The 57,593-nt window shown below is 35.6% G+C and overlaps 2 protein-coding genes across 2 annotated transcripts; one reads left to right on the forward strand and one right to left on the reverse strand.

Moving 5' to 3' along the window:
• The first annotated feature begins 5,637 nt into the window (after positions 1 to 5,637).
• LOC132553258 (fibronectin-like) lies at positions 5,638 to 46,654 on the forward strand. Its single transcript, XM_060217488.1, has 26 exons — positions 5,638 to 5,776; positions 12,226 to 12,528; positions 13,629 to 13,808; positions 16,090 to 16,439; positions 22,317 to 22,461; positions 24,480 to 24,638; positions 25,306 to 25,458; positions 26,340 to 26,501; positions 28,406 to 28,575; positions 28,863 to 29,016; positions 31,513 to 31,832; positions 32,240 to 32,381; positions 32,661 to 32,771; positions 33,298 to 33,495; positions 33,799 to 33,885; positions 34,209 to 34,317; positions 35,394 to 35,643; positions 35,986 to 36,130; positions 36,853 to 36,957; positions 37,512 to 37,709; positions 38,547 to 38,630; positions 38,947 to 39,018; positions 39,318 to 39,425; positions 42,068 to 42,259; positions 42,620 to 42,823; positions 44,355 to 46,654. Exons 1-26 carry the CDS (start codon positions 5,725 to 5,727, stop codon positions 44,444 to 44,446), a joined length of 4,245 nt encoding a protein of 1,414 aa, XP_060073471.1. The 5' UTR covers positions 5,638 to 5,724; the 3' UTR covers positions 44,447 to 46,654.
• Positions 46,655 to 46,788: 134 nt separating this feature from the next.
• On the reverse strand, positions 46,789 to 53,788 carry LOC132553216 (signal recognition particle 19 kDa protein-like). The gene is made up of 5 exons (XM_060217446.1): positions 53,715 to 53,788; positions 52,165 to 52,240; positions 50,871 to 50,942; positions 50,562 to 50,673; positions 46,789 to 48,854 (listed from the first exon to the last, which is right to left on the reverse strand). The coding sequence occupies exons 1-5, from the start codon at positions 53,780 to 53,782 to the stop codon at positions 48,715 to 48,717; spliced, it is 468 nt and encodes a 155-aa protein (XP_060073429.1). The 5' UTR covers positions 53,783 to 53,788; the 3' UTR covers positions 46,789 to 48,714.
• Between the last annotated feature and the right edge of the window lie 3,805 nt (positions 53,789 to 57,593).

Here is a 57,593-nt window from a genome sequence, read left to right on the forward strand (position 1 = left end):
TTTCAGTAGATTATGGTACAAGTGTACATCCTCATATTGGTTTTGGATTTGCTTTCCTATTTTCCTCAGTCATCCCCCTGCGCTTCAAGCTTAAGGCCCTGACTATTCCTAGATGGGTGTCATCTATGATGTAAAAGAAACCAATTCTTCCGGAACACCTGGTCTTATTCTTCCTGTACTTTTTCATGAGTCTCCGTGTAAATCTCTTTTGTTCATAGTTTGTCCTATTTTCAATTGATTGGATGTTTGAATTAAAATTTTGATAACATGACGATATTTTGTTGTTTTTAATTTTTGGTAAGTTTCCGGATAAGCACAAATAATAGTTATATTAAAAGTTAAGAAATAGCGGGATCCGAAAAAAACATTTATAAATTCCGCTTCATGCATCCGGTAGAACCGCAAAAATTTGAACCGTCGAATAACAACCCATTGATTACACCTGAAATTTGATTCCGTGATGTTTTTGTCTTCAGTACTCCCGGTACTTTGATATATCTATCAATCATCAAAAAAAAACATGTCGCACTATTGTTAATTTAATGAATGTCGTGGATTGATAGGACAGAAAATACTTTGGATGTCATTTTGATGATCTATCTTTTTATTAATTTTTCTAAGACTTGATATAACGTTTCTGTGTCAAACAGCCCTAGAGTGATCTAACATCATACATACAGCATTAAGTATGATGGTTTTTTTAAATTAAAGTATATCTAACCGGTAGTATCTTTTTATGAGATTTCGATATTTGAGCAGGAAGAACGATTAAAAAATGAGCCGCCAGTAGGAATTAAGATTAGGAATCTACATAGTAACACTTACATTTATGAATAAGGTAATCGGGGGAGGCTAAGTGAATAGATCGTTATCGGGGAGGCTAAGGGAATAGACCGTTATCGGGGGAGGCTAAGGGAATAGATCGTTATCGGGGGAGGCTAAGGGAATAGATCGTTATCGGGGGAGGCTAAGGGAATAGATCGTTATCGGGGAGGGTGGAGGCTAAGGGAATATATGGTTATTGGGGGAGGCTTAGGGAATAGATCGTTATCGGGGAGGCTATGGGAATATATGGTTATTGGAGGAGGCTATGGGAATATATGGTTATCAGGGGGAGACTAAGGGAATATATGGTTATTGGGGGAGGCTAAGGGAATAGATCGTTAGCGGGGGAGGCTTTGGGAATATATGGTTATCGGGGAGAAGCTAAGAGAATAGATGGTTATCGGGGGGAGGCTAAGGGAAAAGATTGTTATCGGGGAGGCTAAAGGAATAGATCGTTATCGGGGAGGGGGGAGGCTAAGGGAATATATGGTTATTGGGGGAGGCTAAGGGAATAGATCGTTATCGGGGGAGGCTAAGGGAATAGATCGTTATCAGGGAAGCAAGGGGAATATGTGGTTATTGGGGGAGGCTTAGGGAATAGATCGTTATCAGGGAAGCTAAGGGAATAGATCGTCATCGGGGAGGCTAAGGGAATAGATCGTTATCAGGGAAGCAAGGGGAATATGTGGTTATTGGGGGAGGCTTAGGGAATAGATCGTTATCAGGGAAGCTAAGGGAATAGATCGTCATCGGGGAGGCTAAGGGAATATATCGTTATCGGGGAGGGTGGAGGCTAAGGGAATAAATAGTTATAAGGGGAGGCGAAGGGAACAGCAGTCATTGTGAGATTATGATGATGAAGGTGATGGGTGTGTCAAAATTAAAGCAGTGTCTTGTCTTTATGTGTATTCATATGACAATTATCAAAAAAGAAAAAATAGAATAACTTTACTACGAACTGTAATATATTGCGTTCTGTGGAAACACAAAAACTGTTACAGCGTTTGTCATTATGTAGGGAGGGACATCACTTAAAAATGTCTCATTGCTTCAATGTGATTGACCACAAGTTAAAGTGAGATACAATTTTTAATTGCTAACACTTTTTATATGGAAATTCTATCCGACTCTAAATGTGTTCCATTTAATGTACGCAAATGACATTGTGTTCAGAAACGCCACGGAGCTTACAGAATACGCCAAAATCTTAAAAAACATTTTAAAAGATTTAACGGTTAATACCGGTAAATCAAATGTTGATGAGTTTCGAAAGTGTCAAAATGTTTACCTTATGTAATATTGAATTACTCAGCAATGTTAGCTTCTTTATCGGAAAAAAATAGCTACATTTCTGTAAGGCCATCATGTAATCTAGTTTTTAGGCCAAACGTATTCAGTACGCATAGCCTATTGCGACGGCCTTTCAGACAAAATTTACCGATCCTGGCCTTCTCATTGGCTGAAATATCGAAAAGAGTTAGAGCCATCTAGCGGCAATTTTCTGCGTAAATAATGCCGCGATCTTTCAAATCTCTATTATAAAGCATCCAAAATTAGTTCATTTTTTAAATAACATTACGATTGCTATATATTTAAAAAAAGAAGCACAGCGTTGTTGAACTATTGATAAATTTTGAACAATATATTTTACGGAATTCTCGACATGACGTAAGCGTACAGAACACTGTAAGTGCGAGTTGATAAGAAGCTAGTCTGGGGGCTTGGTTTGAATTATCAACTAACAGCACTTATAAACAAACAAAACTTACAAACAGAACATCAATTTTGTTTTAATCCTTGTCGTTGTGGCAAGGTCGTCTTAATATATAACACCACTTTACCTCAGTAGACGTCACCGAATAGGACTGTTCGTCCCACGCGCACACCCGCCGATATGACACTTTTTCAGGTTTTTCACACCCACCGCCATGACACGTTTTCAAGTTTTTAAAGATAAAAAGTTTGCGCGTTGTAGGCAAGGTACATTTGGTGCTCATGATTTATGAATAATATATTTTAATACTGTACTGATCATGATGTTGACTCTGTTATAACTTATATTTTTTGTCTTTTAGTTTTATTTGATGAAGGTTGATTGTGCTGATTTCTCAAGGTTTGTTAATGTGTATCAAAGTTCCTTGAAATGAAAATATTCCTTCAAACAAAGCGCGTATAAAACAAAACGCAAAATATTCATGTTTATAATTATCAGTTAACTAGAACGAAATATTTCCATAACATATTTATTCATTTAGCGTGTCATGGTGACATTATCTAATGCATTGGAGATCAGAAATAGTAGTAGCTATAGTGAAAATATTGTAAATTTTGTACACATATATGGAAATCTGGTTAGCCTTTCAGTACTTTCAGTACTTTGATTTTCTATTATGTATGTATATACATTGTAACTGCAGTGTACCAAAGTATATTTAATATCAAGTATTGTTTGGACAATCTGGACTGTAGTTGTTACTACCAATGTGTATAAAGTATAAATTTCTGTTAGACAATCTGTATTGTAGTTTCTTTTGTGATACATATTTATACAATGTAACTGCATTGTTACTATTTGTTTTAAACCAAATCCAGATGTGTCTTTATCATACACAATCTGACCAAATTAGATGACTTCTTCGTATGTTGACTGTAGTAATGTGTGAAATCATATAGGACATAGAGTCAGACGATAAGAAATTAGCCCATGAAGGAGATGGATATAGTTCACACCTGTCCAGTAAACTACAGGGGTTCTCAGATAGGGGTTTACTGACGCGTCCTTCGAAATAACTGACCACCCATATAATAAAATGTGATGTTTTTATTCTGTTGAACTGTATTGTAACACTGAGTTTTATAATAATCATGGAAAGTGGTTATTTTTTTCATGATTTTGAACATGGATATGTATGCTATTACGGATTCAAATGTGAAATAAGTCCGCCATGTTATGTACTGTAGTATTACGGACTTGTGGGCGTGTAGGCTACAACATATACCTATCAGACCATGACTGCACGGGTCTCCAAGTCTGGTAAAATCACTCATCCATAACTGAACCATTCTGCCTGTGCGTTCACGTGCTTACGACTAGACTACCGCTAAAGGGACATAACCCGAAGTATCCCCCTATAAATCAATGTAGTTGAAAATTTACACAATAACTTCAAAATCTCGCCATATTTCAGATTTTTCGTGAAAATATTGCGATGTAATTTGTTATATTAAACATGAATACCTCTCGACAGGTTGGTTTTATTAGTTGCATTGAATTTTAAGTGAATCTGTAACATGTATGCAAATGAGTGTAAACACACCCGGACGGCTTTATGGCCTCTACATAAGTAATACACCAAAGAGCGGATGGTGGGCGTGTCTCTGATATTAAAGGAACCATTCTAACGTCACTTTGTCCTATATACCGAACCTTACAACAGTATCGCGCTTATTCCTCTCATCAGGCATATTAAGGTGTTAAACGAATATTTGGAAGGCCAAGATGCAAATTCGAAAATGATTGAAAGACACTGGACGATTGTCCCTCGTGTCAAACATGAAGACTAATGTCTGTAAGCATTGATAATAACTTACAAACAGGATTCACCTTTCTTTTTTTGAAAGAAACGTTTACATTTCAAACTCTACAATTATAAAAATCAGAGAGTTACAATTCAGTTTAACAATATCTGTTGAAAAAAAAAATCACATTTTATCATGAGTTTATAGGGTCAGTTATTTCGAAGGACGCGCCATTTGTCAATTGTTAATCAATCTAATTACCTCGTCATGTTACTAATCACAAAGAAAATCGTAGATCGAGGACGAAGGACTTCATCTAGTATCAATGTTTATCGTTAGAAAATATAGAAGTCCAACTAACATAGTGTATATAGAAATAGTGTAACATGACAATCAAAACTAGTTCATAACGTTGTGATGTTTATCATTATCAGTAAAGCTGATATCGCGCGTGGAACTTAATGTTCGTCCAATACACGTGGAAAGAATGAGTAAAATTGTTCTCTGTAAAATACAGGTGCATTACCAGTATCAACATGTTAAGCCGATGTGACGTTTTAATTATGTACATACGCAATGTTTATATATGAACAATATATATATATATATGTTCAGACACAACAGTATGTATTTCGTTCGAACACAATATTTTTATGGATTGGTCACTCCCGAAAGATCGCAAAAAGGGTACATGAACATTCATATAACCGTCCCTTTATATAAACCTTGTGATATTTTAAGAAAGTAATTCGGTCATTGTTCATACAGCGTTTTCGGTCTCCTGCCAGGATAAAACATTTGAGGACAGAAATTGAACAATTGCATAAATTGTCGATATAACTAACAACTTTATGTTAAACTGACACGGATCCTCTGTGATGTACAAACACTTTGGTGACCAGGATGAACCTATGATCTTAAACAGACTGGGTTAGGTCCATTTTAAAGTTGATTAAACAAATTCTCCGATCCCTGTAGTATACAGTTTAGAAGTTAAGCATGTTCATACTCAGTAGAATGTCCATTTTCACGTTTATTTAACAAAGTCTGCGGTCTTTCAAATACGTGTAGTTGTAGCTACGTACGCGTAAGTCTGGATCAAACAGAAACTCTTATTTACAGACCAAACAGGAATTCGATCAGATAAAATCACTACCGCGTCTTCCACCAAAAACAAGCGAATGTGAAGACGAGACGAGCTCAGGCGTATTTAGCTGGGCCGCCGGAAGAGACAACACTTGAGCCACTAGAATTCGACAGTGGTGACCTACTGTTGTGCCAGTGGCGGCGGGACGTCAATGCTGTGTCGTCTGCCTCCCAGAATTGTCTACGTAGTCAGAAATACGTGTGGATTGCACGGAACTATTGAAGCAAACCGTAATGGACTTACGTTTTACATTCGCTTTTCTCATCTCCTGGAAAATTGTACGAGGTGAGTACTATTTAATTGCTATCATGATTAAGATGTCTGCAGCCAATGAAATCAATTTGGTTGTGACGTCATAGAGCTCACTCCGAGGTTGTCCTACATATCGTTGATCCTTATGGATATCATCAGATTAATACGCTTTCATTAAAGATATCTAAATCTAAAAATAGATAAAAAATCATGGCGATTCCTAAACATTCGGTTATTATTCAATTATGATGAAAACAAAGAAAAAAATATGATAGAGTGAGATAATGAAGGTAAGGAGTTCTTCTTGTCATGTGTGCTAGTAAGACGTATATCGAGCAAGCTATGATAGACACGTTCGAGATACAAAGCTATTGTTCTCAATCTAGGTGCTTTTTTATATCCGCTGAGCGTGACAAATTTTGGGTTCTGCACACGCCTCTTTACCTAGGATACAATTTGAGAATCTTGGGTACCTGTGATATCTTGTATACACAATAAAAGGAATCATCGCAAAAAAAAAACCCCACTACGCTAAGAACTGAATGCGAGGCATGGGTTCGACCATGGCATTACTCTGATGCTATAGAAACAGTTTATCCTTAATAAATTCCTTTGATTTCTATTAAAGTTCAAATAAAGCATTATCAACATATGCACGTGATAATGATATACTTCTAACGTCTATAAATACTGAACAATACAAATGCTATATGAAACGGACCCCCCCCCCCTAAAAAGAGTACAAAATGATTGATTAATAAAATCTATATGCAAATTAATCGATACAAATATAGTTCCATTGACATTAATTTCGACGATACTCAAATAACCCTTCAGTTATATATCCTATAGTTAAATCTATCCAAACAGACTACGTAGAATTTTATCATTGAAAACGAATGTTTTACAAAAGACACACAAGTGAATATCACTTTTTAATACAAATTTAGAGTTAGATACAGCAGAGTTATTCAATGGATGACACTGCATCATATAGCTGTTTCGCCCTGCTAGGACTCGTTAGTGATGTTTAGGGCATGACTTTAGAAACCTTCGATCGAAAGAAAAGTTAAAATCTAGATGTTAATGTACACTAGTCCCATACATCAATAAATGTCGTAATTAATGTCTAGTACATGTGTCTACTGTGTCACAATAAAAACAGATACCAATTAACAAACAAACAAGAAAGAGGAGTCATTTAATCTCCAGCACGATCCAGAATACAGACCTTCATTGTCATGGCAACCAACAGATTAGAACTACCAATCCGGCATTCGGGTCAAAGGTCAATGTAGACACGATTAGGACTGGTGATATGGCACTTGGGTCAAAAGTCAACATAGATACTATAAACGGCGGTACACCAGATGTCACTCCACAGCGTTCACTAACGAATACATCAACAACACATTCCATAGAAATTTAAAAGTTTTTAAATAACAGTAAACACCATATACTTTCTGTAGTGTTATGGTTCAACTTAATTAAGTAAACAATTTTAGTTTAAACTTTATTTTATAATCGTATATATATATTATACTAGAAATGAAAGTATTCCAATCCTTCACCTTATACTCTTATATCATTAAAGAATTATTAAATACGAATTATTTATTGGGGTGATGCATACGGAATGAAATAAAATAGAAAAAAATGAACGCAGTGATGTAACAGTTCTGACAAAATGTCGTGTTGTAGTTATGTAACAACTGCCGTGATAGAAGGAAGATGATGAGGATTCATTATCGAAACAAAATACAAACAGAATTTACACAAGTGAGCTGAATATGATCACTGTAATCTAGTTGTGTTGGCCGACCTGTATATAATATGACGCTTTCTGAAGCACCGTGCTGTGTAGTTAGATGCATATAACAGTATAACAGAACATGTCGGGTCACACGGGTTTTTAGACAAGGCTGTCACAAGTAACAATAAATTGTCTAATGCTGTTACAGGCAATCAGAATACAATAAAAGTAACTTTAATGAACTGAACTGGCATTTCTAGATTGTAGTAGAACGGTGACATCATTAAATTCTGACCTGCTGGTAGTTAGGTCACTTTAGGCGGATATGTTCGCTTTTCAAATTTGCCTTGAAACTTGAGCGCGAGATTCCAGTGAGGGTACGCACATGTACATATAAAATGATTTCTACTTAAACTGTTTCTTATCAGGAACATTTTATAGATTTGACGTCGACATCGTTAAATACAATGGTAATCGAGATGACAAACTCTTTACAATGTAGAAATGTTGAATCACACATAGTTATATCTTCTAGTTCCATAGCCGTATGATTACCTACTCACGTTTAACATATTGAATTGTAATTTCAGAAACAATTGTTTCTCACTCATATTACCAATCTCTACCAGAGTTGTCGTTCCTTAACCGTCACAGTCAGGGAGAGATTGTCATAATACACGATAATGTATATAAAAAATATTTCAACCAAGCGAAGCGTTGATTGGTTGAACGTTCCCGTTGTTTCCTTGTGACGTCAATGTGACGCTGTCGTCAGTTTAACATATTGGAATGCTTTATGCTTTGCAATTTCATCAATGGACGGTGTATTCCGTCTTTTCATGATGCGTAGAAAACTGCTCTTACGTCATGTATTTGTGAGAGTAACGTCATAAGAAAACGACGTAATTTTCGCACACAAACTTATGACGTACCAATCAATGACTATTCCAAAGGGCAGATAACTCTCGAAAAAGGGAAATAACTAGAATGTGGCCAATTTAGCTTGTATTTAATTCAAATAAAATGTTGTTTTCACGAATGCATCTGCGAGAATCTTGCAGTCGTTTCAATTTGATATGTCGTCTCGGTTTTTATGGGTTTTTTATTTTACAGGATAGCGAGCTCTGAGACTGGTTTCCTAACCTGATTTGAGTGGAAACTTATTGTCAGATAATCCTAGTAATTATAATGATACTATATCTTATAATTATACATCAGCTACCATTATACCTACATTACTAATTAAGTCATACATTATCATTGAACATAACGTTACATTTTACATCCCTACTGAATGGATATTCCATACACAACCTTCTACGCGAACTTACACAGAACTAACAAAACTATTGTACATTTAGATAACCTAAATCGCATCACACACGTTACTGTATAGCAATTGGATATAGTTTATGATTAGTTTGTGTGTTTACTATTTTAACTAATCTAAATCGTTCATCTCTGTCGTACATCCAAGACAATAAAGTCTGAGAATTAATTGATGATACCCAGATAACCCGGAATATGTGTGCTCAAAATCCACGTGTACACACTTGCATTTCTTATGTTAAATGACGTGTGCTATCTACTGACTGGAATGGGGACGGAATCCGTCTGGAAACCAGACCCTACGAATCCGGATATCATGATAACGATTTTATCTCATAGGGATTCAGTGTACAGAGGTTAAACAAAGACTTCAGATTAGAGGGGGAAATGTAGAGGGGTTCCGAACATATCGTATATAAAAGGAAAGTTATTCGTCTACTGGAAGTCCGAAAGGCCGCAACAGTGGACGTAAAAATGGTCTCGTGTTGGTGGTCTCTGAATGCTTATAAGCTGTGATGTTAAAATGTAATATATTCAATCATATCATGTAATCTGCATAGAGTTGGTGTGATTGATAAGACCAGAGAACTTCTGAATGGTTCGAGTTTGGATCAGTTCTGTAGATGTTGGTTATAGGCGTTCATAGTTTATACGACATAAACAGAGCCACTCTCATGTTGACTTAACACACAGGGATAGGAACAATTTGAAACCCATTCAAAATACATACAATGAATAGGAAATAATTCTAGAAAATGAAATATACATTCTATGGACAGCCTTTAACCGTACATGCTTTTCATGCTAGAGATATAGAAAAGTATACATCTGTATGTCGCCTGTTGTTTAAATTAATGCGAACACGCGAACCCATCATTGTTCTTATCTGTTCACGATTGATATAGTGTTAAAACTTTATAGAGCCATAATAGGTAACGTGTTCAGTAGTTATTTAAGGTCGTAGAAGGTTGTTTATATTTCAATGCCAGTGTTATCATATATCCACCTTTTGTTGAATCACTTCTTAAAATATTGCAATAATCAAACTTTTACAATATCTTTTCTGCTCATCAAAGCCGTTGTTCTTTTAATCCGATCTCGTCAACAACATCGACATTACAGTGTAGCTCCCGTCACACGGCGGTCGACTTGACTTTTGACCCCACTAGGCTTCTAATTAGACACATCCGGAAGTGGAATGTCGGTTAGCATTGTTTGAACTCCGAGCTCTTGTACTCTTAAACATGACCTTTACTGAATCGCTTATAGAATGAATACCTCCACATCATTAGCTTGGTAAACAAATCAGGAATCATTTCTCCATAATCAAAAGAATTAGAAAGTAAATAGAAATTATTCAAAGGTTAAAGAAGGTACGATACCCAACCATAGATAAATCAATGAGAATTTAAAGGAAACTAGAAAGAAAATGTGTAGTTTGGTAATACGTCAGAAATAAACAAAGAAGTAATGGTGTATACTATTTAATCTTCCTTAAGGGTATACACTACCTTTCATTTAATTCTATTTAAGGGTATATGCTACCTTTCATTTAATTCTATTTAAGGGTATATACTACCTTTCATTTAATTCTATTTAAGGGTATATACTACCTTTCATTTAATTCTATTTAAGGGTATATACTACCTTTCATTTAATTCTATTTAAGGGTATATACTACCTTTCATTTAATTCTATTTAAGGGTATATACTACCTTTCATTTAATTCTATTTAAGTATATATACTACCTTTCATTTAATTCTATTTAAGGGTATATACTACCTTTCATTTAATTCTATTTAAGGGTATATACTACATTTCATTTAATTCTATTTAAGGGTATATACTACCTTTCATTTAATTCTATTTAAGGGTATATACTACCTTTCATTTAATTCTATTTAAGGGTATATACTACCTTTCATTTAATTCTATTTACGGGTATATACTACATTTCATTTAATTCTATTTAAGGGTATATACTACCTTTCATTTAATTCTATTTAAGGGTATATACTACCTTTCATTTAATTCTATTTAAGGGTATATACTACATTTCATTTAATTCTATTTAAGGGTATATGCTACCCAGTTCTTCCTTGATTGTATTTACTTTCTAATTAAGTCTTCAGTAAGGGATAAAGCTAATACCAAAGTCGTCCTTAAGGGTATATATTACATAATTTTCATAATTCAATACGTGATAGATTTTTTGTGCTCTTTGGTTTTAAAATTTGGATTCCTTGGTCAGTTTGACAGGTCTGAATTGTACTGTTTTTGCAAAAGGACAGATTCCAAGTTGGTATAAAATGGCATACTTCTATCTATTGATCAAATATGTTAGAACAAGTGGAGAATGACGTTGATACTTCAGATAAGATCAGCATATGTTGATTTATATATAATCAAAACATCATGTCGAATCTGATTCAATGTTCACAGCTGACCTCTTCAGTTTTTGTCAGCTTGAAGACCTCATTTTGTAAAAATATCGCAATACAAGTGTCATATGTCGATAGTACAAGAATAAATTCCTAAGTTAAAAACAAACAGATACCAATATCAAGCCATAATTGGTTTATGAGAGACTATAAGATTGTAATATTGTGCCTAAAATAAAACCTTCAATACTCTAATCAAGGGGAAATATCGGCATTCTGTACCGTTCTGAATTGTTCAATTATCCAACTGAATATTTTTGCAAACATAAAACCGACATTTGATTACATTCTGGTAACTGTGCGCCAGTCTCTATCCATATATGTATTCCTTTGGTGACGTCACGACGCATCTAGTGGCATGAAAGTATGACGTCACAATGCACACAATGGGAACCGTTAGCCAATCACTGATCCGCTGGGTCATTTTACACACGTGAAATAAGAAAAAATGTAATGATATCAATACACTGATAACAGTGTAGTTATGTAATTAAGGCAAGTGTTCACTATGTGGGGCCAGGGACGTATGCTATATACGTCCCTGGTGAGGCCTTTCTAAAAATAAATTTCACTTTGCGATGGTCTGTGAGAAATATATGTGTTGATGCATGCATGCTCTCCACGCTCTCATTTTATCTTCATGACATGAGAGTTTAACACACATAGGAAAACAATGTACTTTCAAATCGTTTTCCTTAATAACATAATATATTGCAAGGCACTATGTATATATATATATCGCAACACTCCCATTGAAAGATACACATTACGTGTATCTATATCAAGTACGTTTATCTATCATGTCTCATGTTTGCTGCTGTAGGAAATGACAAATGAAAAGAAGTATAAAATTTGAAAAAGAAAAAAAAGTGGAAAAAAACATTTTAAGAAATCTACAACGTTACAAGCAGTCCTTCCAAATGTTCACTCACTTGATTTTACTTCCTTCTCATTACAGATGCCAATGCATTCAAAGCGCCCTCTAATTTACAGGCAATTGTACTATCGTCACACGAGATCTTAGTCACGTGGGATGAACACAAGCGCCAACGAGACAAAAATGATACGTTTTACACTTTGCGGTATCGACCCAGGAGTGGCGGACAGATTCCATACCAGTACGCACGCGCTGTAAAGCCGGAATACCTACTTACCGACGTCGAACCTAATACTACATACGCCTTCTCTGTTAAGTTTTCTAAAGGCAAGAAGCGGAGTCGTTGGTCATTTACAGTTAAAAATACTACCTCACCTTTTGATGGTAAGTATTGGTAATAAAACACATAATAATATAACGTTTCTTAAAATAATAAAAAAAAAAAAAACAGATTAGACCTAATTCAATCAAAATTTATCAGACTTGATTACGTCTTTCTTAAAAGAGTAAACAAGCAGCATATCAGATCGGAATGAGTGCATTTATTCTCAGTAATCAAGGGTTGGATTATTTAAAGTTCCTTCAGTCTTTATACTGGATAAAGATTTAAGACCGATAAAGCTAGCAAAATGAATTGACCTTGACCCATTTACAAGGTCATTTGATGCAAATTTGTTAAAACGAATTCTTTCAGATTAAACACCAAAAAGTATGATATGGTGATATTTGCCTGGTATTTGCCTGTGATGAAGCACGAAAATATTTAAGGGAAAAGTGACTTTGACTGATATTTAAGGTCACAGGGGTCGAACATGTTATAAACATCATCTTATGCACCAAAAGCCAGAAAATCATGATATTTGACAGATAGGCTCCGGAACTGAAGCCCAACATAGCCCAAGAGAGTTTGTAGTAAAAGATTAAAGGACTTGATAAATATTCAAGGCAATTGGGCTCAAATTTGTTAAAAAACCTCAACTTATTGATTAACTATAAAGCCAAGAATCATGTTGTTAAGCTGGTATGAGGCTCAACTAAAAATTGCTAAAAATTGAAATGACATATTCAAGGTAACAAGTCGATGGACAAATTTGTTAAAACTTCTTCTGATCAACAATAAGGACCAGATCAGAATCTTGAGTTGTTCCTGGAAGGAGGTCTTACAAAGTTTGCTTAAAGATATGACCTTGGCCTATATATTCCTGATCAAAGTGGTCATTGTTGTTGAAGCACTCAATTTTGGGTCTCTTTATTGTAGATATTGATAGAAAAATAATTGTGCCATACTAGTTGTATGTTGCTCATACAATGGAAAACAACACTTTTTAAGCTTCACATGTATTTGCAGTATGTCTAGAAAGTTCCAAAAGTTCCAAGCTGACCCTGAATATTGGTTGGAATACCGGTATAATCTACTTTTTCAGTGAATGAAGTAAATAAGACAGTGATATTAAGTTTTTATTTAAATATTTCTGGTTTTTTAGTTCCAGGTCTGGGACATGACATTGTGTCCCCCAGAAGCTGGGGGGAATGGAATTCATGGTCAGAATGTTCTGTCACGTGTGGGATGGGGACAATACAGAGGACACGTACCAGACTCTACGAGAATGGAACAATTTTTAACACCACCTCCCTGTTTGATGTATGTTCTTCAGAGTGTCCAGGTGAGTGTTTTACCAGCCATCACCATGTTCCCATAGATAAATAGAATCAGTAATGCAGTGTATGATGTAAACAGAGACACAGTACAAAACCGACCACCTCTTGAAAACAACCACCTCTTGAAACTGACCACCTGTTGAAACCGACCACCTCAATTAAATTGACCACCTCTTGAAACCGACCACTTCTTGAAATCGAAAACCTCTTTAAACTGACCATCTCTTGAAACCGACCACCTCTTTAAACTGACCACCTCTTGAAACTGACCACCTCTTTAAACAGAAAACCTCTTGAAACCGACCACCTCTTGAAACCGAAAACCTCTTGAAAGCGACCACCTCTTTAAACAGAAAACCTCTTGAAACCGACCACCTCTTGAAACTGACCGAGTTGATGATAGTAATAAAAACCTTCCCTCCAATCCTTCTCAATTCAAAATGCCACATAGATTTTATGTCTGATTTTATAGTAATATAACGAAAATCACTTCTGAAAACCGGCCTTACCTGAACAATCAAGACCTTAGTCCCAAGCAGCAGAAATCAACGCCTGGGGTGACAGTTGTAAGCCTTTGCGTTCCTGGCATGTGCGTCTATCACTGGAAGGCTTAGTGCACAACCTCTACTTTGATTGGGAAGTTTGTAATAAACATAATGTATAGTTATCTTCAATGACAAATGGAAACCGTATGGAAAGAGTCCATTGTTTCACAGAAGTGAGGAACAGCTACAGATAAGGTGGAGATGATGCTGAGTTAGAAAGACAGTTTTGTATTCAAATCGTGAGTAATTATATGATATCAACTTAACATATGCAGAATGGAAATATTAATCGAGTGTTGTTTAAGAAGGTAAGTTTTTATTGTGATCCCCTTTAGTTTGACAATATGTGCCATATGTCATGTGTCATAAACTTTCAACATTTTTGACTTCATCTGGAAAAACTCATAAACCGATTTCAATAATTATCAATTTAAATCCTGGATGAAAAGGCCTTCAGATGCTTTACCAAAATTATACATTTCATTACTTCAGGGTCTCCCCGGGGGAGAGTAATGTTTACTATAGTTTATATATAAGAAAAATAATATTTTTGAACAGTATTTGTTCATTTTCTGTTGGAAATAGTTCAGACCTGGTTAGAATTATTAGTGTAAGATAATGGTTTAATGAGATGCATATATTGACCTCAGCTAATGCCGAGGGGCTGTTAGTCTGGCCCAAAAATGGGTCAAATTGACTGAAATTTCAAAAATCTTCTTCTCATACCCAGATAATGTAGAACCAAATACTCGTCACAGATGGAAGTGTCTTGCGATGCTTGATAAAAATTGTTAATTTTATGACCCCAGGGTATCAAATTTCCCCTTGGAATAGGGTTAAAATTTACGTTTTTTTGTGCATGATTTATTTATTTTCTTTCAGAAATAGTTAAAACATTGTCAGATTTTTTATTTTATTAGTGTAAGCTAACAGTTGGATGAGATGTACATATTGCCAAAAATGGGTCAAATTGACTGAAATTTCAAAGATGCTCTACTGTTCCTGTTTATAAATAAAAATTCAAATCTTGAGTGTAATTTCTTTTAATTCACACTTGGTTAGAAGCCTTAACATCGGACAGCAGTTAGCGTATACACAATTTACATTTGTATTATGTGTACAGATAAAAGTTATATTACTTTCTTTAACAACATAATTTCCGGGACCTATTAAAAGAACCATTGTGACCTAAGTGACCGTTAAGGTCCTTGGGCCTCTTGTTCTACTAATTGACAAAAACACCTTTTCATCAGATATGTGGTTGGTAACACTCCAGACAACCCGATCATCCCACCAGGGCTCCGTTGGCCGTATGTAATGATATTTCGGAGATCGCCAGGCACAGATTTCTTTTCCTTGGGGTGCCAAATGTTAAGTTTGAAGTATTCCCAGCAGCTGCGATAACTCACAAAACACAGAATTGATTAGAGTTTTTTATTCCACACATTTCAGTTGTGAAATATCAGAAATACTTGTGAACTGTATACATTGCGCCATCATAAACGGCAAAATTGATGGTTATATATGTCATGACATGATTATACTGATTTTGTGACACATATATTGGGATCTGATGTCAGTAGATCAGCTTTCTCTACTCGGAATAAAATTGAACATCTATAAACATTTATGATTGACATTAAATCAAGGATGTCGGTGACAGTGACATCAGAAGTAAAGAGATAATAGGTGATTAGCATTAAATATACATACATTACAATACAGAATGTTTTGGTTACAGCTTCACTAGAGGAAAACCTAGTGTCTAAACCAAGGACGTTAGAGGTCAGATCTCTGACGTCATCAATAGCAAAGGTAAAATGGCGGCGCCCCAAAATGAAGAAGTCGGACATAAGTGTGTACCGTGTGTCCTGGACGAATGGACGCCCAAACCAGGAACGGACAGTTAACATAAGTAAGCGATTTTATATCCTTGAGGGTCTCCGTCCTAATTCTACCTACACTGTCCGTGTACAGACAATCAAATCGGACGGCAAGATGTCTGACTATTCTGTCGTCAACTTTACAACTGAATCAGAGCACGTGAACCAAGCACCGAAAAACCTGACAGCAAAAGCTATAGGAACGACGGTGCGTATGTCAGAAACGCCACTTTCTGTTGGACTTGAAAGGTTTGAAAGCTCTTTTTTTAAATTCAATTTGTAATTAATGTTGAATTTTGCATATTTCTCTCTCTTTTCCCTTTCTTCGTCGTTTTTTGACTACAAGTACTTAATAATAAAAACTTTATTTATTACATCCTTGCAACAAATTAGTCAGGGGTATATAGTGATCTACTGGTATGTACGTTCGTATATATATTCATCCATGTCCTGTTCATGCTTGATGTATGGCTTCACCTTGTTGAGGTAGCATGTCATGTATCAAAAGTAGGTCACTTTGATGTTCAATCTGACCTTTGACCTTTATCAAAGAAAACATTAATTAGGCTGTATTTCCAACACTGCTGGTCACTGGAAGTAAATTTCAGGTATTGGTTCATTGTATTTCAAAATAAAGTCACTGTGACCTACATTATGACCTTTGACCTATATCAAAGAAAAAAAGTTGTTACAGATTATCTACACCAGTTATCACTGAACTTCATTCTTGGGGTATTGGTTCACCTTGGTAAGGCAAAGTGTCATGTTTCAAAAGTAAGTCACTCTGACCTACATTTTGACCTTTGATCTATATCACTGAAATTTGTATATAATTTCAGATTCAGTGGACACTGTCATTTGGTGGTTGGTCTTGTTGTGTATAGCACTGTCCAATAACAAAATATGTTGCCTAACTATTTAATCTCAGTTGAGTGCAGACATTCTGTAACAAAATCTCAAAGTGGAATTGAGAATAAGTTGTTAAAAAATGTCAGACCTTGAGTGTGAGATAAATTGATGTCATAATATAAAGCTAAAGATCATTTTACTTGTATATCTCATTCTAGTTTCATGGAGTTGTACATTCTTTGTTTCAGTCAGATTATGCCCTCGTTACAAGTTACTCATCAGAAGGACAATTTATTTGAATATAACTTAGCAGTTAGCACCAAACATCACGTAAATGTGTCGGACAGATCAAACAAAACAGAAAATCTAGCACTGCTCAGGTATGAGAAGCTAAACTACAAAGAAGATAGGATCTGTATACAAGTCAGGATAAAACTTCTAGTGCCATAGCTTGTCAACATGATGAGATATAAAAACTGGGGAAGCATCCCTCCAAAAAAATTGTATTGTAAAATAAGAATCTTAATGATTATAAACAGATTTTATTTCCGTAAGAACAAAAAATATAAATAGGAATAAAAGTATGTCACTTTTTTTCTCTGTGTTAGATACAGATTAGCAATGAATCACTTCTGTAAAATAGTTATCAAAATATTGTCTACAAAACCAGAATTATTTGATTATTTCAACCTGTTGTAGATGCCGAACACCAATGCACTATGGTTGTTTTTTAAAGTTAATGACGACAGGAAAATAAATATAACTTTACGTCAGTTAAAAATTTCTGATGGTAACTTGAGTGACGATTTATTGAATTCCCACTTAATAATTAGCCCTGCGTGTACCTGTGGCCCTAATGACGTTTTATGTATTGACATTAAAAAGGCAATAAGGATACCTGTACCTGTGGCCCTAATGACGTTTTATGTATTGACATTAAATAGGCAATAAGGATACCTGTACCTGTGGCCCTAATGACGTTTTATGTATTGACATTAAATAGGCAATAAGGATACCTGTACCTGTGGCCCTAATGACGTTTTATGTATTGACATTAAATAGGCAATAAGGATACCTGTACCTGTGGCCCTAATGACGTTTTATGTATTGACGTTAAAAAGACAATAAGGATACCTGTACCTGTGGCCCTAATGACGTTTTATGTATTGACGTTAAAAAGGCAATAAGGATACCTGTACCTGTGGCCCTAATGACGTTTTATGTATTGACGTTAAATAGGCAATAAGAATACCTGCACCTGTGGCCCTAATGACGTTTTATGTAAGGATACCTGTACCTGTGGCCCTAATGACGTTTTATGTATTGACGTTAAAAAGACAATAAGGATACCTGTACCTGTGGCCCTAATGACGTTTTATGTATTGACGTTAAAAAGACAATAAGGATACCTGTACCTGTGGCCCTAATGACGTTTTATGTATTGACGTTAAAAAGGCAATAAGGATACCTGTACCTGTGGCCCTAATGACGTTTTATGTATTGACGTTAAAAAGGCAATAAGGATACCTGTACCTGTGGCCCTAATGACGTTTTATGTATTGACGTTAAATAGGCAATAAGAATACCTGTACCTGTGATGATCCAGTTGAAGATTGTTCTTACGTCTTTCTTCATCGTCCTCTTTTCACCAAAGACAACTCCATTTTACTTCTCTTTCTGGCCTGAGCGGTCATATTTCTCAAAACATTTCTAAATGGACGCCATGCACTAGCTGCAGTTACAAATAATTCTGTCCTTGAGTTGATTTGAGATTTATTACTGATACTAGACATTTTTTAAGGTCATCTGACTTGAAGGGTCATGATGACCTTTAGTCATCGTACTTCGTTCGTGCTCTGTGCACTATACTCTGTGCGTAAACTTTTCACATTTTAAACTTCTTCTCAAGTTCCACTAGTGGGATTGATCTCAAACTTGCAGGACATGATCTCGAGTTGGTCCTGACCAAGTGTTGTTATTTTTTGGTATGTTTGAAATCCAAGATTGCTGCCATGGCTGCCATCTTGAAAAACCAATATTAAACTTCTTCTCCAGTTCCACTGGTGCCATTGAGGTTAACATTGGTGTAAAGGAAAGGTAGCCAACAAAGTGTTGTAATATTTTGACCTGGATCTACCGCAGCCAGGGATGCCATTTTGTAACATGATTGTACAATAATGGTTTTCCTGTGTAACATCTATTTCAAACTTCATCTCAAGTTTCACAAGTTGGATTTAACTTCAACTTTACTGTCACGAAAAAGGTAACACTTGTTACAGTTACCTATTCCTCACCAAAACTATCATCTACATCATGGAAAAAAAGCTCCTTAGTAAGATTTCATTCAAAGTAGAAAAAATAACCGTTTTCCCTGCTGTGTTTGTAGTCAGATGACTGCTAAGAACCAGGGGCCTGTTATTTTCAGTAAATATTCCGTTCATACATTGTTGGGTTAGGTTTTTGGTTGTTGTCTGTTTGGAATCAGGGGGGTGAATATGTATGGACAATTTGCCTTTGTTGCCTTCCATGTAAGATGACTTTCGGACTGATCATTGACCCGGGCATTGAGTCATATAACTACTATTTAAATATCACTGTACTAATTTGTTATTATGTGTGTATTTCTTGATAATATCAAGGAGAGGACTTTTGTAAGCTATGCCTGTCGCCCAATTCCTTTTCTCAGTAAAATCATGACAATAAAATATTCTGAAATAAAAAAGAAATAGTTTGATTCGTAATGGATACAGTAATGAACTGTAATCTTCTAACTACCATTAATATTAGCTAAAATCAACGCCCAGCTGATAAAAGTAATCCTGTGATTACAGTCCTTAGGATGTGGTGCAATTTCACAACTAATTACTAGCCCTTCTGTTAATGAGACTCATTAGCAACAACAGGCTCTTCAAATTATTCAAATCCTGTGTTGCTATGCATTTCTTTTGCATGTGATACAAAATTCCCCTCTTTCACTATTGATTTTTGATCATTAAATTAGATTTTATGTTAAATTTAACCAAATTGAATTAAAAAAACCTGAATGTATATGCAAACTGCTGGTACTAAATAGTCACTTTAAGCATATTACAATAAGTTCAATGGACAATACATATATAAAGTGAGTTAAGTAATAAATTTGAAATTTACCAGTTATTGACAATTATCATTTTAAATTCCAGTTTTCAAAGTTGTCCTAAAGATAACAAGTGTCGAGTACCACTGTAATCAGCTTGTTACTCCTGGCAACTGACAATGAGCTCCGTCCTAAATATGCTATAACTGGGCCCGAAACCATGACAACACATCACTTGTGTAAAGATTTAAAATATCTGAAAGTCTTACATTATTCTTATTGTTATAGCAGTTAAAAATTTCTCAATGATCCAATGATTCAATGTGACAGAGGCATTTCAAATAATTCATTGAACAAACAGACCATTTTTAAACAGGACAATTTGTGTCATATACAAAAATGGCACTGTAAAAAAATCCTGCATAACCACAGATTAACTGACCAATATTGAGCAATATTTCCAAGATATTAAGATAACATGTTAACAATGAATCAACACAATTTAGAAAGAAAAAAATCAATTTTATGCCTGTCTGCTTACATCATAAAGGACACAATAAAAGAACCATAACTCTGTCAAATACTTACATCACAAAGTACACAATTAAAGAACCATAACTCTGTCAAATACTTACATCACAAAGTACACAATTAAAGAACCATAACTCTATCTGATGACTTATGTTCCCAATGTAGCACTAAGTTAGGGATAAAATAGATACAATATTATGTTTTGTACCCTTTGCAACAAAATCTAGAAATTTGGTCATAAGTTGAAAGTTCAGAGGTGAAAAACCCTTTCCTGGCCAGTATTAAAGTGATAGAGCATCGTAATTTGCATTTCCCTTCTCAGGTTAAGCTGGCAGAGCTTCAGACTTAGTAACTCCAAGGTGAAAATCCAAGTTGCTTGTTTTGATATCTATTCAGGTTAAGCTGAAATATTTGGCCATCATGTTTGTGTAAGACATTAATTTTACCCCAGTTATTCTGGACAGCATGTAATGGGCCTCTTGTAGGGTAGCAACTAGCTACTATAAGGAGAGTTCTCTAAATCACCATGGCTGTTCCCACGGTGACAAAAAATAACAAAATCAGCACCAAAAATGTCTTTGTATCATGAACAATATCACTATAAGATCATTATGGTGTTGACATTCCATCTCTGCAGAACCTCAGGACAAGTAGAGATGTGTTAGAAAAACCTTCATATGGGAAACATACAAACCTGTTACTGATTGATTTTGTGCATTCTGTTTTTTGTGCTCTCTGTGTTTTGTGGACTGTGTTTTGTGCTCTCTGTGTTTTGTGGACTGTGTTTTGTGGTCTGTGTTTTGTGCTCTCTGTGTTTTGTGGACTGTGTTTTGTGCTCTTTGTGTTTTGTGGACTGTGTTTTGTGGTCTGTGTTTTGTGCTCTCTGTGTTTTGTGGTCTGTGTTTTGTGCTCTCTGTGTTTTGTGGACTGTGTTTTGTGGTCTGTGTTTTGTACTCTCTGTGTTTTGTGGTCGGTGTTTTGTGCTCTCTGTGTGTTTTGTGCTCTCTGTGTGGTTTGTGCTCTGTATTTTATGCTCTGTGTGTTTTGTGCTGTGTGTTTTGTGCTGTCTGTGTGTTTTGTGCTCTCTGTGTGTTTTGTGCTCTCTGTGTGTTTTGTGCTGTCTGTGTGTTTTGTGCTGTCTGTGTTTTGTGCTGTCTGTGTGTTTTGTGCTCTCTGTGTGTTTTGTGTGTTTTGTGCTCTCTGTGTGTTTTGTGCTCTTTGTGTTTTGTGATCTCTCTGTGTTTTGTGCTCTCTCTGTTTTTTGCTCTGTGTGTTTTGTGCTCTCTGTGTGTTTTGTGCTCTCTGTGTGTTTTGTGCTCTCTGTGTTTTGTGCTGTGTTTTGTGCTCTCTGTTTTTGTGCTCTGTTTTTTGTGCTCTCTTTTTATTGTGCTCTCTGTTTTGTGCTCTCTGTGTTTTGTGCTTTTTTTGTGCTCTGTGTTTTGTGCTCTGTGTTTTATGCTGTGTTTTGTGCTCTCTGTTTTGTGCTGTGTTTTGTGCTCTGTGTTTTGTGCTGTGTTTTGTGCTCTGTGTTTTGTGCTCTGTGTTTTGTGCTCTGTGTTTTGTGCTCTCTGTTTTCAGGTGATAATCAATTTCTGTATTTGATGTTCTTTCTTCTGATTATCATTTCAGAAGATCCTGGTGAAATGGCAGCCACCAGTGGAGAGTCTAGGTCATGTGACTGGATACAAACTTCAATACAGACGTAAAGGGCTACGACGGGCGGACATGTGTTCTGTGTTCACTGATGCTGACAAGCTCCGATATGTGATAACAGGTAGGACTAATTGTTTCCATATAAACCAATGTCATTTTGATTATATCTTGTGCCTTGTTTTGTCCCAAAGCAAAACAAACACAAACTCATGTGATCACAAAATCTAGTGACATGTTGTTAATACAAACTTATCTCATTCTCATAATCAGTGAACCAGAAGCAATTTTATGGATAAAAAAAAAGAGAGAAAAGCTTAGATGGAAACTTTTTAAAAAAATGTTAAAGGAGAGAAAGACCAAGTGTTTCACAAGGGTAAGCACTTTCTGCTTCATAAATGATGTTGGCCATGTAAATGCTTCCAATGTAATGTTTTCAGATGATAGTAAGATTAACGACAATAAAACCACCACTATCAATCATATCTGACAAAGAAATAGAATATTTCCTACATAAGATCGGGTGCCGACCATGAAACTTTCCCATAACCTTCATTTATATTTAACCTTGTGTAGTAAGCTTATCTGTCATCTATCACGGAAATTTTTAATTTTGATGTTAGGAATTTTTTATCAACTGTCAAAGAAAAGTTTATTGTGGCCTTGATTTCTAGTTCTGGATCTGGAGATGGTCAACACATTTCTTGTTGTTAAGACAAAACATCATTATGATGCTCCACACAATAAAGTTTGGGGAGAAGGTATACTGGAATCAGTGTGTCTATTTGTCTGTTCATCTGTCTGTAGACTCATTATTGTACCACCTACTCCGCTAAGGATTATAACATAAATTTTGGCTAAACTTTTACGTATATTATTAGGTTGGCTATTCAAATTGAATTGCTCTGTGTTTTGATGTGTGGGTTCCCCTTGGTCTCTAGTTGTACCCATGTAATTTTGGGACTGATCAGAAAAACGAAATGGCTGAAAGGCGGCCATCTTGTATTTTGACTTTGAAAGTTTGTTATCGCTATTTCTTGAGAAGTACTTGATGTATCTTTCTTAAATTTCATATAGCGGTTTCTTTTGGCCCTTAGTTTTTCCCATTTGATTTTGAGCTTGATCTTTGATTTTTTCAATGAAGATTGTTATTGCTATTTCTTAAGTACTACTGAATGGATATCTCTCAGATTTCATATGCATGTTCCATATGGCCTCTACTTGTGCAAGTTTGATTTTGGGACTGATCAGAAAAAACAAAATGGCTTCCAAACTTGGATTTGGTAGGTAGAGATGTTCATTGCTTGTTTTGAGAAAAGAAGAGAAAAAATCCAACTTTCAAAGAGCATATAAAGATCAAACAATGGTGGGTCCTTAGCACCCTCTGGGTTCTCTTGTTATACTTAAATTTTGTCCCATTCGGGGATCAAAACCTGTCTCTGATGTCCCTTGCTGGCCCTTGACCCTGCTAGTTAAATTGTTCTTGTGCTAATGACTAATTATCTGGGAAACAGTATTTTGTATACTTATGTACCTGACAGTATGGTGGGCATGGGTTTAAGCTATACTTACAGGTCATGTAGTGAAAGGTTAAAGGTCACAGATTTATTACAGTTCTAAATGGATAATTATCTCAGAAACAGGTATTTTGTATATAATATACTTTATATATGAATGTACATTAGAGAATGAAAAGGTTTGATGCAAACTTCTTTGAGTCTTCCAAGGTTATAAGTCAAAGGTCGAAGGTCTCAGATGCATAACAGTTTTGAAAAACCTTATTATCTCAGAAATATTAGGTATTTTGTATACAAATATACATTAGAAAATTATAGGCATTGATGCAAGGTACACAGCAACAAACTTCTCAGGTCATCAGGTTTAAGGTCAAGGTCACAAATAGGTATTTCATATAGGCCTGTGATTGGAAAAATTTGGCATATATTACACATACTGTAATTTGTCATTTTATCAGAGTTATGTCCCTTGATAAGTTTTCTTTCCCCGTCCACTCGCTTGTTTTCCCAGCCCCTAAGGGGGCAACCCAGCATTAGGTATATGGTGTTTATTAAATAGCCTCCTATTAAAACAGTTTTAGCTGTGTTTTACACTAAAATCCTGATTTTATATTTGTTTTCACAGACCTTTACAAAGACGAGGCTTATAAGGTGAGAGTCGGGGCCAGAATCAATGAAAAGACCAGTCCCTACACACCCTGGATTGTCGTTGACCTCAACAATTATAAACGTAACAAGAAAGGGTCTGCAGACACCCTGACAAACACGTCGCTTCCAACACAAGGTAGATGGTACATAGTACAGGTCAGCTGTACTAAAGGGAAAAAACAACATGAGATCGCCTATGAATGGGCACAAACAAAATATGTCTGGCAAAAACTAGATTATTTTTATTTTTCAGAAATAAAGGCCACTGCCTCAGGTTGGTGGTGCCAGAATGAGTCATTGACCTTTTATGGTCAAGATATTGCTCCCTACATAATTGGACATTACATACAATTTTCTCACAACATTTACAAGAAATATACAGATAATATATTGTAGTTATACTACAAATGATTTTTGTTGATGTGATGTCATTGTTGACTGGGCTGATTGCCCCACCAACATTCAAGGTCATTTAGGATTCTTCAGGTATGTAAATGTGATCGCGAAAATTTAATCAAATAATGAGACACGAGTGTAGTAGAGTCCTTTAATAACACAGATTGCTAAATTTGAATTCGTCAAAATATCATTTTGTCTTTAAATTTTGAACATTTTGAACCATGATAATCACCAGGTATTTAGTTTCATAGACTCGGGTTTGTAAATGAGAAAGGGCATTCATGTCTTAAAATACATCGTCTTTTTTAAGCTGTTTTATTTTCTCACATTAACAAAAATCATTTCATCAGTATGACTTGTGTCCACTCTTGGGATTTGAAGATATGATGATAATGATTTTACAGGGGAAGATGTTGGACCTATTCCTGAAGATTTTATACCTCTTGTAGACTTCACATCTGTTATGCCCAGAATAACACCACTAGATAGTGCGGTCAACATCTCATGGCCAGCTCAGAACAATGCCAGCGTCTCTTACGATTTTATCATCACACGAGGTAAGTATCTGTACACTTTATCATCACGTTCTGTATCTGTACACTTTATCATCACATACTTTATCTGTACCCTTTATCATCACATACTGTATCTGTACACTTTATCATCACCTACTGTATCTGTACACTTTATCATCACCTACTGTACCTGTACACTTTATCATCACGTTCTGTATCTGTACACTTTATCATCACATACTTTATCTGTACCCTTTATCATCACATACTGTATCTGTACACTTTATCATCACATACTGTATCTGTACACTTTATCATCACATACTGTATCTGTACACTTTATCATCACATACTGTACCTGTACACTTTATCATCACATACTGTACCTGTACACTTTATCATCACATACTGTATCTGTACACTTTATCATCACATACTGTACCTGTACACTTTATCATCACATACTGTATCTGTACACTTTATCATCACATACTGTACCTGTACACTTTATCATCACATACTGAATCTGTACACTTTATCATCACATACTGAATCTGTACACTTTATCATCACATACTGTATCTGTACACTTTATCATCACATACTGTATCTGTACACTTTATCATCACATACTGTATCTGTACACTTTATCATCACATACTGTATCTGTACACTTCATCATCACATACTGTATCTGTACACTTTATCATCACATACTGTACCTGTACACTTTATCATGTCTACAAAAACACATGAATACATACACTGGTTAACAAAATTCTGAATTAATTAAACAAGGGCAAAAGAACAAAGGAAACATTTACATTGAGTTTCCTGATTTGTAATCCTTTTCATTTCTGTTTAGGACAAATCATTTAAATGTTTCAATAAAACATTAGGCTGAAGGTGTTATTATGTTACAGGTGAGGAATACGAGAAAATCTTGGAAGTGTCCGGCGGGACTCACGGCTATAATGTTATCAGAGATCTGGAGCCAAATACAGAATACAATGTCACATTTCAGATTACTATTATGGCAGGAACTAGGGTTGTGCTGCAGCAGTTTCAACAGTTTACAACTCTCGGTAAACACATTAATCTTGTGTGATCTGTAACATTTATAGCGTTGCCCACATCTCTCCTGTCACAGTGTGCTCAGCCCTGTCCTAACTCAATGTAATCATCTAGCAGTTCATTCTTTGACAGATTTTAGTGAAACTTTAAACAAAGTGTTTAATTAGTGAGTATACTTTGGACTTTGTTGTGTTTCAGGGCCCCAGGTCAAGGCCAAGGTCACCCTTACTATTTATAGAAAATCATGAACTGATTCAATGTAATCACTTATCAACTTAATTCTTTCATGTTAAACAATGATTAAGCATGGATATACAATGGACATTAATGAGTTGCAGGGACAAAATGCCACCCTTGCCACAGTTAAACTGATTCCATTTTAACACTTAGCAACTTAATTCTTTCATGTTAAACAATGATTAAGTATGGATATACAATGGACATTAATGAGTTGCAGGGACAAAATGCCACCCTTGCCACAGTTCAACTGATTCCATTTTAACACTTAGCAACTTAATTCTTTCATGTTAAACAATGATTAAGTATGGATATACAATGGACATTAATGAGTTGAAGGGGCAAAATGCCACCCTTGCCACAGTTAAACTGATTCCATTTTAACACTTAGCAACTTATTTCTTTCATGTTAAACAATGATTAAGTATGGATATACAATGGACATTAATGAGTTGCAGGGACAAAATGCCACCCTTGCCACAGTTAAACTGATTCCATTTTAACACTTAGCAACTTAATTCTTTCATGTTAAACAATGATTAAGTATGGATATACAATGGACATTAATGAGTTGAAGGGGCAAAATGCCACCCTTGCCACAGTTAAACTGATTCCATTTTAACACTTAGCAACTTATTTCTTTCATGTTAAACAATGATTAAGTATGGATATACAATGGACATTAATGAGTTGCAGGGACAAAATGCCACCCTTGCCACAGTTAAACTGATTCCATTTTAACACTTAGCAACTTAATTCTTTCATGTTAAACAATGATTAAGTATGGATATACAATGGACATTAATGAGTTGCAGGGGCAAAAAGTCACCCTTGCCACAGTTAAACTGATTCCATTTTAACACTTAGCAACTTATTTCTTTCATGTTAAACAATGATTAAGTATGGATATACAATGGACATTAATGAGTTGCAGGGACAAAATGCCACCCTTGCCACAGTTAAACTGATTCCATTTTAACACTTAGCAACTTAATTCTTTCATGTTAAACAATGATTAAGTATGGATATACAATGGACATTAATGAGTTGAAGGGGCAAAATGCCACCCTTGCCACAGTTAAACTGATTCCATTTTAACACTTAGCAACTTATTTCTTTCATGTTAAACAATGATTAAGTATGGATATACAATGGACATTAATGAGTTGCAGGGACAAAATGCCACCCTTGCCACAGTTAAACTGATTCCATTTTAACACTTAGCAACTTAATTCTTTCATGTTAAACAATGATTAAGTATGGATATACAATGGACATTAATGAGTTGAAGGGGCAAAATGCCACCCTTGCCACAGTTAAACTGATTCCATTTTAACACTTAGCAACTTAATTCTTTCACAGTTTTTTGTCAAATGTTATACAAAGATCAATTATGAATATACTTCAGACATCACTGTGGTTCAGGTGCCAAAGGTCAAAGACAAGGTCACCCTTGCTATATATAGAAAATCATCAACTTATCCAATTTAACTACTTCGTAACTTCATTTCATGGAATTTCATCAAACTTTTCACTGTTTACATTGCAACAACTTTAACCATTTCCAAACTATTGTAAGATCTTTATTAGCTGTCTCTAATTATCATCTCTTTATATAAATAATTTCAGTCGTCTCCGGCCAGGTATTACATTTTTATGTAACAATAACTATTTTCAGTATCACTCACTGTGCAGCTAGAGGGTCTATCTGTTGAAGGCGATGAAAATATAGACCTGCGTCTGGAATGTGAGGCTATTGGCATCAATTTACCCACAATTCAATGGAAGAAAGGAAGTCGTATTATATATTGGAACTCAAGTGACACCACCAGCAGTGATCCAATCAAAGTGTGTTTGATGTTTGCCTCCTAATACTAGTAAAATAATTAGAATTCATTAATTCTATATAATGATATGTCTTTTGATGCTCAGATATTGATTTGCATCAAAAAATGAGAAAAAGAAAACTTAAATAATGACAAAGCACAAATAAAAATAGATAGGGACAAGGCATAATCAACACATTCTCTTGAAATGACTTGTTGTTTAGATTGATTTAAGCAGTTCTAGAGAAGAGGTATTGTTCATAGCGTCTATAGTATATGTACACTAGTCAGTAATCCTATCTGTTACAGAGAGATCAATATATCCTCACATTCGAGAAATTCCCACCCAATCGAATTGTGTCTGTATTAACTATAGTTAATGCTAGTTCATCAGACATGGGTCGCTACCGATGTGCTGCTGCGGACGGCGTGGACAGATCATCAGAATCTCATCAGTTCATAGGTACGTAAACCATTATGTCAGGGCAGACACTTGATATACGGTCAGGACAGGTAGACACGTGACATACAGGTAGGACAGGTAGACACGTGACATACAGGTAGGACAGGTAGACACCTGACATTGGTCAGGAGAGGTGTACACCTGACATACAGGTAGCACAGGTAGACACCTGACATATGATCAGGACAGGTAAAAAATGACATACAGTCAGGACAGGGAGACACCTGACATATGATAAGGACAGACAGTCAGGACAGGTAGACACCTGACATATGATGAGGACAGGTTGACACCTGACATACAGTCAGGACAGGTAGACACCTGACATATGATCAGGACAGGTAGACACCTGACATACAGGTAGGACAGGTAGACACCTGACATTGGTCAGGAGAGGTAGACACCTGACATACAGGTAGGACAGGTAGACACCTGACATGTGATCAGGACAGGTAAAAAATGACATACAGTCAGGACAGGGAGACACCTGACATATGATAAGGACAGACAGTCAGGACAGGTAGACACCTGACATATGATGAGGACAGGTTGACACCTGACATACAGTCAGGACAGGTAGACACCTGACATATGATCAGGACAGGTAGACACCTGACATGATCAGAACAGGTAGACACCTGACATACAGTCAGGATAGGTAGACATTTGACATATGATCAAGACAGGTAGACACCTGACAGACAGTCAGGACAGGTAGACACCTGACATATGATGAGGACAGGTTGACACCTGACATACAGTCAGGATAGGTAGACACCTGACATATGATCAGGACAGGTAGACACCTGACATACAGTCAGGATAGGTAGACATTTGACATATGATCAAGACACATAGACACCTGACATATGATGAGGACAGGTTGACACCTGACATACAGTCAGGATAGGTAGACACCTGACATATGATGAGGACAGGTAGACACCTGACAGACAGTCAGGACAGGTAGACACCTGACATATGATGAGGACAGGTAGACACCTGACAGACAGTCAGGACAGGTAGACACCTGACATATGATCAGAACAGACAGTCAGGACAGGTAGACACCTAACATATGATCAGGACAGACAGTCATACTGGACTGACAGGTGTATTCTTATTTGCTTCATTGTTACTCAGTTAATTGCTACTTTAACAAACAGGACAAACAGGACAGACAGAAACACTCAACCTGACTCATGCATATGTATGAGTATTGTCTCACCTGCCTGAAGTGAGCTTATGCTGTGATACATCATCGTCATCTGTTGTCAGGAAAAAAAACAAAAGGAATATTCTTGATCTTCATCCAAGATCAGAGGAGTACAATTAAAACCTTGAAACAACATTTAACAACCAAAAGGTCAAAGGCAGACTGGGAACAAGAACCATTTGTGATATCTAGATTTTTTTGTGGCTTCTTGGATTAAGTCTAGTAATGTTCGTGAAAAGAAATGACCTTGACCCATTTACAAGGCCATAGTGGACATAGTACTTAAAACATTCACACAACTGCTGATTAACCTTATGACCTAAAATCATAATGTATGGCTGATAACTTCCTGGCTCAATAAAGTTCGGGAAAAAAGGGAACTTGATCCGTATCTAAGATTACAGAGGTCAAAGTTCGCAAAACTTTCATAATCTTCAAATCTTCTTATTAACCAAAAAATCCCTAATATCAGGATATGAGTTGCTGGGATGGAGTCCAATAGATTTTGTGAAAAGAGATGACTTTGACCCTTATTCAAGGTCACAGAGGTCAAATATGTTAAAATTTCAAAGGTCTTCTCATTAACACAAAGGTCTAGAATAATGATATTTGATTGTAAGGTTTTTGAAATGAAACCCAGCTAAGTTTTGGAGAAGAAAAGACAATATTCAAAGTGACAGTGGCCACAATAACTCAGTTACCTTAGGTGAAGGTTTGAGGTGTATAGTTTGATGCTCCCTACCTGTAGCATTATGTGTTTGTCAGGTGGTTGTGTCATTGGACAAGACGCTTCAGCATTATTGCTCTGGATGGTATGCCATGACTCTGGCTGTTCGTTTGGCGATAAATTCAGCAGACACAAGCTTCAATTTGTTTAAAGTCTTCAGATATTAATATATTCTCAGGTGTACATAATGGTTAGCCCATATCTGTATTTTGTTCAATGTATGCACTAAGTATTGGCTAGGATGCATGTGCACCATGAGGTTACATTGTACTATTCTAATGGACTTGATGGTGTGAAAAAATGCCTTGACCAATGACAAGAGGTGAAATCTGGTTTCAATGTTTAAAGAAAATTTTCAGCTTAAAGTTAGTAACACTTGCTCTTGGTAGCAAAAGACAAACATGGAATCCAAATGTGTAATTATAGACTGAATTTTATGATTTCAATTTTATGAACTTTAACTTTTTGGTCCAGTATAATCTTTCTAGTATCTTTATAAACATCAGTTCAGTTCATTATGTGTAATTAAAGAGACAATCTTAATTTGTTACAGACCTGGTAGACCCTATCAAGAAAATAGGGGTGTCTTCTATCACAGCTTTCAGTGCTGTAGTCAGTATAGTTCCAATCAGACGTTTCCGGCGCAAGTCTGTTAACTACATCTTGTACAATGACTTTGATCGTCCTCGATATCACTCCGATGAAGGGAAGACATACTATGACATTGACGACTTGGAGCCAGAGACATCATACACCGTATATGTCCAAGCAGAAGGATTTCCAGGAGCTAAAAATCATTCAGAGACTTTTACAACTTCAGCAGTTTTACTGTTGGACATTGAAAATGTTGCTGTTCAGGCTGTGAACTCTTCAGTAAGTACACAATACAAAAATCCCTGTCAAAACATAAGCATTTTAACCTGGAAATGTTTCTTCAGTAAATACACTGCAATACATTATTAATGAACTATGATATTTCGGACTCACAGAGTGATGTTTGTGTAGTAGTCAAATTTTTATTGTTAATAAACCCCTCACTTTGGTGTGGGGGTTATATATGTAACAGTATCATTACTTATTTCAATGCCTCCACTTCGATTCCAACCCAGGATCTCTATTACTTTAGCAAATATTTAGGAAAACACACTTAAATTAGGATATTCTGTAGTCTCCATTATGCGATCATGACATTTTTATTCAAACTTGATGTTACAAAAGATTATATACTACATGAGGTGATACACAAAATTATTAATTATCATCATCATCGTTTTCTGCAGACTTTGGTTATTACCTGGAAGTGCCCCTCCCAGTATCGTAGTCACGTCACCTATAGGATAGTATACACTGTAAAGGGCAATAACTCTTCTAATGGTCAGGTGATGGACATCACTGATCACGAAGAGACTGCTACCATCACAGGTGAGATCTCTTAGACCATAGATAATAAGGGTAGATATTTCTTACCTCCAGAGATAATTAAGCTTGACCTAATTATAACTCATTGCTTTCTGTCCCAATATATGCAAACAAATTTACAAAAAAAAGTTATGTTGTTGACATTTTATTTTTAAAAAATGTTAGCTATAGCGCATCGCGTCACATTATATCTCCTAGGTTACCTCGTTAAAAATTTTATGATGATCACTCTTCTCATGTTTCACCACTAAAGGTATATGTATGAATTATCTCCCTTCCCAGGTCTCCTTGCCAACCAGCGGTACAACATTTGTGTAGAGATGAGGAGGAAAGAAAACACAGTCAGCAAGGTGTTTGTAGAGGGCTCCACCTACCCAGATGCATACCTTAATGGTATAACCTTTAGGGTATTGTATATAGAAATTGATGTAGGAGATACAGATGGTGATAGGCAGTAAATATCGCCTACAAAAAAACATTCCTCGATGCTTGTTGACCCAAGGGCTTTATTATTTTAATGAGATTTTGAAAAAGAGAAATTGGAACCGATGACATGCTTTCATAAACCTGTAATAACAATTATGTTATGTACTGTTTAGTTGGTAATATTTTTGAGAGGAAGGAGAGGGGATTAATTTCACTATATTTGTGGTCTTCAAAATTGCAGGAAATTAAATATCCTGTAAACATGAATTAAAATATAACAAAATTTATGATAAATATGAGGGATACTAGTGTATAGACATGTACAGAATGAAACTGTCCTGAAACTGGAATGACTATAAAATGTTAGCCCAGCAAAATTAAACAGTATCATGGATTTACAAAATATTTTAAATTTTGCTGTGTTTATCAGTGTTAAATCATTGTTGTGAACAGACATGTGTAACGCAGTTTATATTTTTAACTTGTGTAACAGCCAATATACCTCCCACACCACCTGCTGATGTCTACATCAACATTCAGAACAATACACTGATTGTGTCCTGGTTAGAACCACATTCAGAATACCATACACTAGTAGAATGGTACGAGATAGAGGTGTTCCAAGAGGGAGAGGTTCTTGAGCGACGACGGGTCACTGCTGACATTAAAAACATCACGATCGTCCCAGCATGTATGTCAATTACAATACAAGGATAGATTGATGATATTGTTTAATTATTGATCATCATAATCAGTATATTAGAATATGATCATATTGAAATGATTAGTAGTGATTATAGTGTATAGAACCTTAGAATGTTGTTCTACAGATACTGTTAATTGCTGTTATAGTCTCATTTAATCCTATTTCAGAGTGACAAGTACTTGTTCATTTTTTTTCAATTGATATGACTCGTTAATGATTTTAAAAATGAACCAGCAATTTTCAAAAATAGATTACGACATTTCTATATACAATATTAAACCATTTTAGATAGATCTACTGAATACTTGGCCATTGTCCGTGCTTCCAATAGAGCAGGAATCAGTGACGAGGTGTCGCGAGTGTACAAGCCTCTTGGTAAGTACTAAAAGTTATCTGGCTTTATCCAGCTAAATGATAAATGTGTTGATTTTTCCATTTCTAAACAGCAACATCATTGCTTCCCCAAACTTTGGTATTTCTATCCTGCAGTTGGTTTGATATTGATGGAATTATTCTTATTATCTTGAGGTGGTCGATAGTGTGTGATACAAAACAATAATGACCCTGTGTTGTGTACATAAAGTTTGATAAAGTCAGGACTTATAATGTTTATATAATTTGTATGTTGCTTTAAGTTAAAGGTTGTAAATTTATGAAAGTACAGAATTTGCTCGAACCAACTTTTTTTTTATTTCCAGATTTCCAGGAGCTATCAGATTATTCTGTGACGTCACTTACTGCAAGTGCAATTAGTTCAACTCAAATTCTTGTGGAGTGGTCTCCCCCTACTTCTGGCGAACTCACCAGGTAAGGATTTTGTGTATAAAGAATCATTTCTCCTGGGCTTGGTAATGTATTTTATTTAGTTTTCAATGTCTTCATAATGTGTGTTTGATCTCTTCTTGTTTCATGGTAAAAATTAGTTATATGTTAATGTGCTATAGTGGGTAAGTTTTACTTCCATCAGAGAATTATTACTAAGTCTTTTACTCTACTATGGTATTACTTTCACACAAGTCAGATATCTTTCACCAGCTTTAGTGATTTTTTTTTTGTAACTTTTCAAGAGTAATTATCATGTCATGAATGATACAGACATATTGAATTTATATGATAAACAAAATCTGAAATTTGTATTAAATGTTTAATTTTATGTTGCAAGAGAGTGATATAACATGTTCTAAGACTTCATAAATCTCATATGTATAAAAACTGGTGGAAGACTATGTATGTCTAATCTAAGGATTTATTATATATCTGAAAGAAATGATCTAATGAACTGGAGTATGTAACTGATAATGGATGTTCAAGGTAACAAGCCTTCCACCTCAAGGTGAGATCTACATGTGAGACAGTCGCCAGGTACTGACCACATATCAATATCATCATTAATGACCCCGACATTGACCAAGCACTGACCATGTCCTGACCCTGGCCTGACCATGGCACTGACCCTACACTGACCCTGACACTGACCCTACACTGACCCTGACACTGACCCTGACACTGACCCTGACACTGACCATACACTGACTCTGGCACTGACCCTGCAGTGACCTTGGCACTGACCATACACTGACCCTATACTGACCCTGGCACTGACCCTGACACTGGCCTATGCACTGACCCTGACACTGACCCTAAACTGGTTCTGACACTGACCTTGACACTGACCCTACACTGACCCAACACTGACCCTACATTGACCCGACACTGACCCGACACTGACCCTACACTGACCCTGGCACTGACCCTGGCACTGACCCTGGCACTGACCCTACACTGACCCTGGACATAAAGCTACAATAAACTACACCAATCAAGCTAAGTTACCTACTAGAGATACAGAAAACATTTAATTGTTGTTTGATTTGATCTGACAGATATTTGGTGCGTCACCGTCCCAACGTTAAGGTTGGTCTGAGCCCTGCTGATATCATAGACCACTGGGTACCTCGTGCAGATCATCGTTACGTCATCAGGGACCTCACTCCTAGTAAAGAATATGCTATATCTGTCATTCCTTATCTCAATGATGTTAATGGCAACACATCCACGGTCTACGTCAAAACGCTAGGTGATATACCTGGTGCTCCACCCTCAAATGTGTCAGCCACTCTTTTTAACATCACAGTAAGTAGTGTCGTATACAGCAACAGACTGTAAATGAAGCCATTCTGATACATGTCAAAGAAACTAAAAAAAAAAACTAAAATGCAGTCACACCCCATCAAGAAATCATAAATACAAGTTTAAATATTTGTGTATATGAAGGACTGATTAACATAATGTGGCTCATTAAGTATTTGTGTATATGAAGGACTGATTAACATAATGTGGCTCATTAAGTATTTGTGTATATGAAGGACTGATTGACATAATGTGGCTCATTAAGTATTTGTGTATATGAAGGACTGATTAACATAATGTGGCTCATTAAGGATCTTGTGTTGACTGTGACCTATTTTTGTATAGTCTATTGAGGTCACATGGCAGTCCCCTCCCGCGGCCTCTTGGAATGGTGTCTTGACAGGCTACATGGTGATATACAGAGAGGTCGGACTAAAGGTCGCAAAAAAGAATGTCACAAGCATCAGAGATAGGTCATACATCATCAAAGGTAAAGAATTTCGGGTAATATCAACAACTTAAGATGTTTGTTCCATGTGGATAGATGTGTTAAAACTAATCCATGGTATAAAAAACATCGTGTGTTTAGTCATAAAACATAAGTATTTTGTGTTTTCCGCGAATCCTACTTCATGGTAAAGAGGTGTGTGTATACTTTACGTCATGTTAGATCATTAATCATTGTGATGATGTAAGATTGTGAATACTATGTTAAATGTAATCCATTATCATCTTGTGTATTACTGATAACACAATCATTTTCAGGGGAATTACTGTTTTCTTTGCCTTTCACTCATTATTCTCATTTTTTTTCAAGACAGAAGAAATCACAGTAATGCTGATGAAGATATAAATAGGCAAATGATTGACGATATGATAAAGATATACAACCCACTACCTCATGTGTTTACTGTCCAAGTAAACAATTTGGATGGTTCAAACAAATAAAGACATCATACTAAGGCCTAACTGTTGATATTGGTGACTCAGTGTGGTCACTCTATTCACATAAACACAGTAGAAAATAAATATAAAAAGGGTTCAAACTATCACCAAACAGAAATTCATTGAATTATTGAAAAACGGATGTTAACTATCTGTCTCATCAAACTGACCGAGGTTGACTGTGTTATTGATGATGTTGTAACATATAGATCCCAAATTACTTGTTAAAAATACTTGTCTTTATCAGAAATAACATGTCCATTACAGATCTTCGGCCAGGGGTCTTGTATGAGGTGGCTGTAGCATCCATTAATGTGAATGGAACGGGACGAGCCTCGGACTGGATGGAGATTATGACGGAAATAGACCCCAGTAAGTGAAGGACATCTGCGTACCATTGTACCAGTATAGTACATTGTAATGTATGAATAAGTTCTAGATCATGTCCTCAAAGAATTTAACAGTTTAAAGTGAACCTATGCAGACGTATACAAAACTACTAAAGAAAACAAAACTCTGAAGTGGAGTTTATAACCTCAACAGTACACGTGATATCAATAGATACCTCAGACTAGTACTACTGGTAGTCCACTGAAAGGTCAAAAGGTCGTAATAGTGGACGTAAAACCTGTTACATAAATACCTGTTATATCAATAAATCAATAACGAGCTTACAGTTAGTGTTGCAAGCAGCACACATCCTCTGTCATGCTGTAATAAGCATTTCTGAAGCAAGTTTTAATTAGAACATAGAAAATTTGATTTGTTTTGAGCGTGGTAGATAATGAAAAGTCACACAAATGTCTGCTGCCGCAGCTTCACTAGGTTAAACCATGTTTAACTGTTTGATAATTTACTGTCCGTGTAGAAATATTGATGAAGTCATAAACATGTCAAACTTGTATAAACATTTATTTCTACGTCAGTGAGTCTAACGGTTCCCTCTCCTCCTGTCAATGTATCTGTGATGTCACATCGTATGGGTCTACACCTGACCTGGTTACCGCCTGCTGGCAGCGGAGTTCCAGTGACAGGGTACGTCGTAGGATATGGGCGCTTTATACCGGAAGTTTATCGAGATATCTTGGATCATGCACAGACAGAACACACTATCACTGGATTACGTACGTAAATAAATGTTTAATTATGTATGTCTTATTTACTTATAACATAATACTATATAGAATGACTTGTTCTTTCTTATTCTTTCTGTTTTGCAATATTTTCATTTCTTTTCATCGTCATCATGATCATCATTTGCCTTTCATTAATTTCAAAAACAATTTTAAGATACTGGCGGGCACTATATTGTGGTAAGTGAGACTTAAGTCTCTGTAGTTTCTGGTTTGTTTCAGTTACATTTGTAATTTATAGCAGTGTGTAACAGAGTGAAACAAAAGACAGGTTTCCATTGTTGTTATCTCTCGCTCTGTAAGATTATAAAATTATACTTACAGTGTTAATAAAACTTTTTAAAATCTGACAACTCTTGATTTTAGCAGCAAATATGATTTTATGTATTCATGAACAGAAATGAAAATTTTCTCGGACCAAAATAGGAATGATGACGTGGAAAATGAGATTTATAGAAATATTGTAGAACCATTAGATGGAAGAATGATTTTAGGTACAATTGAACATGGAAGCACTTTTATCTCATCATCTCACAGAGAAAATACAAAGCAGTGCTTAAAACAGGAAAAAATATCATTTACTATGGAAATAAATGGATTGAGTGAAATCTAATATCACAAAGAATCCATGAACAATATTCAGATTATTTTTGAGAAGAGTGCAACAGGCTGCTGGAATTTGTATGAAATTTTCCCTTTATGTTAGCTCGTTTTGTACACAGTAAATAATTCTGTACACAGTTTACATGTATAAATCAGGAATGATCCCTATTGAATTTTGTACAGTTTACACTGTTATCATAGATACAATGTTATTATTGTTAACAGGACAAAATAGTCAGTATATTGTCAGTGTGAGAGCTTTTAACACGATCGGAGAAAGTCGCCCAGTTTTCAAAATGGGCAGAGCAGGTAAGTCATTGTAAAATCTATATGTATATATGTTTGTAAATATGTATACATATTTGTCTGTTACTGTAAAAATAAACACATACATTTAAAAAAAGGAATGTAACAGTCCATGTAAATTGTCTTTAAATTTTAAGCATTACCAAATATGGAAAGCGTGATTACTTCCATCATATACAATAAGCAGTTATACACTCAAGATGTTATTCAATTTTTTCTCGATTATTCTTCATTATTTCAAAAATTGTTTTGAAATTTCTCTGTAAAGAAATTATTTTTGAAACACAGAAGATGTAGCTGTTATATATTTCCTTGTCAGGTTTAGGCAGTCAGTCATCTTTCATTAATCCTACAACTACACCTGGTCCTGAAGCTGTAACAGAAATAGCTGGTAAGTATAGTTATGTTATACCTAAGTTTACTGTTACAGGTGGTAAGGATAACAGTGTTATTTCTTAATTTCACTGTTTTTTTATGTCATGAATAATTCACAGATTTATAAAATCAATAAAAATACAAGTATGTGTATGTTTAGATTGTGATCAATCTATCTTTAAACTTTATCCAAAATACATTTTTTTGGGATGGTAAAAAATTTTTTTGTTTCAAAATTTTGAAGCAAAAAAGGATGGAAACAGACGTCATGTTTATAGATATATTGTCACTGATATGAAATAGATTTTGTTGTAGACACACCAGGTGCCCCGGTTAATTTGAAAGTGAAAGAAATAAACGAGGAGATAGTGACACTTCGGGTCACATGGGACCAGCCAAGTGTACTGACAGGACAACTAACAGGTAAATATATACAGGTATAACATAGGTACCGACATGTCCTGGTAATCTGGTAATCAACCTGTAATTCTGGTATAACATAGGTACTGACATGTCCTGGTAATCTGGTAATCAACCTGTAATTCTGGTATAACATAGGTACTGACATGTCCTGGTAATCTGGTGACATAAAGGTACCTGTAATTCTTGTATAACATAGGTACTGACATGTCCTGGTAATCTGGTAATCAACCTGTAATTCTGGTATAACATAGGTACTGACATGTCCTGGTAATCTGGTGACATAAAGGTACCTGTAATTCTTGTATAACATAGGTACTGACATGTCCTGGTAATCTGGTGATCAACCTGTAATTCTGGTATAACATAGGTACTGACATGTCCTGGTAATCTGGTAATCAACCTGTAATTCTGGTATAACATAGGTACTGACATGTCCTGGTAATCTGGTAATCAACCTGTAATTCTGGTATAACATAGGTACTGACATGTCCTGGTAATCTGGTAATCAACCTGTAATTCTGGTATAACATAGGTACTGACATGTCCTGGTAATCTGGTGATCAACCTGTAATTCTGGTATAACATAGGTACTGACATGTCCTGGTAATCTGGTAATCAACCTGTAATAATCTGTAATTCTGGTATAACTAACATAGGTACTGACATGTCCTGGTAATCTGGTGACATAAAGGTACCTGTAATTCTTGTATAACATAGGTACTGACATGTCCTGGTAATCTGGTAATCAACCTGTAATTCTGGTATAACATAGGTACTGACATGTCCTGGTAATCAACCTGTAATTCTGGTATAACATAGGTACTGACATGTCCTGGTAATCTGGTGACATAAAGGTACCTGTAATTCTTGTATAACATAGGTACTGACATGTCCTGGTAATCTGGTGACATAAAGGTACCTGTAATTCTTGTATAACATAGGTACTGACATGTCCTGGTAATCTGGTGACATAAATCTTGTATAACATAGGTACATGTCCTGGTAATTCTGTAATTCTGTATAACATAGGTACTGACATGTCCTGGTAATCTGGTAATCAACCTGTAATTCTGGTATAACATATATGTCCTGGTAACACCTGTAATTCTTGTATAACATAGGTACTGACATGTCTGGTAAATCAACCTGTAATTCTGGTATAACATAGGTACTGACATGTCCTGGTAATCTGGTAATCAACCTGTAATTCTGGTATAACATAGGTACTGACATGTCCTGGTAATCTGGTAATCAACCTGTAATTCTGGTATAACATAGGTACTGACATGTCTTGGTAATCTGGTAATCAACCTGTAATTCTGGTATAACATAGGTACTGACATGTCCTGGTAATCTGGTAATCAACCTGTAATTCTGGTATAACATAGGTACTGACATGTCCTGGTAATCTGGTAATCAACCTGTAATTCTTGTATAACATAGGTACTGACATGTCCTGTAATCTGGTAATCAACCTGTAATTCTGGTATAACATAGGTACTGACATGTCCTGGTAATCTGGTGACATAAAGGTACCTGTAATTCTTGTATAACATAGGTACTGACATGTCCTGGTAATCTGGTATAAAGGTACCTGTAATTCATACCTGTAATTCTGGTATAACTGACATGTCCTGGTAATCTGGTAATCAACCTGTAATTCTGGTATAACATAGGTACTGACATGTCCTGGTAATCTGTAATCAACCTGTAATTCTGGTATCAACCTGTACCTGTAATTCTGGTATAACATAGGTACTGACATGTCCTGGTAATCTGGTAATCAACCTGTAATTCTGGTATAACATAGGTACTGACATGTCCTGGTAATCTGGTAATCAACCTGTAATTCTGGTATAACATAGGTACTGACATGTCCTGGTAATCTGGTGACATAAAGGTACCTGTAATTCTTGTTTATACAAATTCTACTCAAAATGATATTGGGAACTACTGACCTGCCAGATGATAACCAGAAAAGTGTCTGTTAGCTGTGATTAATGTTGATATGATGTTGCTGTGGTTATTCTGCTCCTCAAATATTTTCAAGGGAACATATTCTCTTTCTCTGTTCATCTCTCCGTCCATCTTTTTGTGTCTGAAGCATAACTTGCTTTGATCATGACATTGGTTGTGTGTATCAGTTACACTGATAATCACCTATCACTTAGCTGTCCTGCATTCAATTCCCAGAACAGATGTGAAAAGGTATGGGTCACCTGCCAGACCACGTGGGTTTTCCCCAGGTCCTCCGGTTTCCTCCTGCAGTAAAACCCCTCGAGCATTTCTATCTGGGCCAACAAGAGTGATTAATATTCCCATATACCTTTTCATATCCATTCTAGAACTTGAACCCCAGACGACTAGGTGAAACGCGAGTGCTTTACCACTGCGCCACCCGACCATCAATGTGTTATAGATAAAATCAAATTGTCCTGTTTGTATCATATTAAGGTATTTAACACATTCTCCAAATTCATATCACACTCCTGTAATTCAAAATGATTTAATATGTTTGATAAGTCAATAAATCACATACTTATATAAAGATTCCTTACTGACATCATTTACTTTCCTGTAAATTTTCCATAATGTAAGACTTTTTCCTAAAGGGAGATAACTTTAGCCTCTGTTTATTGTAGGATATCTAGTTTACTACACCACAGACCCAACATTTTCTGCGGAGAATGAAGCATTTGTTTACGAGAGAAATGAGGCCACCATTCTGAAAAACCTGGAATTCAACACGACCTATTATTTCCGAGTTGAGAGTCAGTACCAGGATACCACAGGACTTTCTTCTGGAGTTGTAGCTTATAAAACCAAACCACCAGGTACTGTTGAACATGTCCAAGAAACAGGCAAAGGATCTGTTTCTAGTATTGGCTCTGCAATAGAACTGGAGCAGGAAATTTGTATAAATGATCTGTTACATTTGAATTATCCCCAGATAAGATAAACAAAGAATAGATAGATACTAGAATGACAAACCGTAGTTCTGATGTAGTTACGTTATATATAAACATATCTATAATTATTTACTGGGAGATGTTATTCACTTTTTACAACCCTTTAGAGTATATCATAGTTTCTTGTTTAGAATCAGTGTGACAGTGAAATGATAATTTATACTTAGTCAGGACGATCACGTGGTGGACTTCAGTTGGCCATATTGTATTGTTTTTGTTTCTCAGACAACAGCCTACATATCTTACCTACACCAACCATCACCAGTTTGTCATCAGGGACCGATTACCTCCAGGTCAAATGGCTTCCACCACCTCCCCAATACTCTCATGTGATCCGAGGGTACATTCTTGGTTATGGCATAGATCAGGCAAATGAGAAACAGGATATCGTACCAGTTAGCATTAACTCATACACACTGGAAAACCTAAGTAAGTAATAACATGTATATACCCTCATTTGATATATAACGTATCATGGATTTAATATTCTACATGGAAATTTTGCCATTTGGTGTCAAATCCAGAATATCCAATTTTGACCAAATTTTTGCCAGTGAATAGTAGGAAGAAAAATGGTTTTATGTAACTCTTTCTTAATTAATATTTGCATGTTTAATATTTGCTGCCCAAAGTTATCATAAAAAATAGCGAAAAAAAACCCAGTTATAACCTGTTTTATGGTATATTGAACAAGAAAAAAAAAATTGAAAAAAAAAAATGCCTCAGTCATTTTATTTTGGGTGCAGGTTGGAAGGGGACCATATCATGAGCACCGTTCAAAAGAGTTTGTTCATATTTAGTATCTTTACATTAAGTACTACACTAGATAATATCAAGGGGTCAATGTTTAAGGGTCAAAGGTCACATTGTAAATACCATGGGGCATTAGGGCATTGTCTAGTTTGTATGTAACCCTGGTAAATACTATCCTCAAAATACCGCTCAGCAAGAGAGAACCTTTCTTTCCCTCAATCGAGCCAGAGGTCGTGGGTTCAAATCCTTGCAGAGGCATTGAGATAGATAACGAGTATCATTACATATGATAGTGTTATGTATAGGTTTAATGATGGCACATGAAATCAAACTAATTAATAATACAGTCATGATTAGTTTTTCATAGGAATTTTTTCTGCACTTTTAGCCGATGACAGAAGATCCCTTTAAATAAAAACTTATGTAGAAAACCAAAGTCATTGGTTCCTTTCTGCTTTAGGATTTTGGTAAAACTACGAAAATTTAACAAAATCCTTGAAAGACTGTATATTCCTGTTAATTGACAAAGCTGATGTTGATGTAATGATTGTTGATCTGACACTGGTGGGTTGTTGTTTCTGATAGCTATAGAATAATAGTTCTTATATATAACACAACCAGTAGAAGATTAGTGTGTGACGTTTCAATGACTACACGGTTACCTTCATCTTATAACACAACCAGTAGAAGATTAGTGTGTGACGTTTCAATGACTACACGGTTACCTTCATCTTATAATACAACCAGTAGAAGATTAGAGTGTGACATTTCAATGACTACACGGTTACCTTCATCTTATAACACAACCAGTAGAAGATTATTGTGTGACATTTCTTTGACTACACGGTCACCTTCATCTTATAACACAACCAGTAGAAGATTAGAGTGTGACATTTCAATGACTACACGGTCACCTTCATCTTATAACACAACCAGTAGAAGATTAGTGTGGCGTACCTATGACTACACGATCACCTTCATCTTATACCACAACCAGTAGATGAGTGACGTACTAGCGCTGACGTACGTAGTGTACGATATGGTACGGAATCAACCAACTTTTTCGGCTGCTTCTGATAGACGTTGTAGTTTTAATTGTGAATGTAAAGTTGATGGATATAAATATTTGTCATTCACTTTAAATTATTTGTCTTTAATTGCAGGTCATCATTTATAGTCAATTTTTAATTGTGTTCCTCTTTTGTAGGTCCATCAACAATGTACCATATTTCACTGCGGATGTTTAATGAACTTGGAGACAGTGCGCAGACTTTTGTTAATGGGTCAACACTTGGTTAGACAAATGAACAGGACAAAATCACGGAAATTAAAGACGATTCAATATTGTGACGCAAACTTTGAAGAGGCCAATGTAGTGTCTAAATTTGTCGATAATTTATACTGTGTTCGAAAAATAGGGTTGTCTTTGTATCAAGATGTTTGAACAGATCAGCACAGTGTTCTTGAACTATTAAGTTGTGTTTAAAACTGTAAACAGATTGACATGGTGTTTGAAATGATGTAATGTTACAAATGGGTAAATACTCCGAGGGCACGAACAAATCTTTTACACAGTGTTCTATCGACACTAAAACAAAATGTGAACAGCAAGACGATTGTGACTGTATGGTAAAAAAACTCAGTTGACGACTCAACATCGAGTAAAGTATTGTCATCATGTGGATTGCTGGTTACTCATTGTCATATATAATTATCTGCAACACTGAATTGCTGAGTAAAATTTGTCATATTGAACAACTTATCACAGGATGAAACGGTACTATATCATTAGCTGTTTGACCCTGGACAGCTCAACGTCAATCCGTCATTAACTCAGATCTGGGAAAATCAACGCTGGAGGAAAAACTCATTTGTCAGCAACTCAGCACTGATAGTGGGCAACGCTAGAGTCCGATACCTTACATTTGTGACTTTTTACAATAGGCCCTAATTATACAACCAATTGATGATTAATTAAAGACTGAATAAAGTCATATATAGTGGACATAGGGATTCTTTCTTCTGGTGAAACTGGAATCGATTTTTTTTAAACGTTTGAGTCGGACATAACCAGTTTGTAAAATAGTTTGTGTATAGAGGTATTAACCTGTGCCATAAATGATTGTAGTAGTTGTTGTTTGTATATGTATCAGACTGAGATAGGTACGACATTTAGTACTAATTATTAACATGTAAATAACAAAACTACATTGTGCCATAAGACATAGTTGTTATAGACAGTGGCATCAGGTGTAAACTGGCCGTGTCTCAAAATATTGAGATTTTTTCATCTTGGCAGAGCTAGAAAAAAATATTTTCAGCTACTCGTCTGTCGGGCAAGTGAAACTTGAAATTCACTTGCCTGAATCCAATATTCACTCACCCGAAGAAAAAAGGCAACAAAACATAATTTAAGGAACACAAATTTTATTATCATTTTCTATATCAAATGTTTGAACTCAACACTTGCTTTTATTGTTTTACTCATATTTAATTCACTGTTAATGCGAGCGAGAACATCGACTTTTTGACAGTAACTACGTACACAAAACAACCTTGTTTACAACATTTGTGGTCACGTAATGTGTTTTCGTGTAGTCTGGATCAGCCCGAGTCTTGACACGTGGTGTAAAGAAGGATACTACATTGATGTATTTGATCGACTATCAGTGGATATAAATTAGTTTTAAGAGTGTTTAAGTTGATGAGCATCATTCATTATGGAATATTCAATAGTCAGATCTACAAATTTCACTCGCCGCCGGACAAGTAGCTGAAACAAATCACTCTTCCGCAAGTAGCTTTGACTGGTCTAGACGAGCGCACGAGTGGATTTTTCTAACCCTGATCTTGAATAAGTCTAAGTTTCAAACAAATGGGAGATGAACTATAAGACAAATGACATTGTATCATACTGTAAAATGATATTTTCATGGGATTTTAATTTCATGGTTTTCTAAAAAATCCTGGTACTTTGATTTCTTGAGTAAATCTTGCTCAGGAAATCCACTAGTTCTGTAATTCATGCCAGCTTTTAACTGTTTAGCATTTCATGGAAATACAAATTTGTGGATTTAGAGTATATACAAATTTGATGAAAATTAAATACCCACAAAAACTGGTGATTTTACAGTAAGTGTATGGATGACAGATTTCTGATTGTGAATCAAATTGTTGATATTTTGATGGATTATTAATGGGAATTGTTTGTTAAGTGATGATAGAATATAAGGTTATCTATAACTAATCTCTCATGGTGACTCCACCAAATCCTGGGTCAAAGGTTTATACTTTATGGGAAATTAAAACAAATACAAGATTTCAATATATCAAACTTTGTCATGTTTGATTGAATTTATGTCTGATACAGGAGTTAGGTAAAATGTGTAAGCTTGGCTGGACATTTGGAAATCTCAGTTAAATTTTAAAGAAATATATCAAAAATGAATTTTAAAAATTTAATCTACAAATTTATTGTTTTTGTGTATTTGTCAGCACTAAATGTTGTCCAACATGATTTGATTGTTTATCTTTAACTCAAAATAAAATTGTTTACACAAATCAAAACATTTCTGTAATAATTATAAAAAGGTAAAACAAAAACGAAGAGACATGTTTGGAACTAGAAGGTAAGAAAAAATCCCTCAAAAATGATTCAAAGTCCCAAATCTGCTTGTTGATGTTTTACTGAGGAAGGTTGTGTAGATGTTGATCTTTTAGATTCTGTGTGTAAAATTTTTTACCCGTTTTCCTGCTGTTGATATTGTGACAACAAAAACGCATACTTTATCAGGCAAGCAGGGTAAAGAAAAACAACATTCACCCCCAGGTGAGTTAGGGGGATTTAAACTCTCGGGAAATAATATCAAATTGAAAAAATTTGGCAAGTCTTGTGTTTGCCAACTTAATCAACTTTTGCCTCGGTTGACATTGCTATAAAATAAGTTGATAAAATGTCTGAATTATTTGAATCACATGTATAAACACCACTAAAATAATTAGAAATTTCAAACTTACAGTGAAAACATTAACAAGAACACATTGGAGATGGTTGAAATGTTTATTGTGCTTTCATTACATTTATCTTAATGTATAAAGTACATTTTTGCACCAATGTATATTCTTAAAGACAGAACAAGGAAAAGATTGGAAATAAAAATAGAACAAAACAATAAGAATGCAGCATTTTTGTGATTCCAGAGAAATGTGAACATGTACACAGACAGGTTCTCACTCAGAGAGATGTGAACATGTACACAGACAGGTTCTCACTCAGAGAGATGTGAACATGTACACAGGTTCTCACTCAGAGAAATGTGAACATGTACACAGACAGGTTCTCATTCAGAGAAATGTGAACATGTACACAGACAGGTTCTCACTCAGAGAAATGTGAACATGTACACAGACAGGTTCTCACTCAGAGAGATGTGAACATGTACACAGACAGGTTCTCACTCAGAGAAATGTGAACATGTACACAGACAGGTTCTCATTCAGAGAGATGTGAACATGTACACAGACAGGTTCTCACTCAGAGAAATGTGAACATGTACACAGACAGGTTCTCACTCAGAGAGATGTGAACATGGACACAGACAGGTTCTCACTCAGAGAGATGTGAACATGTACACAGACAGGTTCTCACTCAGAGAGATGTGAACATGTACACAGACAGGTTCTCACTCAGAGAGATGTGAACATGTACACAGACAGGTTCTCAGTCAGAGAAATGTGAACATGTACACAGATTGGTTCTCACACACTTTCGTAGATAATTCAATTTTATATTCCTTAGTTATATTATACATGCATCATACTTGTATCTACCATCCAAACACATTTACCCTTCATACAACCACATTTTCCAACAGACGCGCAATTCTTCTCTCATAAATAAAATATCCTCCTTCATAGTGAACTTCACCCCAAGATTGTGAAGAGGATCAATGTGTCTTGTTTCGATACCAATCACAACAAACATCCATATGACCATGACCAATTTTCAATCATAGGACAATGAATGTTTGATGTATGACAAAGTTTCCAGTGACAACAAACAACCATATGACCTTGACCAATTTTCAATCAAAGGACAATGAATGTTTGATGTATGACAAAGTTTCCAGTGACAACAAACATCCATATGACCATGACCAATTTTCAATCAATGAATGTTCATAAACGGATGATTATAATGACGATTCATCTGAATCAACCATAGTTTATCAAGTCTGATATAAAGTGCTTTTTTGGAACAATATCTTCAGGTTGGTAACGTCAATAGAATAGAAGTTCTTATGACACAACCACTAGAAGATTAGAGTGTGACATTTCAATGACTTCACAGTCACATTCATTATTACAACCAGTACAAGATTAGAGTTTGACTTTTTGATGACAATCACCTTTATGGACTAATGACACCAGGTTGACATGAAAACATCACACTCTTACTTTCTACTGGTTATGTTATAAGAACTTCTATTCTCTTGATACTTAGTCCTGCCTTGGTTATTGCCTTAGCCAACTGTACTTTTATCACATCGTCTATACACATCCATTTCTCACTTGCCCTTCCTTCCTTTTTTCTTCTGACTCTTGCTACCTTGTGCTGGCTGAGTCTGAGATTGAGTAGAACTACCAGATTGTTGTCGAGTCTTTAGTTTGGGGATCATTTCACACGCATACTTAAGCACAGCCTTACCTGTGATGAAAAAAAAAATTAATGGATTCAAAACGATAAAAAGAGGTTAAATAAAAAAAGATGTTTCTGCAACATGGCCAAACTTAATGTTAAAAGTTTTATAACAATTTTCAAAAAAAGAATTCTTCTCTATAAATCCTCAGTAAAAAGTGTAAAAACATGTGGTAGGGGGACATGGTTATTGTGTTTTCAGGACATTCTGTTAGCTGGAGACTTACGATCAGGAAACATGTTGTAGGGGGACATGGTTATTGTGTTTTCAGGACAATCTGTTAGCTGGAGACTTACGATCAGGAAACATGTTGTAGGGGGACATGGTTATTGTGTTTTCAGGACAATCTGTTAGCTGGAGACTTACGATCAGGAAACATGTGGTAGGGGGACATGGTTATTGTGTTTTCAGGACAATCTGTTAGCTGGAGACTTACGATCAGGAAACATGTGGTAGGGGGACATGGTTATTGTGTTTTCAGGACAATCTGTTAGCTGGAGACTTACGATCAGGAAACATGTGGTAGGGGGACATGGTTATTGTGGACATTCTGTTAGCTGGAGACTTACGATCAGGAAACATGTGGTAGGGGGACATGGTTATTGTGTTTTCAGGACATTCTGTTAGCTGGAGACTTACGATCAGGAAACATGTGGTAGGGGGACATGGTTATTGTGTTTTCAGGACAATCTGTTAGTTGGAGACTTACGATCAGGAAACATGTGGTAGGGGGACATGGTTATTGTGTTTTCAGGACATTCTGTTAGCTGGAGACTTACGATCAGGAAACATGTGGTAGGGGGACATGGTTATTGTGTTTTCAGGACATTCTGTTAGCTGGAGACTTACGATCAGGAAACATGTGGTAGGGGGACATGGTTATTGTGTTTTCAGGACATGTGGTCATGGTTATTGTGTTAGCTGCTGGAGACTTACGATCAGGAAACATGTGGTAGGGGGACATGGTTATTGTGTTTTCAGGACATTCTGTTAGCTGGAGACTTACGATCAGGAAACATGTGGTAGGGGGACATGGTTATTGTGTTTTCAGGACATTCTGTTAGCTGGAGACTTACGATCAGGAAACATGTGGTAGGGGGACATGGTTATTTGACATGGTTATTGTGTTTTCAGGACATTCTGTTAGCTGGAGACTTACGATCAGGAAACATGTGGTAGGGGGACATGGTTATTGTGTTTTCAGGACATTCTGTTAGCTGGAGACTTACGATCAGGAAACATGTGGTAGGGGGACATGGTTATTGTGTTTTCAGGACATTCTGTTAGCTGGAGACTTACGATCAGGAAACATGTGGTAGGGGGACATGGTTATTGTGTTTTCAGGACATTCTGTTAGCTGGAGACGACAGGAAACATGTGGTAGGGGGACATGGTTATTGTGACATCAGGAAACATGTGGTAGGGGGACATGGTTATTGTGTTTTATTTGTGTTTTCAGGACATGGTTATTGTGTTTTAGGACATTCTGTTAGCTGGAGACTTACGATCAGGAAACATGTGGTAGGGGGACATGGTTATTGTGTTTTCAGGACATTCTGTTAGCTGGAGACTTACGATCAGGAAACATGTGGTAGGGGGACATGGTTATTGTGTTTTCAGGACATTCTGTTAGCTGGAGACTTACGATCAGGAAACATGTGGTAGGGGGACATGGTTATTGTGTTTTCAGGACATTCTGTTAGCTGGAGACTTACGATCAGGAAATTTCTCCATCAAGGGTTCACCATTCTCCCCCCTGAGCTGCACCCTCACACGACCCCGCGTCTTCATGTCACGATGATCAAGTTCCCTTGGGTAAACCTTATTCTAAATAGAAGATTTATAGAACTTGTAGAGAATAATATTGCCATTTTAAAATAATTGTTGTGAGGCAAATCAAATTTTTATGTCATTCAAAACTTTCAAAGTCTTTTTGTACTCACTGGATGTTTAGAACATTGCAAAAAATATTTCATTCTAGAAAATCAAAAACGTGTTAGGAAAAAAATACATGTATCACTCACCTCTACACCAATCACAAGCCCACTTGTTCCTAGTACATCTCTGATCTCCAGGGTCTGGGGATTATCTACACACTGAAACAGATGAAAGATAAAATTTGTCACTACCGACCTTAAGGGGCTGATCATGTTCTACAGTCAAAAATGACATATTCATTTGACTTAAGAATCATTATAGACAAAGGACATCCCTATTTCATACTTATACATTGGTCTGAAATTAAATGATTTGGTAATCAATATTAGTTATACTTTTTTTTCAACAGTATGTATGTCTGAACAGAGAAAACTTTCATCTCTAGTTTACCTGACTCCAAGAGTTATGTGAGCTCATGACATAGCATGGTGTCTGGCATATGTGTGGCATATGTGTGGCATCAACTTCTACATTTAAACAACTTCTTCTCAATAACTGTTTTTAGCTGGTGGGTTGCTAGGATGATACTTGACAATAATTGTGATGAGAACAGAAATTACATCTACCCATATTCAAGATCACAAGGGATCTTTTCTCTTCTCTGTTTTTGTTCTTAATGATAATAAATTTGAATATTCCTTTCCAGAAATGGTGATGATTATCTTTAACTGCCAAATCCAAGATGGTTTTTTCTGATCAGTCCCAAAATCAAATGGGCACAAAGAAGATACCAATGGGAACATACATATGAAATTTGAGAAAGCTCCATTCAGTACTTCTAAAGAAATAGGGATAACAATCTTTAATTTGCAAAATCCAAGATGGCTGCCTGTCGGCCATTTTGTGTTTTTGGTCAGTCCCAAACTCAAATAGGGACCAAGGGGAACCTACATATGAAATTTAAGAAAGATCCATCAAGTACTTAATGATAACAAATTTGTAAAGTCATAATTCAAGATGGCCATTTGTCAGCCATTTTGTTTTACTGATTAGTAAAAAAATTAAAGGGGCACGACTAGGAACAAATAGGAACCTAAATAGGAAATTTGAGTCAGATCCATTGGGTACTACTCAAAAAATAGCAATAACAATAATTTTTTGTTACGGACGAAAGGACAGATGACAAACCAAGGATGTAGGGCTATTTAAATGGTGGGCTTAGAATATTTACCTATAATCTAGGTCACAGCTGTCGCTGTTTAGAGCTTAGTGTTAGAAACTTAAGTTTGTTGAGGAAATCTGTTAAAATTGATTGGATGTGCCCACTTTGAATGTCAACGGTGGCTTTTTAAATGTATGAACATTAATACCTGGTGAGCGGTGTGTGTCCATTGGGCCTCTTGTTAACAATAAATTTATTTTCACTGTCAGCATACTCACAACATCTTTTGGTAAAATTCTTCCTTCTTTCACAGTTTTCCTGCTGTTGATATAGGCTGGGTATACACATATCCACCTTTTGTAACAGAACATGAGATAGCATTACCGTCACAATAAACGTCAGCCAAAATACATTTAACTTGATCTAAATATTGCAAAGTATGATACTATCACTAACCATAGTTCTCTGTCTCAATGATTTTTGGAACACCATGCTTTACATGTAGGACACCCCAAATCTTGAGAACCCACTATATCGCTTTGTAGACTTTAATACAAATTTTTGGAAATGGTGCTCTTGACTCATAAAAAAAATTTGTAAAATGGTTATTAGTCAGAAAGCCTTCTTGAAACACTTTATATCATTTACTGAAAAGCAATACTTACTGAAAGCATTAAAGTCTTTCACAAACCAGAGGAAATAACTATTTTTGTACATAATTTTACATGTTTTTAAGGTGTTCTGTTTTTTTCCCAATCTATGAACTGAAGTAGTATGTGCTTCACTTCCACAAAAAGTTGTCATATCTTTAAAAAAAAATGCTAGAAAAATGCTGTTTTTCAAGTTCAAGATCACATAACTTTTTTTATCTTTCAGTATTTTGTAACATATTTGACATCACAATGTAAAGATAAAAATGCTAATCACAATATAGTATCAATTGATGAAAGATTTTAACTATTTTTGGACACCTGTGGTTCACTACAGAATATAATGATATGATGTTCTTAATTTCCATTCTGTTTTCTGGTGGAGAAAGTCCTTATCTACTGATCCTGACTACTCTGTATATCTTGGTTGTCTCATTGCACTATATTTGATTACTCTGCAGCACCATACGTTTTGTTTGTGACAAAAAGACCCAACTATATCCCTCTGTGTTGTGTCTTAATAAAAAATTTGGAATTGGTGTCCAAGACATGCTTGAAAATAATCCTACAAAAATAACTATCATGCTACTAAAACAGCATTAATCAGGATTGTTGTAGGATTATTTTCAACTGAGACAAGAAAACTATTTCCAAAATTCTGATGAGATTGTTAATATCACAGTCCCAAAAACCAATGGTATACCCTATCACTTGTAGACACATATCAGCTACAAACGATACATATAAATACCAGGTTCTCTTTCTTCCCACATACAACGACACAGTGGAACCTCTTCCCTGCACCAGCGGTACAGTACACTACGTATGAACTGCATGACTTCATGGTACATATCCTTGGCTCTAAGCACGTAGTCCATGCACACCAACACATTAGGAGAGTTTTTTTTATCATTTTTACCTTATTCTCAAATAACTAAATAATGAATTATCAAAAATCAATGTAAAGAACCATTTCCAGTTACCCTCCTGTGCACAACTAAGCGGAAACATCACTTTTGATGGAGTTCTGAAACTTCTTTGAAGAACGCCATATGCCGGAACGTCGATATGAATTGACAGTCTCTTTAAATTATTTCAGTCACTGAAAGAGTAATGTGATTTTTACAACGGAAAAATGATAACAGCAAGTCGGGATATAGGAACTATCTTCTACCTACCTCTCCCTGTCTGTATGTTTGAAGTTCGGATTCCACGGTCTCGCCTGTGCTGGTTGTGCGTTCGCCATGTTGGCAGCTGCCGGTGCTCATCTGGGTCAGATGAATGTTTCAAAGCGCCTAGGCGATATAACATACAACTAAATGCCGTGTCGGACTTCCAATGAACCAATTTACGATTATGAAAGCTAAAGTTGAAAATACGGCAGTTACCAGCTTTAGATATACGTACCTGATTTAGTTTAAGCGTTTTGTATTTTTTGTTCTTCAACTCCATGCCACCAAAACGGGTTTAATGCTTTACTTGTGTATGAAAAATATAAATGCTAAATTGACATAGGGGAGATAATTCACATCAAAAGTGTTACATCATGAAATTTTTGTCCTTTCCACAGTGTTGTGGTAATAAACCAGCAATTTGAAAATACACCTGTAATACAAGGGCATAGAAATGTCATAAATTAAAGTAAAAGAGCTGCTGGCAACTGTCATTTTGAAATTTAAAAGAAAATTGTAATGTGGTATGGACGAACAAGTACACACTCTAATTCTTTTTTGATGGAGCTCAAGGAAGATCCCTTCATTAATTTCAATCACCAGAAGTCAAAATGGTGGCTGTTGGCCATCTTAAAATCCAGATAAAGCTCAAATCATGTGACATGAACAACAAAGAACTATACTTATTATATTGATTGAGTTTCAAGATGATTCTGTCCTTGGTTGAAAGTAGAGAATAACAAAATTCAGATAACAAAATCTAATATAGCCTCTCGCCGCCATCTTCAAATTGGAATCATGATCAACCTGATGTATGCACTACTAAGGCTCAGGTATTTTTCTCTTACTTATATTATTGATGGATTTCCAGGACGATTCTTCAGGTGTTCTTCAAAATGACAAAAATACAACATATAAGCTATCTAGAATATTGAATCATGCCATACTAAAAATGTAGTATGTACCAATGCTATCCATTCTCTCCACATTTTTGATGAAATTTTATGAAAATGGTTTGTGAGGAAAAGTCATCGCAAAATTTGAATGACAAAATCAAAATGGCTACTGACAGCCATGGTCAAATTGAGACATGTACAACTACATTATGTAAAATTTGTACTTTCTTACATCATCAGAGTTTTCCTGATCAATCTCTAAATGTGGCTTGCACATGTCACTGATATTGAATTTGTTCACAAAGTGTTGAAGAATTGAAACTATAAGTACATATTATACAACCATGGATGAAAATAACATCCGCCAAGGATTAAATCAACATTACCAGCATTTAAAAAATAATGATGTTACTTTGGTAAAATACTAGCCTTAAAATACCACTTGGCTGGAGAGAACTTCTCTTTAGCTTGACTGGTTAAGCAGTAAGCCAGGGGCCCTAGGTTCAATTCCTAGCAGAGGCATTGAAATTAATAATGACCTCAGTTACATTGGCACCCATGTAGGAACCCAGAAATAGTACTCAGCCATTGCCCACCAGTGTTACTTTCACAAATATGACTGTGACTCCTGCACACTCGCGAACTTCACTTTAGCTTGACTGGTTGAGCATCAGACTAGTAAGTCAGGGGTCCCGGGCTCGATTTGTAGTGGAGGCATTGAAATTAATAATGACCTCTGTTACCGTGATAAAGGAGAATTGTTGTTCATGAAACAAACTTGCTCGAGATTGATATCAACGTTGCTGAACATGGATTAAATCAGCTCTACACAAGGACAATACATAAAATAACATCAACACTGGTGAATTACTTAAAAGTTAATTTTATTGGAATAGTTCAGCAATATATATCACAAAAAGATCTCAAAATGAGAGAACTTATGCTATCAGGATATCACATTGATTTACATGTACATAGATTATGATAACTGTGTAATGCCTCTCCTTCTTCACAGAGAGGTTGAATCATGTTAGGATGAACATGGTCAGTTACATTTTTTTTTTTTTTTTTTAACAAAATAAGTTTCGAATATTTGAATAACTACATTTTTTTCATTTGAATAAGTTGAATATTTTCAACACCATTGTCAAAAAAATTAAATGCGAAAAGGTTTATAGAAAAAAATCCCATTTTAAGTTGAGATAAACATAGGTCTATATTTATATGCAAGTATTGTAATATTCAACATATCAGGTTTAACATCAACAAATCTTCGTCTGAAACAAGAGATCATCAAAACCACATAACAGGTTGAACAATATCACACTGAAACCAAGTGACCTAGATTGTTAAAGAATATAACATGCAGTCTTTCACTTCAATCATTAGACCTATTACACATTCCTATTTTGTTTTATACAAATAAAGTAGGCCTTTCTGGTGCATAGTATTGAGTCATTACAAAATCTATCAAAACCTTCAGTCTTGCATATGATGTTTGGTGGAAAAGATTTCATATTAATCAGCTGAATGATTTTAAATAACTTCAACATAGATTTTGCATTAAAAACAAAATATAAAATATCTACAGTATAGACCTGCTTGTTTGTAAGATTTAATCTGTAAATAGAAGACATGATGTCAAAATGTCCTTAATTAGGAACCTAGTCCATTCTGTGTAATAAAACCTAGGATAGTGATATGATCCTTGTATGTACAGATCACTTTCACCCTTAACTGTGAGGTTGTGACAGTAAAAAGAACTGTCTGGGACTAAAGAGAATTTCGGAAGTGTGTTTGGGTTGGAGAGTTTAGGATAACCCCTTTATACTACTTCTGTTTCAGATTTTTTATCACATGAAATATTACATTCAGCTTCTGTATGCATTAGTATTCAAAATAATGTTTTGTTTTGAAAACGGTAAAATACAAAAGGTAAGTCCGAGGGAAGATAGATACCATACTGTATATATCAAGTTATAAGCCCAGACCAAGTAAAATCTGCTGATGTCCATTTCAGTTTATAAAAAAGACACAAAAGCAATCATACCGCCCTGTAATAAGGAAATTTCCCATTTCTGAGTCAGGATTACGTATGAGTTAGGACTGGAGTCCGGATATAAGGCTTAATGACTTCTTAAAGTAAACTCAGATTTACATTTTGACCGAGTGTATGGAACGTCTTCTCTAGAAGATATTTTTGTGTACTGCGATATCATTTTACAAATAAAAATTTGAGCTCATGAACAATAATGAAACTTGAAAACACAATGTACAACTACACAGTGTGAAATTATTATATAGTAATAAAATAGAATTCTAGGCTGGGTATGATGAAAACATATATAAAATGTTGATGTTTTATATATATAACAAGATATATGACCATGATACATCAATTGATACTTCAATATATGTAACACATTTTACAAAATCTTTCTATTGAAAATGTACTACATTTCCTAGGCAATGATAGAAAATGAAATAACTTTGTTTGAATAAGCAGTCACTGCCATTCAGGAATCTGTGGCTGAACACAAATAATGACACCTATTATAAAAACACTTGAACATTGATAATGAAATACATGATTAACAACTTGAAATATGTGTACTCTCATGATCTATTATTTTATCTTCTCAAGACATATATATACAAATAACAGGTTGAATTTTTTTTTTCAAAATGTTTGCTTTATGAAATAGTTTTCTTTTCAAGACTCTAAGGAAAAATACATAAATCATCATAAAATAAATAATCAAGGAATTTAATAAAATCAAATTTCAAAACAAATATGAAAGTATAACAAACATAAATATAAGTAATAAAACAGACCAAATTAATGTAAGTTTAGGGTACTGGATAGAAAGTCTGTGATATCACTTCATACATGTATACCATGGTATATTAACTTCTCTGGCATAACTTTGTATTCAGAAGTTACCATTCTAATACAACAAAAACCCTTGTATAACTTAGTAATCAGGAG

Source organism: Ylistrum balloti, unplaced genomic scaffold (genome assembly GCF_031769215.1).
Source record: "Ylistrum balloti isolate Yb309-2 unplaced genomic scaffold, AGI_CSIRO_Ybal_v1 Utg370312, whole genome shotgun sequence".
In the NCBI taxonomy this organism is placed as follows: Eukaryota; Metazoa; Mollusca; class Bivalvia; order Pectinida; family Pectinidae; genus Ylistrum; species Ylistrum balloti.

Bases quoted from the DNA above. Each gene is read 5' to 3' on its own strand.
- LOC132553258 (XM_060217488.1), top strand. From the start codon at position 5,725: ATGGACTTACGTTTTACATTCGCTTTTCTCATCTCCTGGAAAATTGTA. The intron at 26,502-28,405 runs GTAAACACATTA...AACTATTTTCAG, and splicing joins TCAACAGTTTACAACTCTCG to TATCACTCACTGTGCAGCTA. The intron at 38,631-38,946 runs GTAAGTCATTGT...TTTCCTTGTCAG, and splicing joins TTTCAAAATGGGCAGAGCAG to GTTTAGGCAGTCAGTCATCT.
- LOC132553216 (XM_060217446.1), bottom strand. From the start codon at position 53,782: ATGGCGAACGCACAACCAGCACAGGCGAGACCGTGGAATCCGAACTTC. The intron at 50,943-52,164 runs GTGAGTATGCTG...CATCTGTTTCAG, and splicing joins GAATTTTACCAAAAGATGTT to TGTGTAGATAATCCCCAGAC. The intron at 50,674-50,870 runs GTGAGTGATACA...TCTTCTATTTAG, and splicing joins GGCTTGTGATTGGTGTAGAG to AATAAGGTTTACCCAAGGGA.